Here is a 72,089-nt window from a genome sequence, read left to right as displayed (position 1 = left end):
AAATTCAATAATTTTAGAATGAGAATTTGGACCTTATAAAAGGGTTATCCCTTAAAACTTTCTTTATAAGATTTATTTTATACAAGTGAAACAATTCACTTTTTCATTCTTTTCCCGATGTGAGATTGTAACACTTTATATAAGTGAAACAACTCACTTTTTCTTTTCTTTTTTTCTCGATGTGAGATTGTAATTATTTTAAAGTTAAATATTATAAGAGTTTCAAAATCTCATACAATTTTTTTTTTTAAAATCAAAATTATGTGGGATTGTAAAATAAAAGTTAAATGGAAGTTAGCCAATATGAATTTTCTTAATTGTTTAAAATTAAGAAAATCAAAAAAAATTAGAATGAGATATTAAAACTTCTCACAAGGCTCCTCATTAAATGGGATGGGAGTATAAGATTCTCTTTGTATGAGTAAAACAGCTCATGTTTTTCCTTCTTTTCCTAATGTGAAATTATCAAATAAAAGTAATTATTTAAAAATAAGAAAATCAAGAAAATTAGAATGAGAGTTTGGAACTCTTAGAAGACTTCTCACTAAAAATTTCATTTTTCATATATATAGATTTTAATAAACTATATATAACTTTTAATATGAAATTTTAATTTTTATAAAAATAATATCATTAAAAATATGTCGATGATATCTTTAAAATAAGACTAATATTAAATATAAAATTCAAATTTTAAAAATAATAACTTAAAATAGATATAAAAAATTAAACAATTAAAATAAAATATATGGCTGAAGTAAATATGAACAAAAGAATTATTTAAAATTACTTAAGCAAAAATAAAAAAGGGTGAAGTACCAATAAATCCTAGAATGTGATGTTGTAAACTATTTAGTCCTCCATTTTTGCGTATGAACCCAAAGATCCCATGAAAGTAGAAATTACATAAAAGTGTAGTCACTTATATGTTTGGGTTTAATTTTTTAGGGATACAAATGACTTTCTCCAAATGTAAAATTACACCTTTAAACAATTCGCACTATAAAAGTTTTAGATTTTTTCTCCTTCTAAAATAAATCCCATATTACGTAAAGAGAGTAGAGAAGATGTTTAATCTTGATTTTCAATAATGAAGTAGTAGTTACAATAATGCTTTTATACAAGTGCGATACAATCTTATTCTAAGCTTAACCTGACTTATAACTACCTAACCATCTTTAGTTAATTGTTCTAACAACATAACAGCTTTGATAAATATCTCTAACAAACTAACTAATTAGAGATACACGTGCAGGTGCAGCAGTTGATAGTGCAGGTGCAGCAGTTGAGGGTTGAGCTAACTGCTTGGTCTTGACACTTAACAAATGAGCTAGCAGCTGCAGGGTCTTTATCAGTCCCCTTCAAACTCATAGGACTAGGAAGGACTAAGAGTTTGCTTTGAAGATATTGAAAGCGAGCCACTGAGAAAGATTTAGTGAAGATATTTGCGATTTGATCAGTAGTAGGAATATAAGCAATGTGTAGAGACTTGGCAGCAACCTTTTCTCGAACAAAATGATAATCCACCTTAATATGCTTTGTACGGGCATGAAAAAGAGGATTATGAGCCGTAGTAATGGCAGAAAGGCTATCCCACCACAGAGTAGGAACAGGAGCAGAAACATGAAGCTTAGTAAGGAGCATGCCAAGCCAACAGAGTTCGGCTGAAGTTTGAGCTAAAGCTCTGTATTCGGCTTTAGAGGAAGATCTGGACACAGTAGGCTGCTTCTTAGCAGTCCAAGAAATGAGATTGAGACCAAGGTAAATGCAGTATCCAATTGTAGATCTTTTGTCAAGAGTACTACCAGCCTAATTTGAATCAGAGTAGGCATTAAGAAGAAGATGACCACGAGAGAAATGCAGACCATGAGCCAAAGTACCTTTCAAATATCTGAGCAACCTTTTCACAGTAGCAAAGTGACAATTTAAGGGAGATTGCATGAATTGACAAGCAGTGTTGACTGCAAAAGCCAAATCTGGTTGAGTGATAGTGAGATATTAAAGAGCACCTACCAAGCTTCAATAAAGAAGAGGTTTAGAAAAGGGTAGGACATCTTCAGAAGAGAAAGTGGAGCATTTAGCAGCCATAGGAGAGGAATAAGGTTTGTAATTTTGCATGCTAGCTTTGGCCAAACTATCTGATGCATATTTGGATTGAGAAAGAATATAACCTGAGGAAGACTAGATGACATAAACACCTTGAAAGTAATTAATAAAACCAAGTTCCTTTATGGAGAATGTAGTATGCATTTGCTGAATGAGAGTGTGAATGTAATGGGGATCACTACTTGTGAGGAGAATATCATCTACATAGATGAGAAGAATAGTGATGGAAGTGGAAGTCTTTTGGACAAATAATGAAGAATCACAATGACTGGCAACAAAGTTTTAAGAAAGAAGAAAGGTAGAAAATGTAGAAAACCAAGCTCTAGGAGCTTGTTTTAAACCATAGAGAGCTTTGTGTAACTTCCAGACAAGAGAAGGTTGAGTGGAATGAATAAAACCTTGTGGTTGAGTCATGTACACCTCTTCCTCTAGAACACCAAGCAAGAAGGCATTGGAAATATCAAGTTGTTTAATGGACCAATTATAATGAAGAGCAAGAAAAGAAGAACTCTGATAGTGGGCAGCTTGGCCACAAGACTAAAGGTTTCAAAATAGTCCACACCCTCTGTTTAAAGAAAACCTTTAGTTACTAGTCGAGCCTTATGTCTGGCTATGGTGCCATCTGAATTTTTCTTTATTCTATAAACCCATTTGCAACCTATAGCTTGTTTACCAGGAGGGAGAGAGACCAAAGACCAAGTGCCTTGTCTTTGGAAAGCTGCATACTCATCTAACATAGCATTTTGCCAAGCAGGAGAAACAACAGCCTTTTGATAGGTTTGAGGTTCAATAGCAACAGTGGAGTTAATGGTAGAGGCAGCAGTGAAACAAGTGAGATTTTTGGCTTTAGATCTGGTAATCATAGGATGAGTATGAGTAGGAAGACAAGGAAGATCAATAACAATAAAAGAGATAGGAATTTAAGGTGTAGAAGAAGGAATTGATGATTCAAAAAGGAGTTGGAACAGATTTAATCAGAGGCAGAATAGATGACTGTTGATGAATAGAAACAGGTGGTGAATGAAGCAGAGCAGGTGATTGCAGATCACGTGACTGTTGAGAGACAAAAAAAAGAATTTGCTGAGGAACAAATATAGAAGTAGAAGAAGTTGTAGGTAGAGGAGAGGTGTTAGGAAATTCTGAAGCAGGAGAAGAATGGACTTTAGAAGACAGAGGATCAGACTGCTGGTCTGAAGAAGCATGCCAAAAGAAATCAAGCAGAGTATGAGAGACCGAGGAAGAAGGCTGAGATGAGGACTGAAAAATAAAGGATAATTCATGAAAGACAACATGTTTCGAGATATACACTTTCCCAGTTTTAGGGTCAAGACATCTATAGCCTTTGATAGAAGGTTGATAACCAATAAACACACAAGGAATAGACTTGGTTTGAAGTTTATGTGAGGTATAAGGCTTAAGCCAAGGATGACATCTACAACCAAAAGTCTCAACAGCTGATAATCAGGCTTTTGTTTGAATAAAACTTCATAAGGAGTGAGATTATTCAACTTAAGAATATGATGCCTATTAACAAGAAAAACAACTGTAGCAAGGGCATCAAACCAACAAACCAAAGGCAAAGAAGAGTGATGCATGAGAGTGATAGTGGTTTCTATGAGATGCCTATGTTTTCTCTCAGCAACACTATTTTGAGAAGGAGTGTGAGGACAAGACAATTGATGTTCAATCCTTTTTTGTTTAAGAAAATCTTGAAAAGCATGACCGAGATATTTACCCCCATTGTCACTCCTTAAAATCTGAAGTTTAGTGGTGAACTGAATTTCAACAAAAGCTTTGAATTCAAGAAACTTAGCAAACTCTTCACTTTATAATGAAGAGGAAAAAGCCAAGTAAATTTGCTAAAATCATCAATGAAGAGTACATAGTATTTAAAACTAGAAACAGATGCTGAAAAGGGCCCCCAGACATCAAAATGAATAAGGGCCAAAGGTTTATTTACAGTAGCATTAGACAAAGAGAAAGGCAACCTATGGCTCTTGGAAACACTACAATGTTCACAAAGAGGAGAGCCTTTATTTTCTAAAGCAAAAGACTTAGGAACTAAGTGATGATGAGTTAAGATGTGATGCAACTTCTTGGAAAAAGGATGCCCAAGTCGAAATGCCAATTTGGTGTGGTGGCAAGAGATGTAGCAGTAGGAGAACAAGAAAGGCACATGTGAGAAGAAAAGCCCGCAGCAGAAGATGAAGACACAACAGCAGGTAAAGAAGATGGCACAGCAGTAGGTGAAGATGAGATGAGAAGGTAAAGTCCTTGAGAATAGAAGCTTTTATACATAACCTGCTGTGTAGCCTTGTCCTGAATGAGAAAGGAATGTTCATCAAATGTAACAGTACAATGGTTATCTTTAGTCAGTTGATGAACTGAAAGCAAATTGGAAGAAAGAGTATGAACATGAAGCATTTTGGTAAGACGAAAGGGAAATGAAGGTGTAGGAAGAAGACCTTTACCAGTATGAGCAATAGGAAGAATGGAACCATCACCAATGGCTACTTGCTCATGTCCTTGATAAGGTTGATAGAAGGAGAGATGATTAAGATCATTAGTCACATGATTAGTAGCTCTAGAGTCTAAAAACCAATTGACATCAGTGGTGGAGGATGGAGTAGATGCTATATATGCTTTAGAGTGATTTGAATTTTGTGAGGTCTAAGAACCAGTAAGCTGATCATTTTGAAAAGCTGCATCCATCCTATGCCAACAGTCTATGGCAATGTAATTGGACTTGCCATAGATTTGACAGATCACTGAGGAAGTAGATGAACTGCTTGCAAGAGTATATCTGTTTATAGCCTTGTCTGCCCCTCAGAAAAGTGCTGAAGCTATTACCTCTCTGAGAATAACCAGATTGATGAGCTGGACCTCTTCGAAACCTGCCTCCATCTCTGCCTCTGAAATTACCTCTGCCTCTATAATTGCTTCTATGACCTCCTCTGTTAGAAAACTGGCCTTTGTGTGTGTTGTAAGCAAAAAGTCCTGGAGTTTCAGCAGTTTTCATGTGCTTAAGAGAAGCCTCTACATGAATAGATTCAGAACAAAGTAGTGAGCACAGTTGTTCTAAATAGATAGGACTTGATCTAGCACGTACAGTAGTCTTCAAGGCATTGTATTCATCAGGCAAACCATTCAAAATTAGAAGAATAAGATCTTCATCCTTAACAGGTGAAGACACTAAAGCAAGTTGATCACCTATCACTTTGAATTGATTAAGATATTCTTCCATTGTGACTTCTTTCTTAGTGATCTTACTTAATTTAGTCTTTAACTGATGTATATGAGACCTAGAAATGGAGGTAATTCCCTTGGCCAGAGTAATCTAGGCTTCATGACTTGATTGACAATGAATTACAGATGTGAAAATAGAGGGAGATAGTGTAGCAGTGATATAACTTAGCAGATGTGCATCAATAGTATTCCATAGAGTATAAGCTGGGTTCAAGACTTCAAGTTTTTTGTGAATCAAGCACAGTGGATGAAGGACATACCTCAGATCCATCAATATAACCGAGAAGATTTGTTGTCTTCAAAATGTTTTGAAGTTGATTCTTCCACACTATGTAATTTGAAGAATCAAGCTTTGTAGTGACAAATGCACTGAGATTCGAGATTAACAAAGTCAGATTTGAAGGTAATGATGTAAAGACAGAAGAAGAAGAAGATGAAGCTGCAGCAATGGTGGAAGCCATTGATGAACTCTTCAGATGCTCGTGAGAGCCTATGGCTCTGATACCATAAAGAGAATAGAAAAGATGTTTAATCTTGATTTTCAATAATGAAGTAGCAGCTACAACAATGCTTTTATACAAGTGTGATACAATCTTAACCTAAGCTTAACCTGACTTACAACTACCTAACCATCTTTAGTTAACTGTTCTAACAACATAACAGCTTTGATTAATAACTCTAACAAACTAACTAATTAAAGATACACGTGTAGGTGCAGCAGTTGAGGGTTGAGCTAGTTGAGCTTCTTGAACTGCTTGGTCTTGACACTTAATAGATGAGCTAGTAGCAGCAGGGTCTTTATCATTACGAACAAACGTAATACTCTAATGTAACACATTAAAAATTTCTTGGTGTACTTTTGCCAGATGTAATAATGTAACATTAAAAAAAAAAAACTCCTTAGTGTACTTTGTCTAGACGTAACCCTCTAATGTAACACAAAAAAAATTCCTCAGTGTACTTTCTCCAAACGTAACACTCCAATCAATGTAATCCCAAACGTAATACTCCAATGTAATACCCACAAAACACTACAAACTCCTTAATATACTTTTTCAAACGTAACAATCACAATTTGAAATTATAAATTTGCCCAAAACTTACTAGGGAATTATTGTACTCCTTTTGGAATGGTTTGAAGAATCCCACAATCTTTTTTTTTTTTTTTTAAGTGTTGTATTAGAGTGTTATGATTGAAAAAAATAAACTAAGATGTTCTTTTAGAGTGTTGTATTAGAGTGTTATGTATGTAAAAAATATACTAAGAAATTTTTTTGTATATTATATTAGAATATTACTCTAAGAAGTTTTTTTGGAGTATTAAATTGGAGTGTTACATTTGGAAAAAGCACAATAATGAATTTCATTATGTGTTACATTAGAGTGTTATACTAAGGAGTTTTTTTGGAATGCTATATTGGAGTGTTACATTTGGGAAAAATACACTAATTTTTTTTTCTGTGTGTTACATTAGAGTGTTATACTAAGGAGTTTTTTTGGAATGTTATGTTTGGGAAAAAATACACAAACGATTTTTTTTTGAAATGTTATATTGGAGTGTTACAATTTGAAATTATACATTTGTCCAAAACTTACTAATAGGGTTTGTTTGGGAAGTGGGTTGCCTTTTTAGTTTTTTGACTTTTTTGACTATTTTAATCTGGGGCTAAAAAGTTTCGTTTGGAAAGGGCTTTTGGCTTTTTTGGCTTTTTTGTGAGAGGAAGAATGTAATGATTATGGGTTGGATGTGATGTTTGGTCTTATTGCGTTAAAAAACCAATTTTATTTTTTGTGGCTAAAATATTCAAAAAAGCCCCAAACTTGGCTTCCCAAATGAAGCCTAAGGAGTTTTTTCTTCTTTTGAAATATATTTGAAATATCCCATATTTCAAGTTATTTTTGTACTCCTTTGAAATGTTTTCCAAATAAGAAAGATTCTCATACAAAAATTCATCCTAAATTTAATTCTCATATATTGCGTACCTTACGTTTTCTAGCATAGAAGAAAAAAAGAGAAGGTAATATAATAGAAATAAGGGTATAATCGTAAATCAAAATTTTAAATAATATATTAAATCTACATTTCCAAAACAATGGAACTAATTGGTCTATAAGAAAATCCTTAGGACTAAATAGATAACTATTTCTCAAAATTGGATTCATAGGTAAATTTTCCAAGAATTTTTGCAATAGTTTAAAATAAAATAAGATTAAGAAATTTAATTTGAGGTTTTGGAGCTCTTACAATGCTCATTATTAGAAATCCATTTTCCTTAATATGTGATAGAGATAACTTTTTATTAGGAAATCGACAATTCTTAAATAGGATTGTTGAGACACAAATAACAAACCGCAAAGAAAAAAAAATCGAATCAATTACACAAATATAATAACAAAAGGATTAATATAGTTCACTCTAGAATAAAATTACATCTACGATTACTTAATTTCACTATAATTTGAAAATGATTAGAACTTTCTCACACAATACAAGAAGGGGTAAATTATATTATAATCCTATTTAGAAAACTTATACAAGATATGACCCTATGAAAAAACTTATAACCCAATAGGTCCTGTAGTTTTTTCGTGGACACATCTACCTCCAATCTTAATTAATTAATAATCTGATTAATGATAATACCATATATGAGAAATCTAATGTTACCATAGATTGTGTTTGTGATCATATTTATATGGTTAGAAATTTGAAATTCAAAATAACCTAATAAATGGCAATACCATATATGGAAAATCCAATATTACCATAGATTGTGATCATATCTATATGGTTAGAAATTTGAACTTTAAAATTTAAAATAATCTAATTAATGGCAATACCATATATGAAAAATCCAATGTTACCATAGATTGTGATCATATCTATATGGCTAAAAATTTGAAATTCAAAACGTAAATGTAATATGTAACATCATAAACCCAATGTGACATTCCCAAGCCCAATGTGACATTCCCATATGCTTCTGAAATTCAAAATAATTTGATTAATGACAATATCATATATAAAAAAATCCACGGTTACCATAGATTGCGATCATATCTATATTGTCGAAAATTTAAAATTCAAAACATAAATATAACATGTAACATCCCAAACTCAATGTGACATTCCCAAATCCAACATGACATTCTCATATGCTTCTCATCCCAAACCCTTAACATTCCCATATGCTTCTCATCCCAAACCCAACGTGACACTCCAATACTCTACCTTTGAATTATGAATAATGTAACCTTCTAAATATAACATGTAACATCCCAATCCAACCCATGTATTGAACCACCATCACCCCTAACCCAATGTAACTTCAACATCGAGCGATAGGATTCAATCCACATTCAATTACAAACCCAAATCCCTAATAATTTTGCGCAACATACTGTGACATGTATGTAAATACTAATTACAACAAAGACACGAGACACATTTAAACATATATACAACCGAACAAACACACAAATGTCATCTCCTACATGGTGTATGTGGATTAATGTTACACACTAAATGTGACATGCATTGTAACATAATCATCCTGGTCTCAATGTACAATTGCCATCCTACGACGTGGTTCACATTCGACATCCAATTAACAACCAAAACCAAATATCCTCAACCCAACCCTGGAACCCATACGCACCACCCTACACATCGAACATATAAAAAAAATCAACCATCACAATGTCAAATACACACATTCAATCAGAATATTGGTCAAAGTATGCCTATCAATGAGTGTAATAGATTGTTAATGCCCTATTAAAGATAAACAATCCATACCTCAACAAACAACAACGCACTTCAAGAAAAAAAAAAAAAACCTTTCCCTCTCAATCGATTGGAGTCGAAATCTGTCAAAGGAATCAACACACAACCCTCAAACTTCATCATATCATCGACCATATCCACATCCATCTAAGAAACATTTTGAAAATGCACTGGAATACAAAGATCAAGGTGAAAAAAACTCGTACGGTTGTTGTCTGTAAACTTGTTTTTCCTAAAAGTCTTCCCAAACGTAATATGATGAATGAGATAATAAGGTACAATATGGAAACAAATTAGGGGTATAATAGTACATTATTATCATTCACTTACAACTCATAGGACCTTATGGTATACATTCCTATTTAAATAAGATTTCAAACTCTAAAAGAATATTTATAGGAAATAAATTTTCTAAATAAGACTTATAAATAAGTTTTCCTACAAGACCCTCATCTATATAATCATAAAAATTAAAACAATGCGAAATTAACAGAGAAATTACCGAAATATCCTGAAGAGACCCCATACATTAGATCGAGAGCCTAATAACCAATACTTATCAGCAGAGACGGAATTACGAAGGGCCAAGGGGCATGTGCCCCCCTCAATTTTGTAAGTTTTATTTATTTATTTTTATTTTTTTTTCGAGTAAGGAAAATAATTAACAAATAAAAAAATTATATAGAAATAATATTTAGAATGATTTCTTAATGTTATTTTTCCAATTACGAAAATAATGGTGGTTGTTTTGATTGAAAATGAAAAAATTATAACAAGCCACATTATTATGTATGAAAATATTGTAAAAAAACTTAGTGCAGCAGTGATACCATATTATCAATTACATCTAAACATAATCAATTCCACTGCGAAAATGTGAAATTATTGAATTGTTAACTATGTTGACACGTAGGATTATGTGTTATTTTACTACCAATTAATGATACCATGTATAGATGATGTAGTATTACTATTATTTATATATTATATAATTTATCATAAGGTATACATGACTCTTTTGTATTGCTTATAATACACTAGTTACAAGTAATATTATATTTCTAATTATGATCTTTCTCAAGGTCAATTGTAAAATAAATAAATAATAATAATAATAATAATAATAATTTTTATATTAATAAATATTTGTGCTTAATATTAATTTAAAAAATTATTATATTGCTTATGAAAAAAAAAAATTGTGGCTGTAATTAATAAGTGTGTCGCTGAACAGTTTTTCTCACTCCAAAGGGGCCTTCGTCAAGGTGATCCATTGTCACCATTTTTGTTCAACATTGTAGCAGAGGGTCTCAATATATTACTGAGCCGGGCAAAAGAGTTAAACTTAATCAATGGGGTAGAGGTGGGGTCCAATGGCTTAAGAGTAACTCATTTGCAATTTGCGGATGACACTATTTTGTTTTGTGAAGCTAAGCAGGAGGAAGTTTGTAATATCAAAAGAATTTTAAGATGCTTTGAGATGGCTTCGGGGCTGAAAATAAATTACCACAAGAGTGTCATTTGTGGTGTTGGGGTTGATGATGGACTATTGCAAGAGTTTGCCTTTAGTCTAAACTGCCTCTATCAAAAGCTACCTATAATGTATTTAGGTTTGCCATTGGGGGTCAACCCAGGTAGGAGAAGTACTTGGAAACCTGTTCTTGTCAAACTTAAGCAGAAATTGGCTAATTGGAAGAGAAGACTACTTTCTTTTGCCGGGAGGTTAACTCTAATCAAGTCAGTTTTGTCCAATTTACCGGTTTACTATTTATCATTGTTCAAGATTCCTGTTGGGGTGGCTAAGGAGATTGAGAAATTACAATCGGCTTTCTTGTGGGGTGGATCAGATCTCAGAAGAAAAGTGCATTTAGTCCGATGGGAGGAAATTGCAAAGAATAAGAATCTAGGTGGTTTGGGGCTGAGGAGGATTAAACCATTCAATGACTGCTTGTTGTTAAAATGGTGGTGGAGGTTTGGAGCTGAGAACCACACACTCTGGAAAGAAGTGTTATGCGCAAAATATAATGTTCAGTATGGGAAATGGTTACCAACTTTGGTAGGGAGAGGTTCTAAGATCTGGACTGATATAATTAATGTAGCTTTGTTGAATCCGGACTTGCATAATTTCTTTATCCATAATTCTCAGATAGCTTTGGGTGATGGGAGTAGAGTTCACTTCTGGTTGGACAAGTGGATTGGCAACGTGTGCTTAAAGGAGGAATTCCCTAGACTCTTCTCTCTATCTAATAATAAGCATGGGGTGGTAAGGGTGTTTTTTGAGAATAGGGGTGTAGCTGATGAGTGGAACCTTGAGTTTAGAAGAACCTTGTTGGCTTGGGAGGAGGAGGAAGTACGTAGATTAGTTTGTTTGCTCAGACGTGCACCGGATCTTTGCAGTGAAAAACCAGATGTATTGAAATGGGCAGCAGAGTCATCTGGACTGTTTAGTGTAGCATCAGCATATAAATGGAGTGAATCCCTTCTTGGTCCGGTTATGGCAATGGCAGGCTCTATATGGAATAATTTTGCTCCTCCTAAAGTACAATTTTTTGGATGGTTGGCATGGCTTGGTAAGGTCAAAACTTCCTGGTTCCTTCACAGAATTGGTATACTTGATGGGGGTGCCAATCTTGAATGTGTGTTTTGCCATAATGGTGTTGAAACTGTGGAGCACATTCTTCTTGTATGTCCTTTTGTTTGGAGGCTTTGGTCAAACATTGTGCGATGGTGGGGCTTTCAATGGGTCATGCCAGGTTCTGTAGATGGACTGCTGCAGTGGTGGTATGGGTGTAGTATGTCAAAATTGGAGAAAAAAATCTGGATGGTCATTCCTATGGCAACTCTTTGGTCTCTTTGGAGGCATAGGAACGAGTGTGTTTTCAATAGACTACAACCAGACTTTGAAGCTCTATGCGACATTGTGAAAGTTCGAGTAGCTTTGTGGACTAAGGCATCGCCATTACAGGTGGCAGCTTCTGTAAATGATTTGGTGTACAACTTGCAGCAGGTCAAGTTCTGTCTGAGATGTGGTGGTTGAGTGTGTTTCTGTTATGGGTATTTATCTCAGAAAAAATGTTGTCTGCTCTGGTGTTAAGCTTGCTGGGTCTCTATTTTGGTATGGGTATTTGCAGATTTTTTTCTACTACTTCTGCAGATTTTTTTCTTCTGTTGTGCTGCTGGAGCTTTCTGGTTGTTGTCTACTTCTGCAGATTTTATTCTACTCTGTTTGCTCTGCTGGTTTGTGAGGTGCAGGGGGCTGCAGATACTACACTAAGGAATCTAAGGGTAGGGTTGATAGTCACAAAGTTGATGCAGTTGACACAACAGGTGTAGGTGATGCTTTTGTTGCTGGATTGCTGAATAGTTTGGCTTCAGACCCTACTTTGTACAAGGAGGAAGAGAAATTAAGGGAAGCTCTTGTCTTTGCGAATGGCTGTGGTGCTCTCACAGTGATGGAGAAAGGAGCGAAGGTGGAGGGTGGAAGGCTGTTGCTGAGTGGTGGCTGTTGCTAGTGTCACATTGTTCAAGGATCATGCCCTGAGTGGTGGCTGTTGCTCCTCTTCTGGCTGTGATCTGTGTTGCTGTGGTCTGAAAGGTGGCTCTCCATCCTCTCCCATCTGCTGCTATGTGTTCTGTCCCAGCTGCCGTGGGAGTTCTGTTTTGCTGATACATTTTTAACTCTGGATGCTTGCTGCTATATGACTATCTTTGGGGTGTTGGGCTAGTAGTAGTTCTCAATCTGCGGTGGTTGGTTGGTTCTTCTTCTTCTTTCTTCTTTTTTCCGTTGGTCTCTCACCAACTTTGGGGTGCTAGCAGATGATAGGGGGAGCTCTGTGGTGCCAACCTAGTTGGGATCATTTAGCTCTCTGTGATGCTTTTGCACTTCTCTTTCCTTTATTGATGTATTTTATCTTGTACCTTGTACTTGTTCATTTCATCAATAAAGTTTATTTTTTGCCGATCAAAAAAAAAAAGGTACACAACACCTTTCTTGATGTTCACTCGTTTTTGAAGGCCTCGTTCCCTCTCGCTCTCTCTCTCTCTCTCTCTCTCTTTGCTATCCCTCACATCACACTGACCAAAATGGGTAGAACAACCAAGTGGTTGAAGACCTTGTTTGGGATAAAGAAAGACAAAGAACAAAAGGAGAACTCAAATTCCGGTGAGCAGAATGACAAGAACCGCTGGAGTCTTGGCCACTCTGGGAAAGACTCCAGTGGTTCGGGTCAGAATCCGGAAACCATACCACCAAACATTATGGAGGCCAAAAAACTGCAGAGAAAGCAGGCAATGGAGGTTGCGGCCGCCACCTCCGCCGCAGCAGATGCAGCCATTGCTGCCGCCAAGGCGGTGGTGGCTGCTGTTAGGCTCACTAGTAGTCACGGCAGAGCCACCATGTTTGGAGGTGGTAGTCGTGAAAGATGGGCTGCCCTCAAGATTCAGTCTGTTTTTCGCGGATATTTGGTAAACTTGTCATGTTCTTCTAGTACTTTGTTTTTTGTGTTTTGAGAAAATGTTTTAAGGTAAATTACAACGAAAGCTTCATTTTAATTATTAATTTTTATTTGAATAACCTGAATCTTATTGTAATATGATCCCTTGTTAGTTAAGATTTTTCAATGGAAAAAGGTACTATAGTGGAATTTAAAAAAAAAATTATACATAGCCTATGTTGGCAATTGGGTTAAAAGTTAAAAAGTTAATTTAAATTTTTTTTTTGAATCATATCAATTCTCTATTTTTTTTACACGTTTTTTTAAAAAAAGTTAAAAAATTGATTTTAACCTACTTCCCAAAATAGACCGATGTATATTTTTTTTGGGATTCCATTCTAATTCCTTAATTTTTTACATGGACTTTTCCATTCAAACTATTATTTGCATATAGGGTTGCAAACGAATTAAGCGAGCTTGACTTGTTTAAAACTCGTTTAAATTCGATTCGTTTATAAAATGAACGAGTTGGTACTCAAATTTTAGTAATTGAGCCGTGCTTAATAGATCTAACTTAACTTGATAAGACTTGTGAATATAAAGAAATGTATTAATATTTGTTTTTAATAACATATCAAGTCAAGTTTTATAAATTTATTTTATTATTCTATTTGTGTTTGGTATTTGTTCAAATTTACATATTTAATTGATAAATATTAATTTAAACATTATTTTATATTTTGCTCTTAATTTTTTTCTTTTTATCTTAATAAACAATTTAATTTAAGTTGAATTTTAACTCGAGCTTACCTCGTTTATATAATTGCATTGACTTGAGCCGAGTTCAAATTTTTCAAATACTTAGGCCTCATTTGGCAATATCACTTTTTAGCATAAAAGTTAAAAAGTCACTAAAAAAAATTAAAAAACTAACAACTTATACAAAAAAGTCAAAAATTCATTTTTCTCTCTATTTTTTGCACATCTTTTCGTAAAAAATTTAAAAGTCATCTCAAACATTCTAATTTTTTTACATCATATTTTAATCAAAAAGCTAAAAAGTTACTAAAAAAGTATGTTCTCAAACGAGGCCTTAATGAACAGCACTCGAGCTCCATTATTTAAGCTTGATTCGAGCTCAGGCTCGACTAATTCTAAGCAAATGTATTTGAACACTCAAAAATTTAGCTAAGTTCTTCTCGTTTATTGGCCTACATGATAGATGGATAATATTATAACAAAATTAAAAGTATGAGATTCAAATTGAATAAACTATAGTGACTAATGTTATAATTTTTTTTTGTCTGCAACTAATGTTATAATTTGTCTAATATTATATTTATTTTAGTGAAGCAAAGTATTATATAGTATTTATTTTTAAATTTTATACAGGCGAGAAGAGCACTAAAGGCACTAAAAGGGTTAGTGAAGATACAAGCACATGTTAGAGGCTATTTGGTGCGTAAACAAGCCACTGCAATGTTTCGTAGCATGCAAGCTCTAATAAGAGCACAGGCCACAGTTCGTGCCCAAAAATCTCTTGGCTTCATCAACACTGGCGACAATTTTCATCCTCATTTTCGAATCCCTAAATCTATTGTAAGACTCAAAAATCTTGTAATACAAAAATTTAATACATAGATCCATTTTGAGAACATGGATTAAAAATCAAAAGTCAATTTTTAACCTATTTTGAGTCACATCATATCTCAAATAAAACAGTAAAAAAAGTTAAAAAAAGCCAAAAAATCAAATTTTAACAATCTTTCCAAAACACTCCATAATTGATTTGACACATAAAACAAATTAACTGATAGAATTTTACAAGATTGGTTGGTGAAACTCACTTTTGAAAAATTTTATCCACCAATTTACTGTATGTGTCTTCGACTAACTCATCACAAATGTTTTGATCACTAATGCCTCAGTTTGCTAACAGTTCCGTTTCTTGTTTTTTATTTTTTCTATTTTGTTATTTTGTTTATATTTTTAAAGATGTAAAATTAATTGAATTTTTTTATATGAAAACAAAAAAGTTGTTTTTATTTATTTTTGAAATAAGTGGGGGTCCGACCCCCAGTGACGTGGTGCGGCCTCATTGGCTGAAAAAAAAAAAACAATTTTTTTTTTCCACCCAATCAGAGCCCTACACGCACGACCCCCCAGCACCCCCACTGGGGGTCGGAGGCATTTTCCTTTTACTTGTTCTTCCTCCATCACCACAGGCCTCCAACAACTCCAATTGACATTCGACAACCTCCAACCACCTTCCAACTGACCATGAGCAAGCTCCAAGCCACCTTTCGTGTGACCAACTCTTAATCATCGTCTGTCGCCGTGGCCACCAACTCCAACAATCACCTCCAACCACCCCCATTATCAGCTACCACATCCGTTCACCCTCTGTCAATGACTACTATATTTGCAACTCACCAAATATATTTATTTTTGTATACTTGACCATTTTTTGTTTTGCTTTTTATAAATTAGAAGGGTTTTGTTAACAAGTACCAATGCATTTCCACTATTATAGAGAGTCAAGAAAATAATAAATGTATTGAACTAAACAAATTTTTTTTCCTAGTGGCACCAAAATCCCCTTTTCTTTTATTATTTTACATATCTGTCAATTTTATTTTTATATGATAATGTTATACGAATAAAATAATATTTAAAGGAAAATTCTATTATTCCAGAATTCTTGTACAACAGTGGCACTTTTATAAATAAAATACATCTTGATAAATTTTAAATTTTGAAATGATAAGTTCACAATTCAAAATATCATTATATATATATATATATATAATAGCATATCACCCGTGCTATGCACGGATTAAACAAATAATTAAAAATTAATTTTAAAATTAAATAATAATATAAAATTTATTAAAATGTATTGAAAAATAATTTAGAATGAATTAACCATTTCATTAGAATATAAATATATATATATATATATATATATATATATGTATTGAAGTTGTTATATCATTAATTGTATATTTTAAGTTCTCAATAGGAAATAGATGTCATAATTTAATTGGTAAAAATGAAAAAAATAGAATAAATTACAAAAATTATATTTATGATAAAATAAAAATACTTATCATCCTATAAGTTTTTCAGATTTATTGTGTTCTATGTTAAAGTTTGTCCAATTATATATAGCTACAATTTTCATTCATATTTTCTATTTAAATATTTTTAAATTAAAAATAAATAAATTTTATTTGGACTCTTTTTTTTTTTTAAATCTCAAATTATTAAATCAAAAAAAAAAAAACAATTAGATAAATTCGTAGTTTTATACCATGTATATTTTATGTCAGGCATGTTTAATTTTTAAAAATAACAAATAGAAGCCTTAGATATGATTAAAATATACAATTAAAAACACATCCATTTTTAAACACAACACATGTATTTTTTGATGCGGCATAAAAATTTTCTTACATGTGTCATGCCGAAATTTTTTATTTATTTAATAAATGTGCTATAAATATTTTGAGGCTTAAAAAATTCTTGATTTTTTAGACACCACATGTTCAGTTTTCAAAAATAAAAATATAAAATTTTGAAGTAATATTTTTAAAATTTAAAATTATATAAGACTAAAATTATATTTGAAATTTCCTTTCAAAGATTTTAAAATTTCAAATTAGATATGAGTTAGATATGATTTTTTTTGTTACTTTCTACATTAAGATTTTTAAATTCTAAAATCATAGATGTGATTAGATGGACTAATATTTTCATGCCATTTGTATTTGTTTAAGGTTCACAAGTTTTTAAAAAATTAAGAAATTTAAATAAATGTTTTAGAACTAATAAAAAATTGATTTTGCTTAATAATATAGTATAGATATAGATAGATTAGTCAATCCTACATAAAGCAGGGTTTTATTTGATACAATGATTTTTTAAAAATGATCTTAATGAATATGAGGCATGGTGTCTCTAATTATGCCAAGATTTTAACAATCATTGTCTCCTGCACCACAATTTTTTTTTTAATGAAATTTATGATTTTGAGTAATATTTTTTTATATATGTTGAATGATAAACATTTGGAGAGATGATTACCTTAAAATCAAGATAGTATTTCAAGAACAAATTTTGTGAAATAGTAATGTATGGAGGATCAATCAACTAACCAATGTAAATTGTACAACGATTTAAAAGCAAATGTATAAATATAGGTTATGATACATTATATATAATCAACATCAAACATATACATAAATACAAAATGTATACATTTACACATATGTAAATATATTTAACATTACATACATATATTATTATTTAGAAATACATTATACATACATATGTTTAACATTACATGTAAACACTCAAGGCAAAAGGTTCAAAAAGACAAAATGAAAGGAAGAGATATTCAAACATTAATAAAATGTAAATATACCAATTCCTAATAATAAAAATAGACAAATAAATGATCCAGTATAAAACTAACATCTTCTAAAATACATGTTGCATTAGATTGTTCGATTGTGAATTTTGCTTTTTTCTAAAATCCTTCTAATATTGAATTGCTATATGTTGTTTAGAGTTTTTAAAATTCTATTATGTTTTCTATTTTTACTTTATATTATGTTAATGATTTTCCATATTAATGGGAAATTTGAATTTTGAAATTCAAATTTAGAGGATAATCAGAGTTTTTTTTTTTAGTTGGGTTAATCAATAGAAAGTTTTTTAATTGCTTAAAAATTAAAAAAAAAGAAAAGAAAATTTGAATGAAAATTTGAAACTTCTACAAAAATTCTCATTAAAAATCTCATTTTTGTTAATATATATATATATATATATATATATAGATATCAATATTTACGTCTAAATATAAAAAGGCTCCTTTTGAATTTTGTCTTAGGCCCTAAAAAAGGTTTGGCCACTTCTGAATACACAAGTTTGAATAAGCATTTTGTGTAAAATTTTAATATATTTAATAAAATTTTATTATAGCACCTCATTGGTTTCCACTTTGTCATGGGCAAAGTTTTGCCTATGTCAAATGGAGAATACCATTAAAAAGAAGGTTGTGGTGACCATTAGGTACAGCTGCTACTGCTTACTTTTCTAATTCGTTATTTCCCTTCTTGGAAATATAATGTGAAGCCTAGCACACGGGTGGAAACTGAAAAGATCAAGAAAAATAAATAAAAATGCAACATGGAAGGAAATAGAAAAAAAAGGTATTTTGGTCCTATTAGAGAAAAAATAATTGTTCAGTACAATATATTTATTACCTTTTTTATTTTCTGTATATATAAATTAGTGGAGGTTGTTAATATTATTCAATGCCTTGTTAACAAAATCCCCCCCATAAAAAATTAGTAAACTTGGCAACCCAATGACACCTTATTGAATTTGTTGGGAATTGATTACAAATGTTAGTTGTTTTTATTGATTCATGTAGGAAAGGTTTGATGAAACGAGAAGTGAGTACAATAATGCAACAATTCGTAGTAGAAGGCATCCAGCTTTTTTTGAGACTCGAACTAATGCAATTCATAAAACTCCAAAGATTGTGGAAGTTGACAAAGGTAGGTTCAAATCAAGATCCCAGAGATTCACCACCTCGGTGTCCGATTTCGGCAACGACCCACGTCGAGTTCTGACCCATTTATCAATACCCGAATGCCGGAGTTTTCATTGTGCTGCCGATTGGGGGTTTGCCACTACCCAAAATACCCCTAGGGTTGTCAATTGGAGTGGACCGCCCACACCGGCCGATGACATTTTCAGGTCTACAAGTGCCCCAAAGCAAAGGCCTGAGCTATGTCCAAAGAAGAAGCTCTCACTGAATCAAATGATGGAGGCAAGGAAGAATAGGCTAAGTGAGGCTAGAATTCAAAGGTCAAGTTCAGAAATTCAAGAAATGATTAATTTCAAGAAAGCTGTGATTGGTAAGCTTGATAGATCTTCAGAGTTTATTAGGGAGAAAGAACAAGATCATTACACGAAGAGGAGGTGGTGACTAGTGAGAATGAGAAGGAAGGCATTGAAGAATAAGAAGAAGATAGGTACTGTTTTAAATAATTGTATTCAAATATGTATTAATATTAATGATACAGTCATATATTGACTGATATCAATATAAAAATACATAGGTGAATATTGATTTCAAAAAAATCTAAAATCTCAATACATATCGATCAGTATTTCTAGTTATATATATGATGCAACAATACCACTCCAACATATAGGGGTTAGCTTGATGGTTAGGCTTTGGACTTGGGGGTGTGTTCCCTCCAAGATATCAAGTTTAAAATTTTCTAAATGTAATAAATAAAATAAAAAAACACTCGAACATATATTGAATTTTATCCAAGTGTAGTGTCCTTCTTCACGTCATGTGGTATGGAAAATGTTATGTAGCATGAAATTGTATCATTTAGACTGATTGTGATCCATAATATATTATTTTGAGTACTATTTCTAGATTTTTAGTATTGTTGATAGCAATTCTAACTATATTTACCAATCAATTAATTGCTTTTTTTTTTTTGCTTTTTTTTATTCATATATGATGTTATAATAAAATTTAAGAAGTACAATTCCAATAATAATATCAAATATAATACATAATTAATAATAAAAAAAATTCAAAGTGGAATAAAAAAACTCAACAAATATATGAAGAATAAAACTTGCTAACAGATGAAAAGATTTAAACTAGTAATCTTCTAATTAAATATAAAGATAGTGGGGGTATTGATTTTTTACCACACAATCAAACACTACAACAAGTTGGGTCTTGAATGACGAAATTTTTTTGTCTCTAAAGAGCTAATTTCGTCACTATAGATATTTGTGAGGAAATATTTTCGTCACCGGTTTCGTCATTGAATGTTTGTCACTAAAAACCAACGTGACGAAAAATAATTTCGTCACCAATGAAATTACTTCAGTGACGAAATTTTTTGTCACCAATAAAACAACATTTTGTCACCAACAATTCTCATTTTCGTCACCAAATAGTTATTCAGTACCATATTTATGACTTTAGTTGACGAATAAATTTGTCACGCATGTTGATCATTGATGAGGAAATAATTTCGTCACAATAAGATGTAAAGATGACGAAATTTTTCGTCTTCAAAAGTCATAATTTTTTGTCACCAATAAAACAAAATTTTGTCGCAAAAAATTCTCATTTTCGTCACCAAATAGTTGTTCAGTACCATATTTATAACTTTAGTTGACGAATAAATTTGTCACGCATGTTGATTATTGATGAGGAAATAATTGTCACAATAAGATGTAAAGGTGACGAAATTTTTTGTCTTCAAAAGTCATACATGGGTGACGAAATATATTTCGTCATAAATATATATACACGTGACAAAATTTTTAGTCACCAAACAACAAAATAAATAAAAACTTCCATATATAAACTGCAGTAAATTTTGTCACAAAAAAAGTTTATTAGTGACGAATAATCACTTTGTCATAATAAGAAGTACAAATGACGAAAAAATTCGTCACTAAAGTTGTTCCATATTTTATATTCAATTTAAGTTATTATTTCACAAATATCCCTGCTCAGATCCGAATAGCCTTTTAATTGTACTAAGAAATCCACTAGCTATTATACACCACTCCACACAAAAATTCACTAAACCATTATATTATAAATCAAAATGTATCCATCAAACAACTTTAATAATAATCCATTATGTATAACAAAAAAATCATCAAAGCAAATCCCAAAATGAACTAATGTGGAGTCCACAAAAAAAATCAACACTCAATCTTGATTTGCAACTACAACTAAGTATCAATTCAGGAAATAAATAAATAATTCAACACTTGATCTTGATTTGCAAATATGCTTCCAAACGTCATCAAAAACCAATCTGCAAAGAAAATAAATAAGGAAGACATTAATATATTATTAATTACATCTAAAATCATATTTAAATAATTTTATTTTATAAACCAATTTAATAGAAATGCATATAACAATCCAAAACTTCAAAGAGTTGAAGTAATCCTTAATGATAAGCAACACAGATAACAGAAGATGACAAAAGATTGCAAGAATACCATGTATCACTAGCACTAATGCCAACAAGAACCAAAGAGAATCACATGACGTGTTCACAACCTAATCAATTCATAGTTTTTATAGGAGTTACCATTTTCATTTAAATCTAAATATGTTCCTATTTTATTTTGAACTTCAACGAGGTAAAAGGTCAAAACACACATGCAAGCAAACATAAAAACAAAAACAAATACACACGAATAGATATTGAAATAAAAACACAATTAGATCTCCAAACATTTTGAGTTAGTTATATTTTATATGGTTTTGTCCAAAAACACTTTACCTCCTTCATGTTTAAAAATATACACATAACCCTCTTGAAATTTGGAGTAAAGTGCAAACGTTGCAAATTCTGGTTAAGTTAACCATGCGTTAACACACTAAATTGAGTGTGTGTTAAGAAATATATATAATGATACTTTTGCCCCTTTTTCAATTTGCCTTTTTCTATTATTTTCTTCTTCATTCCCTCTCCCTCCTCCTCCTTTCTACAGCAGCAGACCCACTCACCATTCCCCTTCTCATTTCCTCCTATATTTCACATGCCACCACCAACCAATAGCCTCACGGGCCACCATGGCTATCAACCACCTCTAAAACAAAACCCAGTATCCACTTCCCCAAACACCTAGGTTGGGTGACTTTGCAAGACACAGTCCACCAGGACACCACCATGCATGGCCAAACCCAACCCTAACACCTAGTGGACAAGCACATTCCATCCCTCTCATCTTTCTCTCCCTCGTAGGGAAGTAAAATTTAAAACTCATCTCCCTCTAACAACCTAAAAACAGAAAGTTCTAAACACAAGTTCTAAAGGCAACGAATCACCTTTTAAGTTCTGAATTGTGAAAACTCCAAGAAAAGAAAAACAATGAAAATGAAAATGGGGTAGAAATTTTAGGGGAAAATGCTATATAGTTGAGTACGAGACTGAGGAGAGACATTGTCATTTTTTAAGGCAGCTAAGCTGAGAACTATTAAGATGTTATTAATGAAATCATTAAACCAATGATGTGTATTGATCAATCACTATAGCCAAACTTTATGTTAGGAACAAAAGCAATTACTAACAATTAACAATAGACTACTTAAATTAGTACTGAGAAAAAAAATCACTGTAAATAAATTAATCCCTCACGGCAAGAGGAGTTGTGTAGGTGTCATATGAGAGGAGGGAGAGGAATGATATGAGACAGACCATGGGACAAGAAAGGGAATAATGGGAAGAAAAACAAAAGGAAAGAGTCCCATCTAACACTTTATTGTTGACCTTGAACTATGTTTTCTGAAGAATTAAACAAAAATCAAGTTAGGTTTTCTTCAGTCAGAGTCTACAAGTCAACAGTTAACATTTAACATATGTTGTGATCTAATGTTCCCCATGACAACAAAACAATGTGCAATAAGTATATGCATTTAATAATCCAACACTATTGTCCATTTGGAGGTATTGACATCAACTTAAATAACCAAAATGTCCAGAAGGACCCAATTGACATCAACTTAAATAACTACAATGTCCAGAAGGACATCAACAGACCAATGTGCAATAAGTATATGCTAAGTGATTTCTATTAATATGAAATAGGACTAGACCATAGTAGGTATACTAAGTGATTTCTATTAATATGATATATCTTCCACATACACAAAAAAACAATGTTCTTGCCCATTATGCCTTTACCATTATGGGTGATAGGCTGAAATTGTTTGGTATTTCCCTTGTTGCTACTTGCCCATTATGCCTTTACCACACTGAGGACCACTCCCACTTGTTTTTTAACTGCCTCTTCTCTGAGAGAGTGTGGATGAATATTAAAACTAAGATCAATGTGGCTTGGCCAGTGTTAAATTGGACTGGCCTGGTGTCTTATATTGCTAAATCTGTTAAGGGTAATTCTCTTGGCCCTATTATTTCAAGGCTTGCTCTAAATTGCACTTTTTACCTCATTTGGCTTGAGGGAAATAATAGAGTTTTTACCAAAGAGAAAATTCCTGAAGAAGTTCTTGTTTTGAACATTTTTAATATGGTTAGATTTAGAGTGTTGTCTCTGAAGAATTTAAAAAGACATTCAAATGATTCATGGTTTTTAGCTACTTGGAGACTGCCCTCATCTATCCTTAGGGGTGATACTCCTTAATGTTTCAATGGGTATCTCTAACAGATTTTGCAGGTGGTCCTCTCTCTTTTCTGGCTGCTGGTATACCTGTTATGGTGCTGGAAGTGATTGAATGGAGCAGTGGGTTGAGTGTGGTGTGATTCCATAATCAGGGTTGAGTGAACTGTGAGCTTATATGATTTTCCTAACAGTTTGCTATGCAGGTTGTCATGCTGGCCCTTCTTAGGGATTAAGGGTTGAGTGTGATGTGAGTATATAGTCAGGTGGTGATCTTAGTGAGCTTGTGGGTTGAGTGTTGTGAAATTTTATAAGAGTGCTCCTAACTTTGTTTTCTTGCAGGATTATGTCAGTTGCTAGCACAGTTGTAGGGAATTCATTGGTGAGAGGCTAGTGAAGTGATGATATATTTTTTACTTGGTTTAGATATGGTTCTATAACCTGTTTCTTTGAGAGTGACTTAGCTATTGAGTGTTGAGATTGTTAGTACATACTTGAGTGAGGTTAGCCTCAGGTTATTTATCATATCCTCAATCTTGCTTCAGTTCTTCTTTTTTGTTCTTTCTGTTTTGGTTTTCAGAGGTTGTATTGATGCCTCTGCTGGAATTGAGGGCAGTTCATTTTGGTGCTGGTCTTATATTTCAGCTAGGGGACTTGATCGGTTATTTTTGTCTTGCAGTGTTGAAGATTGTCAGTGGGCCAGGCAGCACTTTCCTGCGCCAGTTCTAGCACATATCTGCTCCTATGGATAGTCATTGTCTTAGTTTCCTATGGATTGTATTTGTATTAATTACCGGACAGTCTGTGTTTTGTTTATTTATCTGATTGTAAGGTTTGGGTAATGAATTCTGTTACCTGTTTTGTTGGTGTGGTGTTTACTTGGATATTGGGCCAATATTATAGATGTTTTTGTTGGCTATCTCCTACGGGCTGTGTAGGGGTGGTTTTCTTCACAGGGCTGTTATGGCAGTTTGGGTCTATTTTGGTTCTTGTTTATGCCCCCCCCCCTCATTTTTTTGGATGGGGGTTATGAACAGGAATATCTAGTTCGTAGCCCGGGTGGTTTGGTTAGTTTAGTTGTTGTTTTTGTTCTGTGGGTTTTTATTTTGTATAGCTCTTGTTAGGGCCTGAGGTATACCCCTTGTATATCTGTATAGTTTGTTTATTTTATTTTATGACTTATTCACCCCAAAAAAGAACATAGAATTGGATCTAAACCAAACCAATATAGTTTGTGGTCGATAAAAATAAAATAAAAAAAACCAATATAGTTTGGGTTTTCAAATCAGTTTGTAATACTTTGAAGAGCTGGTTATCTCCAACTATAAAAAGGGTTGTCCTAAGGAGAATCCAATCATAACAACCTTTAAAAACACACAATGCTGTAGTGCAAACTTGGGGCTCTGTTGTGCAGGGGTTGGAGTTGATTCACCTCTTCATGTGGAGAAGTGGTGTTCCTTGGCATTTGCTATTTTAAGTTTTAATTTGAATGTGATTGATTTATACAGTAAAATTTGTTACTTTTTGTGTTAATATTTTGTATAGTGATTGGGGAATAGAAAAATTATACATTTTCACCCTTTTCTAAGAATATTTGGAAGTTCTTTCACGCTGTGTTTTGTTCATGAATTTGGGTAGGGATTTGGAAAGAAAAAGGGGAAATGTGGGTGAAATGAGAATAAAACCATGATCCAAACACAGCACCCATTGTAAGTCACACAGTTGGAGCTTGCTTAGAAACTTGAATACTTCTAATCTTTACAAGTTCCAAAAAAAAAATTCAAAAGTGTAGATGAAATGAGAAAGTACAATGTAAATGAAAGCAATAAGTGGATTGGTTTTACTTATTGGGGAGGGGGCGAAAAATGCTGTAAAGTCATCATGTTGGTCTAAAAAAGGAAATTGTGGTTGCATATATATTAAACAGGAAAAAGGAGGGAAAGATGTGGAAAGAAGCTTAAACAAAAACTTCCAAAGAGATAAAAGAGACCTAAAGCCAGTAAATAAAAGCCTTTATCATCCAAAATACAAGCAGAAAGAACCTGATTGGAAGGGTATTGATTAAACTTGGAGATGGTTAATCCCAACGGTAACAAAATAAACTGCTAACACACACACACACAAACAAAAAGGTAAGGAAAGATTATTCTTACCAGGAGAAGAAAAACGAGAATGAATGGAGGACCGATGCTTTTGATAGCCATTATCCGGCGAACGCAAACAAAGTTCCAACTTTTTCTGAGATTTTGCTCGATATTTCCTTATAGAAAGCAATCGCATATCTTCCTTCCAAAGGTGTTGAAATGCCCTAAACTTGAGGGTGATAACTCTCTCCTTAAATCTTAAAAATCACTTCCTCTTTACAAACTTTTCCTCAGTCAGTGGATCATTCTACAAGCTGGAGATGCTTTCTAAAAATATCAATATGACATTGATCAAATGGCAATAGCTTATTAAATACTTCGGAGAGAATCTTTGTTGGATGAGCAGCACAACTCCTGTTAGTTGTCAGTTGACCACCACCCTCACAAGCAGATAAATCTTCAGTCTTTTCCTCATTGGAACCATCCAATGAGCATTTCACCTCCTGCTTTCCAGATTTACGAGCATCCAAATCACCAGAGCTCTCACCATGCTTCACTGATTCAAACAGGGTAGCAGCCTCAGCTGAAGAAAGTGGCTCAACAAATTTAGATGTTACAGTGCCCGGACAATCTACATCCTCATCTTTAACTTGTCCATGTGTTTGCATTTTAAATTTATGAAGAGATTAAGGTTAAAATATTGATCTCAACATATACTCTAAAACTTAAACATTTCCTATAGGCTTACAAGGAACTCATTCCAATTGAAACACTTAAGAAAACAAAATAAAATATTTATTGAAACATGGTTCTAGTCAAAAGAAGAAACACCCTGAAACTTTTTAGCAGCTTGTGAGGAATTTTACAAACAGAGATATCAAAAGTAGGAACTGCTACATCTGGCTGTGAACTATCTTCAGGTTGATATTTACTGATACATTCCAAATTCTATGTACCAACAGTAAGAATGCACAAACAGGACTTCTGTAACTAAATTCACTATTCAGAAAGAAAATTTAGGAACACAAAATCCATTTTATTGCATGGGTGGGCACTATATCTGAATGTGATATAGTAATAGGGAAACAAAGATGGCTGAATTGAAAACCCAATATGCTATTAATCTATTTGTGTATATATTAAAGAGAGGGAGAGAAGGGATAGAGGGTTTTTCTCCATCTTGTTCTGTTCCTTTGAAATCCCCAAAATTATAAGCCTAAGTTTTTATAATATAGTTCCAAATTCCAATTCCAAAAGGGGGGAGCAAATCCTATGGTGATTCTAAAAGCAGTAGTAGTCCAGTTTCCAACAGTTAAGCATGCATTACACAATATTTCCACACACCACATTCAATTATTCAATGAAAGAGATCCTTAATTTTTACCCAAAAAGAAAAGGAAAAAAATATTTCAACCACCAACACCGGCGACGGGAGCAGAGGAGAGCAGAGGAGAAAAATACCTGGATGCCGGAGGGAGAACCAGTGGGAAGTCGCCGCCGCTACTGCTACAAGCAATCCGTGAGGGTAATGCGAGAGAGAGATTGTTAGGGTCTGTGCAAGCAAGTTCCGCCATTAGGGTTTGGAAATCGAACAATCAGATACCTAATTACACACACACACATATAGAAATCACTGAAGCTTTATATATATATATATAACTTTGAACATAGATTATGAACCAACAAAAATCGAACACAAATTTGGCCCCCATCGTTCATCTCGGTGGTTGTAGCAGCGGAGGAAGAGCCCTCACATCTCAGATCTACCATAAATCCAACAGATTTGAAGCCTTCATATCTCATATCGTCGTCGTCCGAGAATGGCACGAAGATGGTGAAGACGGTGGTGGTGGTGTGCGGTGGATGTGAGGGTGAAAACGGTGGCGGCCATGGAAGAGGAGTAAAGGGCAGGGAGACCGTCGTCGATCTGGTGTTTGGAGTTCTCGATACCCAAGGAGTTGGAGATTATTGGTGAAAAGTCCCAAAATTTGAGTTTATACAAAATTTGAGTTTATAACTAATTAGGCATAATAAACTTATAGAAAATTCTCACCAAAACTTTCAAAATTTTGACAATTTTGACATCATAAAAAAAGTTAGTGGGAAAAATTTAGGTGACGAAACTTATTTTTTTTCTCACCTAAAAGTAAATATTTATTGACGGAAATAAATTTCGTCACCTATTATTTTATTTTTTTTATTATACGTGACAAAATTTATAATTCCTCATGGATTATTCTTATTTATTGACGAAATTTGTTTTCTTCACTAATTTTTGTCACCATACCAAAACAGAGAATAAGAGAAAGAGACACCAAAAAAAAAGCAAAGAGAAATCATGTACCAAATCATCAAGCGAAGAAGATGTGGCGGTTACCGGCAAGGCTGCTACTGGCGGTGACGATCGACAAGACTAATAGAGGCGACGATGGCGATCGGCGTGGTAGAGGAGCAAGAGGTAAGACAAATTAATACCCTATTTTGAGAGAGAGAGATGATAAACAGAAAAAAATGATAAAAAAAATTTAATACCTTTTTTTTTTTATTGTTGCTCAATATATCAAAAATTTTCCACCAAAATTGGTGACAATATTATTTCCTCACCAAAAGATATCAGAAATATTAAAACGTTTTGGTGACGAAAATATATTCATCACAAATAATTTTATAATTAGTGACAAATTTTTTTGTCACCAAAAGTCCCAAAATTTTGGCGCCACCGAAAAAAAATAGCGGGAAAATTTTTGGTGACGAAATTTAAGTTTTCCTCACTTAAAATGAAGTATTTATTGACGAAAATATATTTTGTCACCTATCATTTTTATTTTTTTATCATATGTGACAAAATTTAAAAATTCCTCACGAATTATTTTCATTTAGTGACGAATTTTATTTTCTTCACTAGTTTTCGTCACCATAGGTTACTTTTATTGAAGTGAAACGAGGAACTCAGTTAGAGAGTACCGGTAGAATAGATTAAACCCAACAACCTGTAATAAGAAGATGAGAATACCGCGGTGGTTCGTCACCCGGGGGCACTCCAACGATCAAAAGTCAATAATCTCTCGAAGATATCAATTCAAGTATTTAACTCACAAATCACTGCTCACAATATATCACACATACTTGAGACCCACGGGGGTGCCCTGCTTTTATGATCAGCAGTGACCTAATCCATTTAGAAGCCTCACTTCAGTGGACTCAGGTTCAATGCTCATCTTGGACCCTCAACTAGATAGGGATAAACCCTCATTGAGTTTTATTCTTATCCAGACTGAGATCCTCCCATGTTCTAAGGCTCTTGTCCTTTATCCACTCATCTCGGATTTTGGCATCTCCGCAGATAACCTCGGCTTAGCCGAGATCATCTCGGCAAGTATGACTAGGCCACGTGGCACCTTGGTTGACACTTCGACGTCACCTTAGCCACATGCTGTCATTCACAAAATACTTCCCCACAATTATACCCTAGGTTCTATTACCTCGACAACCTAAAGTGATGGAACCTACATCGTTTGCCCACACTATATGTCGACTCAAAATTCATTTTTTTCTTTGACTGAGATTATGACTCGTCGGCTTCATATAACCAGGACTCAGCTGTCCACTTTATTAAGGATCAAGAACCAAGAATCAAGTTCTTTAAGCATCTCAATCGAGACCGCTCCTCTAGCCGAGGTTATGGCCTCACTATTTCAAGAATTTCAAGAGTTCTAACTGCGCATGAGTTGCCACGCACAGCCTTTTCAACCATGTCATCCACATGTCCCTTCCTCATTGGTTCGTTCCTGACACGCGTTATCAGGTCTCGTCGTTTTTGTCCACGTCGCCTGACAAGCACATCGTCCAAGGCATCTCATTATGTTTTGCTGCCTTTTCGTATTTTTGACAAAACTCCTTCTCTCTCTCTTCGCATCTTCACTTTTACTATTGCATTCTCTCTTTATACTCTGACCTTTTGTCTCTATGTTTCTCTTTGCTCCGCCATTTTCATCCTCTTGAAGCCTCTGCAACTGCTCCGTTTCTCCATCTCTGGCGACCCTTTCGACTGTACAGTTCCAACCAAAGGTAGTGTCTGATTTCGGCTAGCATTGTTTCGATGTTGTTTCCTCGGTCTTATTCTGTAAGTCACTGAATCTCCTTGCTTTACTTTCAGCTTTCTACTGTTCTTGAGTATGACACTGCCGTGAACTATTTGTATTCTCTCACTGTTCAAATTCAACACTTATTCCCTGATTTGCTTGCCATTTTCCATGCTTTAGACATTATGAATTAACTCATGTTCTTGAATCTGTTTATTTGTACTGCTTGTGGTTCTTGCACATTACTCCGCACACACCCACTTAGATTATACAGATTTGTAACTTTCCACGTTCTTGGATCTTTGTTGCTCTCTTGATTCTGAATCATGTTCTTTTTTTGTTTTTCTTGTTTATTGCCAGATCTGTTACATTTGATTCTTGTTTCTGTAGAGATTAGGTTTGGGATTTGCTAGAAACAGTTGCTTTAGAAAAATTGAAACGAGTCCTCCTTTAGATCCTTACCACCCTTATCCTAGTGCTCGACTTGGGTCTTGCCGAGGTCCTCAACACACATCAACCTTTTTTCTTTAAAACGTTTCACTAATTTACCTTAAGACGATATCATGGGCATGTTCAGGTGGAGGGTAGATACTGCTATCAAGTTAGAATACTTTAGGCAAGAGTTCTTCATTCCAGTCGGCGTTCAACTCTGGTTGGCTGGAGAGGAAGACTCAATCATGCCTGGGAAGGATTACATGCCCTTTCTAGTTGCCTCCATTATTGAGGGCGGTCTTTAGGGAAGTACTTCATTATAACAAGCTCAATCCCATGCAACTGGCCATGAACTCCTTTTGGATCATCAATGGCATTGTCGAGTTGGCATGGCGGCAAAACGCTATAATTACCCTATCTGATATCCAGTACTGCTACACTATGTGTGGCCTCAAGACCAAGACTGGCTACAAGCTAATAGCTGACATTCCAGACTCCAATAAGGGCACGGCAGACGACTACTTGATTATCTTAGACAATTGAGAGTTTGCGCCAGATGATGAGCTCCACCTTTTCCCATTGCGCTGTGAAGGGATGATAAGGGTAAGGACTTAGTCCCCCCCTCCAAAGTCCCTTCTCTACTACCTCATTTAGCAATCTTTTTGTTTATTTGTTCCAATGTTCTTTTTTTGGATTTACAGCTCTTCCTCAGCCAGAAAAGAACTTTCGCCAGTCCTACGTACCAAGTAAAGACTTGGTTTGCCTTCTCGGCTTACCAATTGAAGTCCACAAGGCTCCAATCCTTCTCAACTACATCTCGATTACAACAAAAGTAACCTATGATGACGAAAAGTAGTGAAGAAAATAAATTTCGTCGCTAAATAAGAATAATTTGTGACGAATTATAAAATTTTGTCATATATAATAAAAAATAAAAATAATAGGTGATGAAATTTATTTTCGTCAACAAATACTTCTTTTTAGGTAAGGAGAAATTAAGTTTCGTCACTGAAGATTTTCCTGCTAATTTTTTTTGGCAGCGCAAAAATTTTGAAACTTTTGGTGAGAAAAAAATTTGTCACTAATTATAAAATTATTACTGAGGAATATATTTTCATAACCAATAATTATATATATATATATATATATTTGAGAAACTTGATTTTAAATATTTTAAGACCATTTGGTGAGAAATATATTTTTGTCACTAATAATTTTTAATATTTTGAAACTTTTTAGTAAGGAAATTATTTTGTAACTAATTTGGAGGGAAAATTTTGACATATTGGGTGGTAATGAAAGAAAATAGGCTACTAACTTCCCCTCCCTTTTTTTTTATTTATCAGTTGTCCTCTGTTCCCTCTCTCTCTCTCTCTCTCCCTTTCTCTCTCTCTTAAAACAAAACACGAGTTAATTAGCTCTTTAAGTAACCTATGGTGACGAAAAGTAGTGAAGAAAATAAATTTCGTCACTAAATGAATAATCCGTGACGAATTATAAAATTTTGTCACATATAATAAAAAAGTAAAAATAATAGATGATGAAATTTATTTTCATCAATAAATACTTCTTTTTAAGTGAGGAAAAATTAAATTTCGTCACCAAAAATTTTTCCTTTTAATTTTTTTGGGTGGTGCCAAAATTTTGAGACTTTTGGTGAGAAAAATATTTGTCACCAATTATAAAATTATTAGTGAGGAATTTTGTCACCAATAATTTTAAATATTTTTTTTAAAATTTTGATTTTAAATATTTTGAAACTATTTGATGAAGAATATATTTTCGTCGTCAATAATTTTAACATTTTAAAATTTTTGGGGAGAAAATTATTTATTACTAATTTTGGAGGAAGAAATTTGTGATATTGGCAGTAATAAAAAAAAAAAAAAACCCTACTATTCTCCTTCCTCTTTTTTTTTTTTTTGCTACTTCAGTTTTCCTCTCATTCCTTTCTTTCAAAACACAAGTTCTCTGCCTTCAACCCCCCTTCTCCTCCTTCAGCGCCGACACTGACGTCACCTGCATTCTCTTCCGAGCAATTGTTAGAGTCGCCAACATCGCTTATTTGATAAATAAAATTTAAAAAAAATTAAATATTTATCTTATACCTGACTAAACAAAAATTTAAAATTTAAAATTTAAAATTTGAACCATTGAAAAATAAAAATTACTTGAGATTATTGTTTGAAAAAAATAATTCCTTAATTTTTTTTTTTGGGATCATCAGAAGTCTGTCTCTCTTTACATCCTTTTTCATTCTCTTATGTTTCTCTTATTTGTGCTCTCCCAATCCAAAACCTTCTCATCATCGACCCCTCTCACTATATCTGACCAATGACTGTGAGAGTCTTTTTCTCTCTCTCTATTGTTCATCGAATCTCTTTGATGAACAAGGGACTATCAGCAAATCCCCTTCACTTTCTCTCTTCTCATTGTCGTTCGGCCTCTCACAGTCGACATCCTACCCCCTTTTTTCTCTCCATCTCTTTCATCTCTCTTTGGTGAACATCAGTTGACGAGGATCTAACATCACAAACCCCTCTTCGGTGAACATCAGTTGATGAGATCAAAGATCACAAACCCTCATCGCAGATCGCAGCCCTATTCGTAGATCACATATTACAAGCCCAAACTCGTAAGCATATTGAAATATAGGTATTTCTTGTTTAAAATTTATTTTAGATTTTGGAATCTTTGCTTGAGATTGTTGTTTTTTGGTTGAGATTTGTTGAAATTTGTTTGAGATTACCAATAATTTTTTTGAAATTGATTGTAGCTGTTGTTTTCGGTGAATTTGTTTTTTTTTTTTTTTTTTTTTTAAAGTTTGTATGAATCTGTTTAGAACAGATCCCAAAAAAAATTGTTTAAAGAATTTTGTTGTTAATTTGATGAAATTTGTTTTTTAAAAAAATTAACTTTGTTTCTAGATAAATGTATTTTATGTATGTCCATTAGGGGGCGCCAATATGTTTATTGGGTTATCTAAAGGCATGGTTGAGTATGGGTTTCTCGCTCTTTCCAATGCTATTGTGGCATTTACAGTGAGTTCTAGTCTTTGGATTCAAAACTACACAGACAACAATGTCTTTTTCACCTGAGAAACAAAACCCAGTTCCTCCATTGAAAAAAACACAAACACCATCGAGCTGGTCAGACCTCTGGCTCAACAACAACAAATCTCTCAACAATGTCGTCTTTGCTATGAAACTCCATTCTCTCTCCAAACCCAAACCCCAACCTCACAACACCCTTTTCTTCGTTCGGTCTATGCTCCTCTCAGATCCAATCTCTCTCCTTTCTGACCAACTTCTCCTCCAAATCCTCTCAAAACTTCCTCAATCTCAGACAAAATCCAATTTCCTAGTTTCCAAACGCTGGTTCAATCTCCAAGGCCATCTCGTTTGTTCCCTGAAGCTTCTAGATTGGAACTTTCTCAGCTTCGGTTGTTTATTTCTTCGATTCCCAAATCTCATCCATGTCGATTTGATTCATGGATGTGTAGTTTCGCCTAAAAACTCGGGTATTTTGTTGACTTGTAATCTTGTTTCTCTTCATATTGATTCCAATGTTTTCCCAAATGGGTTTGTTCTTGAGAATTACATGTCATCAATTGATGAAGTTGATTCTGGTTTGAAATCATTAGCTGGTGGGTACCCAAATTTCAGAAAACTTATGGTTATCAATGCTAGTGAAATTGGGTTGTTGAGTGTTGTTGAGGAGTGTCCTACATTGCAAGAATTAGAATTACATCGGCGTAACGATCAGGTTCTGCACGGTATCATGGCGTTTCAGAATCTTCAGATATTGAAATTGATTGGATTTGTTGATGGGTTTTATGGGTCTTTGGTTTCAGACATTGGTTTGACTATGTTGGCACAAGGGTGTAAGAGATTGGTGAAGCTTGAGCTCAGTGGATGTGAGGGAAGCTATGATGGGATCAAAGCAATTAGGCAGTGCTGCCAAATGCTTGAAGAATTGACTCTGATTAATCATAGGATGGATGGTGGGTGGTTATCAGCTCTTTCATATTGTGAGAATTTGAAAACTTTGAAGTTTCAATCGTGTAAGATAATCAATTGTAGTCCTGGGCTTGGAATTACTGTTGTTTAATTAAGACTTTTGCTTAAATCTATGTTGTGAGGGTGAAACCAAAAAAATTAATTCCATAGGTGATTAATGCATATATGTATTTAAGCATCATTTAGGGGATAGTAAGATGTTAGATAGATTCATAAATGGAGTATACACTAAGTTTTCGATTGGTTTGTCAAACATGTGGATTGGCCATCTCATTTGCAGGCAAGTACACGCAATGCTTGTGATTCTGAGGATAATGATTATGACTCTGATGGTTCAGAAGTGGATAAGAAAGTTGAGGGAGATGAATCTAGTTCTGATGAATCTGATTTCTATTATTCTTCTGAAGATAATGGAGATTCACCAAAAAATAAGCAGAAGTTGGAGCTACCTTCTTCTGATGATTTAGAGGATGATGATTATGATCCTGATGCTCCAGATCTTAGTGATCAGGTTAAACAGGAAAGTTCAAGTTCTGATTTTATATCTGACTCTGAGGATTTTAGTGTTGCATTCAATGATAACATATATCTCTATGTAAATACAAACCTGTGCCTGATGAACTGGTGTATACGTCATCAGACCAGAACAAGCCCTGTGGTGTCTCCAATGGAGAAAGATCTAAAGTTGGTCGGAGAAAAAAACAATCTTTAAATGATGAGTTGTCTTATCTATTAGAGTTAGGTCCTGGCCAAATGGAGTCTGCACCTTTATCAGGAAAGAGACATGTGGAAAGGTTGGATTACAAAAGGCTGCATGTGTAGACACCCCATTTTGACCGATCTTAAGACTCAGACGTCACTAATTGAGCGCTCGGTGATATTGCATATTGTGCTCGTCCAGAAGTTTCAAAGTCCCGGCTACAAGCCTTGCCTCTAGACTTCCGGACTCTTTCGTGCCTTGCCTTGGTTTGCGAACCAGGCTCTGTTTTCTCTGTTTTCTCTTCCCGAAGGGAGGGAGAGGTCTCGTAGATCATCTCTCAGTGGCCGTAGGCTACGTTTCGTGGTCGTAGGCCATTTTTCCCGTTTGGAGCCCGGTTTCCGATTTTTCGGAGCCGACGGCCGTGTGCCTCGGTTCGGGACCACCTAACCACCTCCGTTTGATCCGATTTTTGGTATACACCTTATTTCCTCCCTTTTGAGGAACACTGTGACCCAAGAGACCAACTTCGTGGTTGAATGCCACCTCCGGTGCTTAACAGCCCATTTTTGGGGCCCCGGGCCGCGCGTTTCAGTCCCCCAAACCTCCGTCTTGCATCCGTTTTGGTTCATTTTTGGCGGAGACCTTATTTTCATAGTTAAGAAGCTTGTAGGAGGGTGGGAGGCCAGTAATTGTTCTGAAAAGCCAGCTTTGTTTCTTCATCGCTCTCCGACGCCCGTTTTCCTCACTTGAAAGCCAATGTTGACCACCCTAGGGCCACTTTCTTAAACCCTAAACCCCATATTTGTGTTGTACACACCAGGGAGGCCACCAATATTTGGTGGCCGATTAGTAATTGTGCCTGACCCTTTTGAACCCCTCTAAAAAATGGGTTTTTCTCTCTCCTGGTTCACATTCTTCGGGTTTCAACCACATAGTTGTGTTGTGCACACATGGGAGGCCACCTTTTTGAGGTGGCCGACCAACAATTGTCATTGACCCTTTTGACCCTTGGTCGGCCGGCCATGGGAGGTGGCTGGCCGGCCCCCTGAACCTTCTGAACCTGGCCGGCCATGACCCTCTCACCTGGTTCCTTACAGCTGCACCCTCTGTTTCCCCCCAGATCTTGTATCCGAGGGAGGGTCTTTTGAGGGGGAAATTTGAATTTGATTTTCCCCCCTTTTCTCCACTCCTCTCCTCTATAAAACCAGCCCCTCAGCTCCTTGTTTGAGGGTTACAAAAATTGGTTTTGAGCTCTTGCATTCAATCTCTCTCTCTCTCTCTACTCCAAGCACCAAAACCCCTTAAGTCCTACACCATTTACCCTACACCTCATAGCACAAGGCCTCCATCCCTCATTCTAGAAACTTGAGGCTGCTTTCCAGAGGTGAAGAGCTCCCAAACTTGGCCCAAAAGTTGTTGAAGCTTGGTTCTATAAGGGTGAGTCCCATTTTCCCTCTTTCTTGCCTTGTTTTGCTTTCTATCTAAGCCATACTTGCAAGCTTTTTTGGGCTCCGAACCAAACTGTAAATAGTCATATTTTGAGCCCCTTTTCATGTTTGATCAAGGACCTCCTGCTGTTTGAGGTCTCCTACTACCACTTGCTTCTTTATCTCTCTTTTAGGCCAATTTTTGCATAGTATTTTAGGCTTATTTGTGAGTTTTTTTGGACTTGGTCATAAACTGTAAAATAACTTTTTTTGAGCCCCTCTTCAACATTGTTGAAGGGCTCTCCTCTGTTTGAGGCCTTCTGCTACCACTTGCCTCTTTATCTCTCTTTTAGGCCAATTTTTGCATAGTATTTTAGGCTTATTTGCGAGCTGTTTTGGACTTTTCCATAAACTGTAAAATATCTTTTTTAAGCCCCTATTCAACATTGTTGAAGGGCTCTCCTCTGTTTGAGAACAGCAGCTACCACTTGTCTCTTTACCCCTCTTTTAGGCGCTTTTCTTGCATGATAGTTTGGCCTTATTTGTGATTATTTTTGTGGCTTAATATAAACTGTAAAGTGCCTTTTTTTGAGCCTCTCTTCAACTTTGTTGAAGCGCTCTTTGCCATTTGGGGCCAGCTGCTGTCCCTTTGTGTTTAATCTCTCTTTTAGGGCCATTTTTGCATGATAGTTTAGCCCTATTTGTGTTCATTTTCGAGGCTTGTTATAAGCTGGAAATATGCATGTTTTGAGACTGTCTTGCATCTGTCTTCATACTTCATGATCAAATAATGCATGCTTTGTATAGCTATAAGTCATTCTATGTGCCTAGTTCGAATTTCGAGGTTCATTCCATGTATCGGGTGCCATGTTTCCATGTTTCGGGGATATTTTGTATCATATTTTAGCGCTGAAATTCGCATGTTTGCATACCATATTCCATGCCTTGCCATGCTTTGGTAGAGTGGCATTTGTTGCCTTAGGTTCGGTCTTCGGTTTGCGTGCATGCGTACATGTATTTCGAGAGTCTCATTTTTCATCTCATGGCTACTAATGTGAGTGTGGCTGAGGTCCACTCATGTTGGTGTAAGTCCATTGCGCATTGTGTATGCCATTTCATTTCATAGCATTGCGTATGCTGGGTTGTATGTTAGAGCATTGTGTATGCCTTGTTACATCGTGCATTGTGTATGCCATCTCATAGCATTGTGCATGCTATGTTATATATTAGTTGCATTCATGCATGTCATGCATGTTGCATTGTGCTTGGGAAAGGAGTTAGCCCGAGCACGAGAAACGAGGGACGTTTCATACTTCGAGTGACGGAACGTGTCTCAATTCCCTATCGTCGACATTCCAGATTACCCATGATGGAGTTTAGGCCTTGTTGTGTCCATATGTGCATTCATTTCATATTGAGTCGTGCAAATCGACTCCTCGGCCATCATGCATCGAGATGCGTGATTGGTGGCACGAGGATCGAGGACTACACTCCCTGAAGAGTAGTCATGCATACATCTGTGAAAATACTTTGCCATGCCCCTTTGTTGCTCTCTGTTGCAGCAAATCAGAAATCGGCAGCCTTCTGGAGCTTGGCACGCATTCCAAGAACAATTACAAACAGAGGCAAACCGGGGCATCGCAAGGGATTCTCCGACAAAGGCAACCGGAGCATGCATCATTCATCATCTGGAGCAGATTTGAGGCAGTCCCTGGCTTGCATGCCAATTTATTGCTTTCCTAATTTAATTTGTTAATTAATTAGGATTTTGTACATATTTGGACTGTAATTATTCATTTGGGACTGTATATTATTTATTCGGACCCTCTGCGCGAGGGCAATGTTGTAATAAGTGTGCGTGTGTGTGATGTATGTCTTCCAACCCCACGTCTTTCTCCCTTTTATTTACCCGCATATGATGGTTAGATTAGGGCATGTTTTAATTAGCATACAGTATGATAGCATGTTTGCATTCATTTATCTGTCTTGCATGCACCGGGCTCGGCGCATCATACTAACTGCATTTGTATCTCAATTCCAAGTTGAATACATGTTAGCTGTAGCATTTCATATGTCATGTTTAGAATAGCCGAGCCTGCTATAGTTGCACTTTTGCATGTGTTGCATTAGGCATTTCTGTATAATTAGGATCATGCATGGATTTCTAATTAGCTTCTGTTTTGGCTTGGAGTACTCGGTAAGTTTTATGCTTTAGCATTCTTGCATGCGTGTGAGTGACTGCCATGAATAGCATGCTTACCATGAGGCTATATGCTTATGTGATATAACTGTCTGAATGCCTGTGGGTGAAGGTTGGGTTATTTGAATTGGAACAATTCATCAATTGTGAGTTTTAAGCCCACTAGATAGTGGCAAAATCATGCTTTCTAAGCCCACCCGAGGGTGGCAGATCCACGTCTTAGCCTACTTGCGGGTAGCACCATCAAACCATTTTCAAACAAACAAACATGAAATGTTTTGTTCCAATTCAGGCGATCCAGTCTATACTTGTATGCTGTGCGCATCACATAGTAAATCTAGGCTAATAACCGGAATAAGAACGCATAAAGTTTTCAAAACTAGATATCATGGTTAGTAAAGGCCGATCTTTGATCAGGCGAGCGGGGGTGCTCACGAAGTGACCTTCCCCAATCGTACCCAAGTTCCCGAGCCGAGGCAACTTTGGTGATAACGGACACGTGGCCTTAGGCAACGAGTCAGGGTTTCCTAAATTTTCCCAAAATAAAACATTTAGGTGGCGACTCTGTATCTGGCAAAGCAGTCCATGTTTGGCACTTCTTTCAAAATCTGTTTTCTCAAAACGATTTGCCGGATTTGAACTCTTTGGTTCAGATTAAGAACCGTGACAATTTGAGAGTCCGAACTTGTAGTGAGCCCAAATGAACAGAACGGGACCCATCCTCCCGGGGCGTTCGGGGACGTCTACAGTTTCTGGCGACTCCGCTGGGGATTTAGAGAACTTGACCCGAACTCATGATATCTTGTTTTGACTACAGTTGTGTGTTTCTTTGCATTGCATGTGCATTGGTGCGCCTAGGACATCGTGTTTGCCATCTGTTATTCCTGAACGGTTTGCCGGAGGCTTGTCTTGTCAAGGCATGACCATAAGGCTGACCGGTTATGGGCTCTGCCAGTATGGGAACACAAACCCCGGTTTTACCGGGGCACTCTTTTCGACCATTCGACCTAGTGCATATTCGGAATCCATAGTGACCATTCCAAACTAGGACAGGTTGCTTACCCAATATAGGTTGTTTGAAACCGCTGCGTGCATAGTGAAACCCTAGCTCCTGACAAAAATAGGATAGGGAAACCCTCCCCCAACATAGGGGTGTTTTGGCTCTCAATTATTTGTTATGTGCTATCAGAGTGTGTCTCTACAGGGGTTGCATGTATCAGTTTGAGAGTTTGGGGCATCAGGCCTACGGGCATCAGTCAGTGTTTGAGAATCAGTTATCTACGAGTATCAGATTCAGTCTTTGGGGACAGTAATTCAGGGATAGTAATCAGTGATTGAGGACAGTGTGTATTCAGTTTATCGACCGTGTGTTGTTATGCCCGGTTGTGTTGTGCATTTACTTTAAGTTGATATGCTGTCCGTTTATCTGTTTATTTCCTTATTTCTTTATTTATCTTTTACTAGGGCAGTTTTAGCACAATTGCATCCGACCAAGTAGATATTCCCCAAGCATTCTGGACAAGAGGTTGCCGACTCAATCGATCCGAGGATCTGGTTGACGGACAGCCAGTGTTTCACTCTCTACCCCCAGTTATCAGATGGAGGCCAAGAAAACGCAGTGTATCCGAGCAGAGGTTGCCAGAGCAGTGGATTACCCCATCAGTGGACAGTCAGATTGAGATCCCGATTGTCGCTATAGAAATAGACCTGCCAGTAGTTCAGACAAATCAGGGCAGTATGGCGGCACTGACAGGAGTTGAGGAAATGATGCGTCAGATGCAAGAGACCATGAGAGCCATGCAGCAGGACACTATTCGCCGGGATGAGTTTGCCAAACAACATGCCGAGATCATGGCCCAGCAAGCAGAATTAATTGCCAGGCTGCAACAACAAGCTGGAGCATCTGCTTCACACCCGGTTCCTCCCCCACCGGGAATCCCAACACCCGAAGAGGCACCAAATGTCTAGGCAGATACGGACATACCAACAGGGCCAGCTCCGCTCCCAATTCTGCCCCAGCTATCTACGGCACCTACGCCTGTCAATCAACCGGACTCTCCCTTCGAGTTCGAGGCAGACCATACAACACTGAAATTGAGCAAGCTCGAGAAGCTATTCAAAAAATCACAAGGGGTAAAGGCTATTCCGAATATCAAAGACGGATATACCGATATGGTCGTGACGCTACCGTATAGATTTAAAATGCTGCAGATCGATCGCTTCGACGGGTCTGGGGATCCCATGGTCCACCTCCGGCTATTCTCAGATATACTGCGGCCAATGGGCCTAACTAGACCCCAGAAGCTTTCACTATTTGGCCGGATCCTGTCGGTTGTAGCCGCTATCTGGTATGCAAAGTTGGACGATGATGTCAAGCGGAGTTGGGATGAAATGGTTGAAGCCTTTGTTGCGCAATACTCTTACAACACCCAAATTGAGATTACAACTTGTGATCTCGAAACAACAAGGCAGGAGCCCAAGGAGAGTTTCTCGGATTTCGTAACCCGGTGGAGGGCGAAGGCCTCGATGATGACTTTAAGGCCCACCGATAAAGACCAGATCAGGATGATTGTGCGCAATCTCCAGCCAAAATTGATGCAACAGATGATTGTACTCCCCTTCCCTACTTTTTCAGATCTGCACGAGATGGGGGTACAGATTGAAGATGCAATGAAACAGGGTCTGATCGACCAAGATAGGGAGCAACCAAGGAGGACTTTCAACTGTAACAACAATGCAGGCCCGAGTGGCGCTGCAATTGCAAGAGCTTCAGAGGTGAGCATGGTCACCACCATTCCCCCTGCCCTTCCAAGACCCATGGCAGCCACGCCCTTCTCCGGTGCATTCGGAAGCAACACGCAGACCACCAAATACCAACCCAGAGGCCAAAGAACTTTCACACCCTTATACATGCCCCTGTCCAAAGCTCTAGGGGTATTAATCAGGAAAAAGCATTTGAAGCCCCTGGAGCCGAGGCCACTACCAAATCCACTCCCTCCCTCTTATGACCCAGCAAAATACTGCGTGTATCACCAACAACACGGTCACGACACCGACCGTTGTTTTAGATTGCATCACGAGATCCAGGATCTTATTGACAAGCAGGTGATTGCGCCTCCTGACAAACCCAATGTCACAACCAATCCTCTCCCACCGCATAACCAAGCTCCTCCTCCCAATAGAATCAATTTTATCCAAACTGGGGTCGCATCTTACGATCCTAGTATCTATATCACCCCATCTCACCTACCCAAGCCGGAGGTGCTCCTTCCTGACTGCACCGACTCTTTGTGCATGTTGGACATCTCCACAACCCAACCAGAGTCGACGGTGGTGACCATCGAAGATGGGGTAGGGCAGACTTCAGAAAAGAATGGAATTGTTGAGTCTGGGATTGAACAGTTTGAGAGTTTTGCTGGGGAAGTCTATGATCCGAGTGAGTACATCTTGTCAACAGGCCAGATTGGGCTGGGTATAGAATTACCAGAGAAGGAAGAGCTGTGTGTGATCCTGGGGGATGGATTTGAGCAAGGGGAAAATAATTTGACGGCTGTGGAGGAGGACTTTGCCAACCTACAGTTTTTTGATGACCAAGAATCAAGGGGTACGACAGTCAACTGGTTTGATTATGAGGAATCGGTAGAGGCCACTGGATGGCTGGATGATCAATCGGATGTGGTGGAAGAGTCCCAACTAGAACAGAACCTAGCAGGGGCAGGAATATTAGCTATGGCCGGAAGGGCCGGAAGTCAGATTACATTGCCGGAGAGCGTCGGTACGAAGAATTTTGCTCAGAACAGGAGCATTGTGAATGCAGGGAAAGCTGAACAACAAACTGCGCTAACGCAGGTAGAACAAGAAAAGATTTGGGATTCTGAGAGAATCTGGAAAGCCAAAGTCCATGAGGGGACCGAAAGTGCTGTGTGCACAAAAACAGAAGATGCTGCGGGCATGTGGGCTGAAAGTACTGCGAGTACGATCATACCAGAACCAGACAGGTGTCTGTCGGCGACCGATGGAATGTGGTGGAGGACGATGATTTATGTCTTGCCCACACAGATGAAGATTGGGGAAACCATCAGCCAGACGACACCTGGTATGTCGGAGAGGTCGACCATATGACGAGAAGCGGGCGGTATTTCAAGCCCCAGCACCTGGACCAGCAGAGGCATCTGGGAAGGATAAAGAAGCCGAGAAACAGAAGGAGAAAAAACTTGAAGAGGAGGTTGTACTCAAACAGTTAAAGAAGATACAATCAGACATCTCCATCTGGGGACTGCTTATGGCTTTACGAGTGCACAGACAGGCTGTCCTATCTGCTATGGACAAGGCCAAACTCTCTATAGATACCACACCAGAGCAGCTGGTTGGATTGGTCTTTCCGGGAGGAGGTTCCCCGACACTAACCTTTTCAGATAAAGAACTGTCGCCTGAGGGCACAAATCATAACAAACCCCTTTACATCTCCGTGGAATGTAGAGGCAAGTGGGTGCCAGTGGTTCTTATCGACACGGGATCCTCCATAAATGTATGCCCGTCAAGGACGGCATATGCGATCGGGTTGAAGCCCACGGACTTCGTGCCGACTACTCAAGTGATCAGAGCCTATGATCACACCAGCAGAGGGGTGATGGGGACTGTCAAAATTTAGACCCAAGTTGGTCCAGGACAACACAACATTGAATTCCATGTCTTGGACGTTCCCGCAACCTTCAATCTACTCTTGGGGCGGCCGTGGTTGCACCCAGTGAAGGCAGTCTCTTCCACTTTGCATCAAATGCTGAAGTACCCTCATGGGAAGGGGGTGGCCATTGTTTTCGGGAATTCATCAATCCATCCACCGCCAGAAGTGTCTACACTAGTCTTGGAAATCGAGCACGGCCTGGAGGATGTGTTCTTATCAAGGTTTACTCTGGCTGAGGCCCGGGTTGTGCAGAATATCATGGCCGTTAATGAGGGAGTATATGTCAGTGCTCAATCTGTATACCTCATGAACAAGCTACAACACATCTCCGGGATGGGATTAGGAAGGAGTGGCCGGAAGGGCGTCGCAGCATTGGCCGAAGTGCCACACAACCCTCATACCTTTGGCTTGGGATATCTGCCCACCAAAGAGGACTGGGTAAGGAAGGGAAAGGAAATGGCTGGAAGAGCCAGAGCAAAGCAGGCCGGGAAGCCTTTTGAGCTGATGCATAGGCCCATTCAGGGTACCCTAAACAGACGCTTCGTCCGAGAAGGGGAAGATTTTCCATTTTGTGGCTTCCTAGAGCCATGGCTAAACGTTGAGAGGAAGCGCGTACCAGGTTTCGAGATCTTCTTCGACCTGCAATTATCCGGGGATGACATTGCCAAAGAGCAGACGGACCCATCAGCTGAGGTTGAATAGAGTAAGAAAGTGCAGTCTGAGGACACCGAACTTGAAATGGGGGTAGCACTGGCGTGTCTACTTTCAGATCCTCCAATCGACCAGGAGTGCTTAGGGGATAACTTCTCGGTATGCGTGATCGGGAATGAAACGGCTGCAGGCCCGCCAGCAACTATTTTGGATGCATCTATCGCACCCTCTCTCATTTGGTAGTATGAAGAGGGATTTTTGTCCAGCAGCACCGAGTCAGGTAGTGAGCCGGAATCTGATTCCACCGAGTCTTGTGAATCGGAATCAGGTTCCAGCTCGACTGAGTCTGAGTCTGGTAATCCTTGGGATGATAACCCGGATGCCACAGTCTTGTCCATGTCGTCTTTTTCTTTCTCTTTTGAGTCTATTGTAACCGAAGAATCGGACAATTTGGATGTGCTTAATGAGAATCAAGTAGCTGTGGTTTCTGAGTACTTTTTTGTGCCCTTGATTTATTGCATTAACTCAGACTTTCAAAATTTTGATGAAAACGACGAGGACGAAGTTCCTCCGGTTTTGCAACGCTTAATTGAACAAGAGCAGGAAAGATTTGTTAAACCCCTGGTTGATGAAATCACTACAGTAAATATTGGTACTGAGGAGGACCCGTGGCTGGTCCAGATCGGGTCCACGTTGTCTTCAGAGGAACGCGAGCGCTTAGTCGCTTTATTAAAATATTTCAAAGATGTTTTCGCATGGTCCTACGAAGACATGCCTGGAATCGATCCTGAGATTGTACAGCACCGGATCCCTCTTGACCTCGAGGCCCGACCTGTTAAGCAGAAACTCAGGAGGATCCGCCCCGACTAGGCTCTCAAGATTAAGGAAGAGGTCACCAAGCAAATCGACACAGGCTTCCTGCTGGTATCCGAATACCCGACTTGGTTGGCCAACATCGTCCTAGTGCCGAAGAAGGATGGCAGGATCCGAGTGTGCGTAGATTTCAGGGATTTGAACAGAGCTAGTCTGAAGGACGACTTTCCCTTGCCACATATTGACGAGTTGGTGGATTTCACAGCGGGGCATGCTTTGCTTTCGCTCATGGATGGCTTCTCAGGTTACAATCAGATAGTGATGGCACCAATAGACTGGGAGAAGACTGCTTTCAGCACCCCGTGGGGAACTTACTGCTACAGAGTGATGTCGTTTGGGTTGAAGAATGTTGGGACTACATATCAACGAGTCGCGACTACAATATTGCATGATATGATCTACATAGAGGTTGAGGTGTACGTGGACGACATGATTGTCAAGTCCAAAGAAAGAGAGGGCCACTACACTGCCTTGCAAAAGTTCTTTCAAAGGATCAGAGAATTTTGGTTGCGGCTAAATCCTCAGAAGTGTACGTTCGGTGTTACAGCAGAAAAAATGTTGGGATTTCTGATTACACAAAGGGGCATTGAGGTCGACCCTTCAAAGATCAAGGCCATCTTAGAAATGCCACCACCAAGGACTGAAAAGGAGGTGCGAGGCTTTCTGGGTAAAGTGCAATTCATAAGACGGTTTATCTCAAAATTAACCTTGACTTGTGAACCACTTTTTGGTCTCCTGAAGAAAGGCAAAAAATTCCAATGGGACGGCCGATGCCAAGCTTCTTTTGAACATATCAAGGAATATTTACAGAACCCACCCGTGTTGTCACCGCCAGAGCCGGGGAGACCGTTGATATTGTACCTTTCAGTGACCGAGACCACAATGGGCTGTATGCTCACACAAGAGTCTGAGGACAAGGTGGAGAGAGCCATCTACTATCTGAGCAAGAAGATGCTAGAGCATGAGACTCGCTATACACCATTAGAGAACGCTTGCTTAGCTTTGGTATGGGCTACCAGGAAGCTGCAGCACTACCTGTTAGCTCACTCCGTAATGTTGGTTTCACGACTCGATCCCATCAAATATCTTTTCGAGAAACCGGCACTTACGGGTAGGCTAGCTCGTTGGTTGCTGTTGCTCTCCGAATTTGACCTGAAATAAGTGACACGCAAGTCAGTCAAGGGAAGAGCAGTGGTAGAGTTCTTAGCTGATCATCCAGTGGAAGGAGATGAAGCAGTTGAATACTTATTCCCAAATGAAGCCATTTTGCACATCGACGACGAGTATTGGACGATGTACTTTGATGGAGCGTCAAATCAGTACGGGTATGGGATATGAGTGTTGTTGATAGCACCCGACAATTCCCGTATCCCTCTAGCCTTCAAACTCCGGTTCAAGGTCTCGAACAACGAAGCAGAATATGAGGCATGCATTGCCGGTCTAGAAGCAGCCCTGGAACTAAGAGCAAGACGGTTGGACGTCATCGGGGATTCAAACCTTGTTGTGTCTCAAGCAAAAGGAGACTGGAAAGTCAAAGAAGAAAAGATGATGATGTATCACCAGACCTTGGACTTGTTAATTCCTCGGTTTGAAAAGCTAAACTTTGCTCATCTTCCAAGAGAGAACAACAGGTTCGTAGATTCTTTAGCAACTCTATCTTCCATGATAGACATCCCATTTGGAGTCCGGATGCGTCCAGTCATCATTGACCATAAATTTGCGCCAGCCTATGAGTCGATTGCTGCTATAGATGAGGTTCAGGACGAAAACCCCTGGTATTATGACATTTGGAATTTCTTGGAAAATGAAGCATATCCGCCAGGGGTAAATGCCAAGGATAAAAGGGAAATTAGAAGAATGGCCGTTCAGTTCATCATCTGTGGGGGTAAGCTGTATAAGAGAGGTCATCTGGGAATGCATAAGCTGTGTGTTGAAGCCGAGAAATCGAAGCGCCTGATGGAGGCCATCCATGGAGGAGAATGCGGTGCGCATATGAACGGAGTAATGCTAGCACGAAAGATCCTCAGACAGGGTTTCTACTGGTTCACCATGGAGGAGGATTGTATCGGTTTTTTCCGGCGATGCCACAAATGTCAGATCCATGCAAATCGCATGAATATCCCGCCGTCGAAGCTGTACAACATGACTTCGCCATGGCCATTTTCAGTTTGGGGAATCGATGTGATCGGGGCTGTCACTCCGAAGGGGTCGAATGGGCAGGAGTTCATCCTGGTCGCGATAGATTATTTCACGAAGTGGGTCGAGGCCCAATCGTATGCGGTGTTAAAGGCATGCACGTTGCAAAATTTATCAGAAACAACATCATTTGCCGCTACGGGGTCCCAAACGAGGTCATTTTAGATAATGGTTCCCACTTTAAGAAGGAAGTGATTGACTTGTTAGAAAAATACAACGTGGCTTTCCATAAGTCAGCCACATACCGGCCGCAAACCAACGGAGCGGTCGAGGCCGCCAACAAGAATATCAAACACATACTGTAGAAGATGGTGAAAACCTACCGGGATTGGCCAGATAAGCTGCCATTTGCTCTGTGGGGCTACAGGACTTTAATTAGAACTTCTACCGGAGCGACTCCGTATTCATTGGTTTATGGGATGGAGGCCGTTCTACCTATCGAGATTGAGGTTCCGTCATTGCGAGTGTTGGCTGAGTGTCAAATAGCCGAAGCAGATTGGCAGCAGAGCAGGTTTGAGGAACTCATGCTCTTTGATGAGAGAAGACTGAAAGCACTGTACCATGTTCAAGGTTATCAGCGCAGAATTGCCCGGGCTTTCAACAAGAAAGTTAAGTCCAGGAATCTAAAGGAAGGAGATTTGGTACTCAAGGACAACCGAGCTCCCATCCACGACCCAAGGGGCAAGTTCAGACCCAATTGGACTGGTCCCTAAATCATCAAGTCTATCTGGTCTGGTGGAGCTGTGGTTCTGATGGACCTAGATGGCCTAGAATTTTCACAACTGATCAACATGGACAAGTTGAAGAAATATTATCCCTGAGAGGCTCGCTAGGCCAAAAACCCGAAAGGGCGACCTAGGCAAAAGTTAGAGCATAAAAAAATTGGAAAACATAAAAACTGAGCTCGTAAGGTTGAAAACCCACAAAGGGCGGCCTTGGCAAAAGTTAGAGCGTAAAAGGAGAGTGAAAATACTCGAGTGAACCTAAGCCTGAACTAAGTAAGGCTTGATTCCCATTTTTGGGATACGTAGGCAACTTCATCCTGAAGTTCAGCCATAAACTTTTCCCCGATCAACTTTGTCCATTTGATCATCTCAGTCATCTTTGTCTATCAGCATTTAAGGGCTTCCATTGGAATCTCTGGTGCAGTGCTATTCAGACTAGGGGCAACTTTCCGTTGCCATGCAGTGCCACGGTACTCTTCAGACTAGGGGCAACTTTCCAGTTGTAGAGATCCGGGGTTGTGCATCTCAGTGACAGATCTCAGGCGTGTCCAGTTCTAATCCATATCGAAAATGGTTTTGAAAAGTTTTAATAAAAGTTAACTTTGTTCAAATTAATCTTTCTACAACTAAGACCATTTTTGGACCAAAGCGGAAAATTTTAAGTACCACAACCTCCAATTTCATTGAATTCAATACAGAGTTCTCCTGCTCTTGCATACAATCAAAGTTGCTTTTTATTACATTCATAAAGAAAACTTGAAAGTATAATAAAGTAATAAATCCGGGCATAGTCAAGTCAGGTGTCCCTGCGCCCCCTCCCAGAGCTGGTCGAAGCTTCTGATACCGAGCTGGGCCCAATCTGTGCATTTTCATTGAGCCAATCCAAGCACTCGTCAGACAAAGTATAACTGAAAGTGGGAGTGGGGGCCAGGAGTTCTCTCGTCCTCCATGCTGTGGCATATCGGGCAAGTTGTGCACCTCGAACTGGGAAGGCAGCCGGATACTCTATCCCCTCTGGTGGGCAAGTCTGATCATGACCAAACTGGCGTTGGAACTGGAACGAAAAGTAGAATACACAGTGAGTCAGACCAACCAACTGGATCCCGGTCTGCCAGAACATACTATAGCTCATTGCCGGGAGATTGAGCCAAGGGCAGCACCAGGCGATGCGATCTGCAGACAAATTGCACATCCAGTTGAACCACCATCCCTCATCAAGAGCATCAACTAGGCATTGTCGAAAGAAGTAGCTGCGAGCTGAGTAGGCTGGGCCAGAGTCCACAACTTGCAATTTATCCATCAACCATACCTGGGGAGGGATGAAAAATGAGAGAATAAAGAATAGAGAGATGTACGATGAGAGAAAAGTAAGACAAGGGTTTTGTGAGAAAAACCGAGCCTGAGGACCGAGGGATGTGAGTATTACATATATAAGATTGGGTGGGAAACATTACCTGCAGCAGTAGTGGACTCCCCGCAAATCTGGTCGTCTCCCGGCGATGGAAAACATCTAAGCCCATCAGCGTCTTAGCCAGTGTCATCGCAATACAACTCTTTCCATCCTTCAAACCTTGAGCAACTTCAATCAGGCAAATGCTAGATCCGCCAAAGCCCGACGCAAGCAGAAAGTGAGATAGCATACACAAACAAAGGGCATGTTGTCAGAAACCTTGCCAATGATGGTCGCCACGGTCACCGGCGTCAGAAAAGCAATAAATCAATCCGAGGATGTCCAGTTCCCCATTACAGGTCAGAGACCGAGCGTCATGCGTGGTGAGTCCACACATCCACCCTAAAGCTTGGGCGTGACCAAAGCGAAACTAAGGCAAGATCTCTTCACAACTTTTGGATTCCATCAAAGCTTAAAAATCTTCGAAAGTTGGACATACCTCTTGCCCGCCAAAGCTAAAGACATGTGTTACCGGGTTCCAAAACCTTGATGCGGCATGAAGGAAGGGAAGGTGTACCGGAGTACGGCTCAGTGCGAATAGTGCATTCAAGCCAAAGCCCCGGAAGTTCAACTTTTCCGAGCCGTCTAAAGAAGCAATCCAAGCTGTGAGATTTTCGACGAGAAACGCTTCCATTTTGGTGCAAAACTGAGATGAAATGAATGAGCCATGGAGCTAGGACTTTCAAAGAGGATAAGGCACTGTTCGGGGGGACACGTGTCGAAAATTTGGTGGTGGCTGGGCTAAGTGGCCGGCCGGCCACCTTTTCTAGCAGGCCGGCCACCTTTCCCTCCCTCAAATGCAAAAAGTTGGTCGACCAGCTCCCCAAAGTGGCCGGCCATGCTGCAATCTGCGTATTTGGCCCTGTTTTACTCTCCAGAAGAAAGTTCCTAGCATTTCCATGCATCAGGAGTGTCAAAAGCCTCAATTTCTCTCTGTTTCGGATGCGTTCCGTCGCCCAAATCATCCGAAATACACTTTGTTTATAGAGTTGTTGTTAAATCTTGCTTATCGTGTTGTTGTTTTGCTTATCGAGTTGTTGTTTTGTTGGTCGAGCTGTTTCATTTACCGAGTCTTGTTTAATCGAGTCGCCGAGTCTTGAGCATTTGAGTTGTTACTCTTTGTTTATCAATTTTGTTGTGTTTTGCTTATCGAGTTGTAAACTTGCTGAGGTTTTTCGTTGTTTCTCAGTAAGATTAGGTTGTTTAGTTTGTCGTGTCGGTTCGCTACCTGACTTGGCACATACACAATGCACATTTACCGTTCAATCTCTTTACTTGCAAAATGATGCGATGCGATGCTGAGAACATAAAGTACAACACTTTTTCAAAAAAACTGTTTCATTCCATCATGTTTCCTTTGTTACAACATTCTACAGCAAAGGAACAAGTTTTACAGAAAATAAAACTACCTAATAATGTACAATGTGCTACAACTACTAGTAAAAAAGATAAATAAAGCAGGAAACGGCTGCACCAATGCTCTCAAGAGCAGGAATAAGAGGCCCTCTTCGTCCTCTTCTACGGAACAGGCTCTGCACCACCGGCACCATCTGAGTCGGAACTGTCATCCTTAGGATCCTCCTCAGCCTCCTCTCCACTCCTGGAACCAGGGTCGGAACCCTCCTCTCTGTCAGCAGAGGTCTCTGACTGACGATCTGTAGCCTCCTCCTCGTCCTCGTCCTCATCGGGCTCCTCTTCTACGATGTGTGCCCTGCGTCTGTGGGACGACTCCCCTCTCCCGGCCCTGCAAGAATACTGAGATGGCCCGGCTCCCCGAGAAGGTCGAGATGGCCTGGTCTGTGGCGGATATGCTGGAGGCATCTGAAAATAAAAAGTGCAATTTGAATACATCAGCTCAAAATGTGTGTATCAAATACAGATGCAAGCAAACTACATGAAATGAGGGTGCATGCAGATACAGTATATGAATGTGGTGTATCAGATGTGCTCTACACATACAATTAATCAAAGCAATAAAATGTTCAAGGTCAACATGTCGTCAGAAGTACGATAAATGTGAGAAAACTAAAGAGTACCTGAAAACCCATGATGGACAACTGTGCCTCTCTCCGCAAGACCATGCCCTCGAGTGAGGCCACCAATCCGATCACCCCTTCCATGTACTCTCTGGGTGGCTGCAGATACAAGCTCAAATCATCAATAAATAAATGAGTGTCTAAGTATTTGAATGATAGATGAAAAACAGTAGGGCATACCGGCGGTGAGTCGGGATCAATGACATATCGATGATCAGGCATGGGAGGCTCTATCGGAATCGGGTAGGAGGTCCCGTATCGCCATCCTGTCAACTCGGTCGGCATGTCTGGCCATCCAGCATGATGATGAGTCGGAGGAATCGGGGGGACCAGTCCAACCCCTCTTCTTGGTGTGCCAGCCCTGCTAGTAGAAGGGGCGCCTGCAGCCCGAGCTCGACTCAAAAACGGCATGTCAGTAAACCTCCTCGAGGGAGTACGGACACCTGTCAACGGAGGCATCAAGTAGGTGTGACGGTAGGTCGCGTACTCCCCGTCCTCTATATGCAGCAGTGCATCAGTGCCCAGCCTAGCGTCAATGACACCCTGGGAAGTAAGCCTATTAGCGAGCTGCATATCGTCCGGAGGTGCTGAGGGAACACTCGGCTCAGGAAAGCCCATAGTCTGACGAAGGAAGCGTTCCCCCAGGAACCAAGCCTTACCAATTAGCCACTCGAACAAAATCCTATACCGGGAAGAGCCCCATCCTCCGGCAAACTGAAATCGAAGGTCCCCACCCAAAGGCAACCAAGGCTGCTAGGTAGTCTGTGGGTAACCAATGCATAGGCTGATCAGAAATCGTAGATGCACGAAATAAACCAAAGATGAAAACATTGGGAATTGGGAGTTTTGGATTACCCTTGACAGCCGCACCGTGTCGAAGTACTGCCGTAGGTAGAGAAAAGTCTCCCGAGGTCGCGGCCGGTACTGGCCCTCGAAAACAAGCGAGTAAGGGGTCATAAGAGGCGCCTCCACCTCCAGCTCTGGCGCTAGTACGGGAAAATATGCGAAAACCCATAACTGCGGAAAACGGGGCAGAAGCCATCAGAATACAGAATGCTGAGTGCAGGATGTCAGGACAGAGTATAAAGTGTGCTGTGTGTGCAATATACATACATTGAAAAGTAGAAATGTAAATCAAGAGGGCAGAAGGTACCTCCTAGGCTCTCCAGTAGCCGCCAACTATGTTCCCCCGTCCGCGGGAGGTCGCGCTCATATAGCAGTAAAGGGTAGCCAAGCTGGCACCACCCCAATCATACCGACTAACCTGTGTGAGGTCTGCCAGGGCACCCAGTAGATATAGCCTAACGGTGTTCCCCCTGTCGGAGAACAGAGTGGTCCCGAAGAGAAGCATCAGAAACCCGCGGGCGTACTGTGTAATCTCTTCCAGAGTCTCGGGCTCAGCATGCCTAAAATGTGAAGAAAACCAAGTGTACCAGACTCGGCCTGAGGATCGGTCGACCGGTGGACGAGCTCCCAGTAAGTAGATCCAAGCGGCCTCCCACTGGCCCATATCCTCGTCATATGGGATCGCCCAGCCTCCCGCGTCAAGGCCGGTCAATACGGCAAAGTCAAATGGGGTCATGGTCATATCCCCGGCAGATGAGAAATGAAAAGAGTTGGTGGTGTCCCACCACCTCTCCACCATGGCGCCCATCAACGTCCTGCTAGCTGGATAACGAGATATCCCGGCACAAAAGGGCCCGAATCCTGCTAGATCAACCCAATCGCGGACGGCCTCTGCGAGCTCCGCGTACCAATCTCTCGTAACAATAGAGCCATATCCCCGTGTAACACGGGAGGACACCTGCATTCACGGTGAATACATATATTCAGTTTCAGAATGAAATAAACAAGCTGCGTACAAATGAGATATACAAGCTACGTGCAAATGAAATGTATAAGCTCTATGAAAAATCAAATCAGAATTCAAGTGTTTGGGCTGTGTGTTCTACTCTCAATAAGTGTGTGCTGTGTGTTCACCTCAACAATGGGCCGCGTGTTCAGAAATTCAGAGTTTGGGCTGTGTGTTCCACTCTCAACAAGTGTGTACTATGTGTTCACCTCAACAATGGGCTGCGTGTTCAGAAATTCAGAGTTTGGACTGTGTGTTCACCTCAACAATGGGCTGCGTGTTCAGAAATTCAGAGTTTGGGCAGTGTGTTCTACTCTCAACAAGTGTGGGCTGTGTGTTCACCTTCAACTTAGGTTGCGTGTTCAGAAATTCAGAGTTTGGGCTGTGTGTTCTACTCTCAACAAGTGTGTGCTGTGTGCTCACCTTCAACTTGGGCTGCGTGTTCAGAAATTCGGAGTTTGGGCTGTGTGTTCTACTCTCAACAAGTGTGGGCTGTGTGTTTACCTTCAACTTGGGCTGCGTGTTCAGAAATTCAGAGTTTGGGCTGTGTGTTCTACTCTCAACAAGTGTGTGTTGTGTGCTCACCTTCAACTTGGGCTGCGTGTTCAGAAATTCGGAGTTTGGGCTGTGTGTTCTACTCTCAACAAGTGTGTGCTGCATGTTCACCTTCAACTTGGGCCGCGTGTTCAGAAATTCAGAGTTTGGGCTGTGTGTTCAACTGTCAACATATATGTGTGCTGTGTGTTCACCATCAGGTTATGGGCTACATGATCAGAAATTCAAGCGTTCAAAACGCAAACAGAATACTGTATCATGGGCTAAGCGTCAGAACAAACTACGTGCTAAAAACGAGCAGATATGCATTGCAAGAGGCATGAAACGTACAAAAATGCGGAATAGGTTGTAGAAATGCAAAAAAGGCAAAATAAATACCTCTCGTGCCTCATGAGAGAGGTGAGACTCCAGCTCTCGCAAAAGCAGATCCCTATGCGCTCGATCATCAAAATCAGTGAAGTGATAAAAAATAGCCGCAGAAGGATATGTGCTCGAGGGGCGTACCTCTCGGGTATGAAAGGTCGAACCCTCGGAGGCAGAGCCATAATATCGGGATCATCCCCGGCACCCGGAGGACCTCCACCGTGAGGAAAATGACCGGCCATTTCAGAAAATCTGCAAAAGGAGCAAAAATGAGCAAAATGAGCCAAAATTGGAAAAAAGTCAACAAAAGTCAACTCTCGGGAAATGAAAAAGTCAACAAAAGTCAACCCCCAAGGAAATCTTCCAAATGTTGAGACAAACTTACCTCAAGTGGTGAAAATGAGAAAAGAAGCACCGAAATCAAAATTTAATCGGCCCAAAGTGATGAAAACTGAAAGATTTCGCAAAAACAACTTGCGTGGGGCGTTGGAAAACGCGTATAGAGCTCAGATCTGAAGAGGAAAATGGTCTAGGAAGGTAGAGAAGGTGTTTTCGGAGCTGGAGTTGTGAGGAATGAGGCTTTGCTCGAGTGTATTTAAAGAAATGAGAGCAAAATGACCGAACTGCCCCAGATTTGGGCTAGGGGGTCGGCCGACCACCTTTTGTGGCAGGCCGACCACCCCCTTTGCAAAATGTTGGTCGGTGGCCTCTCCCTGGGACGAGACCTGGTCGGTGGTGTTCCCCAAGTGCCCACCAAGCTCTCTGCAAATTTTGGGAAGGATTGGAGTCCCCGGGACCTGAAAAAGTACAAGAGAAGTGCACTTTCCGTCGCGAAATCGCTCTACCGGAACTTCAACTCCAACTTTTGATGCGTTTTTCATCGTTACTCATCAAAAGTGAGATGTATCCTTTTCGAACATGTTGCGACCCCTCCGGGAGGTAACCCGGAGGTCGCAATTGAGTCACCCTCATCGAAAACTCGCATTTCTTTGCTCGTCGTTTTACGAATTCACATTTATTCTGCATTGTTATGCACGTCACTTGCATTCTCATGCACACCACTCATACTATTGTGCACGTTTCACAGGTGTTGTCAAATCCTCGTGCTTAACCCACGTTGTCCCGCGCGTTACTCCTCGCATTGCGATGCACCTTTCTATCGACGCTGCGATTGTCTGCATTCAATATCGCTTTGAACATGTGTTGCTGATTATGTTGTGCTTGTCGAGTTTCTTTCTTTTGCAGGCACGATATTGTATGTACGGTTCATTTGAGGCTGGTGCGACCAAATGAACCGCGCAGGTATTGTATCTTCTCCGTGTGAGATGTGGCGAGAATTGAATAATTCTCCGCATTCTTAACTGCATGAAATGTAGTTGTTGCTTTGCATTCTTGCTTAAAACTGTTACATCTATTGTGAATATGTGCTTCATTACAGCTTGCTGCATTTGCATGATCATTGAGATACCTTCGGTTTCTTGCATTGTCGGTTGCATTTTACCCCTGCCTGCGGGCGCATCTTTGTTTGTCTTGCCTGTTTGTCTAAGTCTTCGGCCTTGTCAAAAATGGGTCATCTCTGGGCATTGACATTCACTCCCGTCACTTATGACTTCCGAGTTCTGTCAAAGAGGGGCAACTGTAGACACTCCATTTTTGACCGACCTTAAGACTCAGACGTCACTGATTGAGCGCTCGGTGATATTGCATATTGTGCTCGTCCAGAAGTTTCAAAGTCCTGGTTGCAAGCCTTGCCTCTGGACTTCCGGACTCTTTCGTGCCTTACCTCGGTTTGCGAACCAGGCTCTGTTTTCTCTGTTTTCTCTTCCCGAAGGGAGGGAGAGGTCTCGTAGATCATCTCTCAGTGGCCGTAGGCTACGTTTCGTGGTCATAGGCCATTTTTCCCGTTTGGAGCCCGGTTTCTGGTTTTTCGGAGCCGACGGCCGTGTGCCTCAGTTCGGGACCACCTAACCACCTCCGTTTGCTCTGATTTTTGGTATACACCTTATTTCCTCCCTTTTGAGGAACACTGTGGCCTGAGAGACCAACTTCGTGGTCGAATGCCACCTCCGGTGCTTAACAGCCCATTTTCAGGGTTACGGGCCGCGCGTTTCGGTCCCCCGAACCTCCGTCTTGCATCCATTTTGGTTCATTTTTGGTGGAGACCTTATTTTCATAGTTAGGAAGCTTGTAGGAGGGTGGGAGGCCAGCAATTGTTCTGAAAAGTTAGCTTTGTTTCTTCATCGCTCTTTGACGCCCGTTTTCCTCACTTGAAAGCCAATGTTGACCACCCCAGGGCCACTTTCTTGAACCCTAAACCCCATATTTGTGTTGTACACACTTGGGAGGCCACCAATATTTGGTGGCCGACCAGTAATTGTGCCTGACCCTTTTGAACCCCTCTAAAAAATGGGTTTTTCTCTCCTCTGGTTCACATTCTTCGGGTTTCAACCACATAGTTGTGTTGTGCACACATGGGAGGCCACCTTTTTGAGGTGGCCGACCAACAATTGTCATTGACCCTTTTGACCCTTGGTCGGCCGGCCATGGGAGGTGGCCGGCCGGCCCCCTGAACCTTCTGAACCTGGCCGGCCATGACCCTCTCACCTGGTTCCTTACAGCTGCACCCTCTGTTTCCCCTCAGATCCTGTATCCGAGAAGGGGTCTTTTGGGGGGGAAATTTGAATTTGATTTTCCCCCCTTTTCTCCACTCCTCTCCTCTATAAAACCAGCCCCTCAGCTTCTCGTTTGAGGGTTACAAAAATTGGTTTTGAGCTCTTGCATTCAATCTCTCTCTCTCTCTCTACTCCAAGCACCAAAACCCCTTAAGTCCTACACCATTTACCCTACATCTCATAGCACAGGGCCTCCATCCCTCATTCCAGAAACTTGAGGCTGCTTTCCAGAGGTGAAGAGCTCCCAAACGTGGCCCAAAAGTTGTTGAAGCGTGGTTCTACAAGGGTGAGTCCCATTTTCCCTCTTTCTTGCCTTGTTTTTCTTTCTATCTAAGCCATACTTGCACGCTTTTTTGGGCTCTGAACCAAACTGTAAATAGTCATATTTTGAGCCCCTTTTCATGTTTGATCAAGGACCTCCTGCTGTTTGAGGTCTCCTACTACCACTTGCCTCTTTATCTCTCTTTTAGGCCAATTTTTGCATAGTATTTTAGGCTTATTTGTGAGTTGTTTTGGACTTGGTCATAAACTGTAAAATAACTTTTTTTAAGCCCCTCTTCAACATTGTTGAAGGGCTCTCCTCTGTTTGAGGCCTCTTGCTACCACTTGCCTCTTTATCTCTCTTTTAGGCCAATTTTTGCATAGTATTTTAGGCTTATTTGCGAGGTGTTTTGGACTTTTCCATAAACTGTGAAATATCTTGTTTTGAGCCCCTATTCAACATTGTTGAAGGGCTCTCCTAGGTTTGAGAATAGAAGCTACCACTTGTCTCTTTAACCCTCTTTTAGGCCCTTTTCTTGCATGATAGTTTGGCCTTATTTTTGATTATTTTCGTGGCTTGATGTAAACTATAAAGTGCCTTGTTTTGAGCCTCTCTCAAACTTTGTTGAAGGGATCTTTTCCATTTGGGGCCAGCTGCTGTCCCTTTGTGTTTAATCTCTCTTTTAGGGCCATTTTTGCATGATAGATTAGCCCTATTTGTGTTCATTTTCGAGGATTGTTATAAACTGAAAATATGCATTTTTTGGGACTGTCTTGCATCTTTCTTCATGCTTCATGATCAAATAATGCATGCTTTGTATAGCTGTAAGTCATTCCATGTGCCTAATTCGAATTTCGGGGTTCATTCCATGTATCGGGTGCCATGTTTCCATGTTTCGGGGCTGTTTTGTATCATATTTCAGCGCTGAAAATTTCATGTTTGCATACCATATTCCATGCCTTGCCATGCTTTGGTAGAGTGGCATTTGTTGCCTTAGGTTCAGTCCTCGGTTTGCGTGCATGCGTACATGTATTTCGAGAGTCTCATTTTTCATCTCATGGCTACTGATGTGAGTGTGGCTGAGGTCCACTCATGTTGGTGTAAGTCCATTGCGCATTGTGTATGCCATTTCATTTCATAGCATTGCGTATGCTGGGTTGTATGTTAGAGCATTGTGTATGCCTTGTTACATCGTGCATTGTGTATGCCATCTCATAGCATTGTGCATGCTAGGTTGTATATTAGTTGCATTCATGCATGTCATGCGTGTTGCATTGTGCTTGGGATAGGAGTTAGCCCGAGCACGGGAAACGAGGGACGTTTCATACTTCGAGTGACGGAACGTGTCTCAATTCCCTGTCGCTGACATTCCGGATTACCCATGATGGAGTTTAGGCCTTGTTGTGTCCATATGTGCATTCATTTCATATTGAGTCATACAAATCGACTCCTCGGCCATCATGCATTGAGATACGTGATTGGTGGCACGAGGATCGAGGACTACACTCCCTGAAGAGTAGTCATGCATACATATGTGAAAATACTTTACCATGCCCCTTTGTTGCCTCTGTTGCAGCAAATCAGAAATCAGCAGCCTTCCGGAGCTTGGCACGCATTCCAAGAACAATTGCAAACAGAGGCAAACCGGGGCATCGCAAGGGATTCTCCGACAAAGGCAACCGGAGCATGCATCATTCATCATCTGGAGCAGATTTGAGGCAGTCCCTGGCTTGCATGCTAATTTATTGCTTTCCTAATTTAATTTGTTAATTAATTAGGGTTTTGTACATATTTGGACTGTAATTATTCATTTGGGACTGTATATTATTTATTCGGACCCTCTGCGCGAGGGCAATGTTGTAATAAATGTGCGTGTGTGTGATGTATGTCTTCCAACCCCACGTCTTTCTCCCTTTTATTTACCCGCTTATGATGGTTAGATTAGGGCATGTTTCAATTAGCATACAGTATGATAGCATGTTTGCATTCATTCATCTGTCTTGCATGCACCGGGCTCGGCGCATCACACTAACTGCATTTGTATCTCAATTCCAAATTGAATACATGTTAGCTGTAGCATTTCATATGTCATGTTTAGAATAGCCGAGCCTGCTATAGTTGCACTCTTGCATGTGTTGCATTAGGCATTTCTGTATAAGTAGGATCATGCATGGATTTCTAATTAGCTTCTGTTTTGGCTTGGAGTACTCGGTAAGTTTTATGCTTTAGCATCCTTGCATGCGTGTGAGTGACTGCCATGAATAGCATGCTTACCATGAGGCTATATGCTTATGTGATATAACTGCCTGAATGCCTGTGGGTGAAGGTTGGGTTATTTGGATTGGAACAATTCATCAATTGTGAGTTTTAAGCCCACTAGATAGTGGCAAAATCATGTTTTCTAAGCCCACCTGAGGGTGGCAAATCCACATCTTAGCCTACTTGCGGGTAGCACCATCAAACCATTTTCAAATAAACAAACATGAAATGTTTTGTTCCAATTCAGGCGATCCAGTCTATACTTGTATGCTGTTCGCATCACATAGTAAATCTAGGCTAATAACCGGAATAAGAACGCATAAAGTTTTCAAAACTAGATATCATGGTTAGTAGAGGTCGATCTTTGATCGGGCGAGCGGGGTTGCTCACGAAGTGACCTTCCCCAATCGTACCCAAGTTCCCGAGCCGAGGCAACTTTGGTGATGACGGACACGTGGCCTTAGGCAACGAGTCAGGGTTTCCTAAATCTCCCCAAAATAAAACATTTAGGTGGCGACTCTGTATCTAGCAAAGCAGTCCATGTTTGGCACTTCTTTCAAAATCTGTTTTCTCAAAACGATTTGCCGGATTTGGACTCTTTGGTTCAGATTAAGAACCATGACAATTTGAGAGTCTGAACTTGTAGTGAGCCCAAATGAACAGAACGGGACCCATCCTCCCGGGGCATTCGGGGACGTCTACAGTTTCTGGCGACTCCGCTGGGGATTTAGAGAACTTGACCCGAACTCATGATATCTTGTTTTGACTACACTTGTGTGTTTCGTTGCATTGCATGTGCATTGGTGCGCCTAGGACACCGTGTTTGCCATCTGCTATTCCTGAATGGTTTGCCGGAGGCTTGTCTTGTGAAGGCAGCAGAACACCGGTATTACCTCCACCCAGGCCGAGCAAACAGATGGCCGACATGCAGTTCCACCACCACCAGTACCACAAGTGCCTCCGCAGACAGCTTTGTATGGAGATGACACAATGACCTTGATCAGAGAATTTAAGAAGATGAAACCGCCAAAGTTCCATGGAGGTATAGAACCGATGAAGGCTGAAGCATGGATTCTTGAGATGGAGAAGTTGTTCGAGGTTTTTCCCAGCACCGACGCTCAGAAGGTGTCACTAGCAGCATTTACATTGGAAGACGATGCCCGTAGATGGTGGATGATGATTCGAGAAGGCAACCCAGACTTGACTTGGGCCAGATTTCTGGAGCTGTTCTATGACAAGCACTTTCCACTCAGTGTCCGAGATCGCAAGACTACAAAATTCCAGATGTTGACACAGGGTGGCAAAACAGTGGCAGAGTATGATCGTGCGTTCACTGAGTTGGCAAGGTATGCACCTCGCATGGTCGGCAACGAATACATGAAAGCTAGGAAGTTTGAGAGTGGACTTCGAGGGCCGATACAAGATCAGGTTAATTTACTCGACATGCCGACGTATGCTGGAGTATTAGATAAAGCCCTCCTTGCAGAAGCCAACCTGAACAGAAGTCAAAATTCGGGGAAGAGTTAGAGGAAGAGGCAGACCTACGACAGTCACGAAGAAGAGGCAGACCCGAATGATGTCGAGGAGGGGACAGAGGAGGATAGTCCTAACAGCACGAATCAGGAAGGTGGCACCAGGCCGACATGTGCGAGTTGTGGGAAGCGACATTTTGGGGTTTGTCTTCGGGCGACTGGAGCATGTTTCGAATGCGGAGAGAGAGGTCACCGTATTAAGGATTGTCCCAAGACAAAGGCTAGAGGGGATAAGCAGGGTTGAGAACTTGACCGTCAGAGTCGTTTTGGGAACGAGGTAAGTGAAGTTTGGGGACCAAACTTCTTTAAGGGGGGAAGAATGTAGCATCCCACATTTCATGCCCTAGTCATGTTGCATGCATTTGTATGTTTTGCCATGTTAAGTTGCTGCAACAATCCATATTCGTGTTGTAGTCATGATCATGTTCACTTACACAACTTTGTCTTGCTAAGTTTGCATCCATGAATCTTGTCTTGCCTTGTTTTGATGCCTATGTGATCTGTCTAAGTGTTGCTGCATGCATTGCTCTTTCCTTGATGTGAAGCCTAGGTCACGCCAAGCCTAAGTTATGTTAGCCGATGTTATGCCAAGCCTAGGTTACGTTATGCCTAGATCATTCCAAGCCGAGGTCATCTTCAGTTTAAAAGTATCTTGGAACCCCTTCGTTTGACCTCCACCTTTGCTTTGACTTATTGGCCGAGATGTTACCTTTGCACCGGAGCGACCTTGTCCTGGAGTGGTATGACCTAGACCGAGGTGTGGCACACCCCGGCCAAGGTGTGGCACAGCTTAGTCAAGTGTCGTCCTCCCTAACCGATGTCTTTGTCACCTTAGTTGCCGAAGCCTTGTCCTTAGCCGATGTCACCACTTGCCAGAGTGCCATTCCGAGTAGCTTGTTAGATACGCTTTGTCATTACCTTGTCTTGTCAATCTATCACCTTTTTGAAGAGAACCAACCAGTCATTGCCACGTGCCCGAGCTGAGAGTTAAGTCAGCCGATAGAGAGAGAGAACCCATCATTCTGTTGTATACTTGTTTTGAAGAGGAGAGAGAAGCTCTAGGAGAGGAAGAAGAGTTCTTGAGAGAGAGTAGATTTCCAAGCTTGATCCCTAGAGATCGGACCGTTAGATCCGTGTTCTAAGGTTAGATTCTTGATCTGCTCATGTTGTTCTCTATGTTTATGTTATTGCATTCCATGATTGGATAAGATTTGTAAGCCATGCATTGCTTTGAAGTTTGGTTTTAGAAAAGAAAATGGCATTCATGTGTTCTTCAAGAAAAGATATGTTTTGATCCGAGGGCTCATGCCTAGATCCATGTTTTTGTGTTTGTTTTTGCATGATTTTCAAGTATGGGTACCCAGGTCCATGTTTTCGAACTCATGGCATGAAATCCCAGATTTTTGTAACAAGTTACGATCTTGCATTCATCTTTCTCATGATCATGTTCATCATGTTCTTCATGTTCTTCAAAGGGAAACCCAGGTTTTCCCGACTTTGCTTTTGAATGAGGCCACCGAGACCACACCTCGGCAGGGAGGTGTAGGACCTTGGCTTAGACCTGGTTGGTACCCAGCATGTCTTCTTGACATGTAAAACAGTGTTTTGACTTCTAGCATGTTTTTCCCGAGATCATTCGCATGCATGTGAGACTTGTTTTGAGAAGTATGTTCAGTATGCTTTGCCATGTGTTTGTAGGACTTGGACCTTTGCCTTGACCCCGATGTCCCAAGAACCAATGTGAGTGGTATTTTTAATAAAGTTATGTTCTTAAGGTTTTTATAAAGCTTTGCCTTGTTTCGATAAAAGTATTTGTTAAGCATAAATGATATCCCTATTTTATGTATCAAGTATAAGATTTGTTTTGAATGGCAAGATATCAAGTAAGCTTCATTTTGATGACCTTCTCGGATAGTCCCTTGTGCTGGAGGACTATAAACTTTCGCAGTACCAAGTATAAAAGGATACGGTCCTTTCTTGGAAAGACTATCGTGTTAAAGCGGGCTACGGGCCTAAGTAACACGAGCTCCATGATGTTAAAGCGGGCTACGGGCCTAAGTAACACAAGTCCCTCGTGCTGGAAGGTTACGCCGAGGTTATGTTATAAGATTTGACGCATGTTAAGTATGTATGTTTTGCAAGATCAAGTTTGATGAACAAGATTTATCTCATGTTTTGTACAAGCTATGATACGTATGGTTTTGACAAGATATATTATGTATTGTTTTGAAAGGATCTCGGGTATCATTCATTTAACCCCTTTATTACTTATACCATTCACTGAGTCGCCAAGCTCACCCTCCCTATGTATATATGTAGGTAACAAGCAAGAAGTCGACTTCGCCGAGATGTGTGTTTTGTATGCATGTTAGGTCGGCTGTAAGGATGTCGGCAATACCAAAGATTATGTCCCATGATTTGTAACTCAAGTGTTTTGTTTACGTCAGCGATCTTGAAATCTATGTATTTTGAACATGTCGGCTCGAGAAGCCTTTTGTCAAGATGTAACATGTATTTTTGTATGATTATTTTATTTGTATTCAAGTTTTAAAAGCTAAGTAAAGATGTATGCCAGTCCATTTGACTTATGCATGGCTCTTATGGACCACTTGTATTTTGAACTATTGCTTCCGCATTTGTGAGCCCCCTATATATATATATATACTCTGATTGTGTGTAAATTTTGGAAGTTGGCCTTCGGTAATCACGGATTACTGGCCATCACGGCACCAAACTACTAGGGGCGGTTTGGGGTCGTGACAGAATGGTATCAGAGCACAAGTTCCTCAGTATACGTTATTCACACACTTTGAGTCCTAAAGAGCATAAGATGTCCCTTAGAATGATTTTAGGGTTGCATCATATTGCTTGCTACTTGACAAGGTTGTACATCATCTCGGCATGAACATCTTGTTACATCGGCATGATCATGTTCGCTTGCATACATGTTCATTTCTTCACTTTATTCTAAGTGTCACATCCCCCATACCCCCAGCATCATGAGAAGGGGTAGACCCCCAGTTGGCCGAGATCAATCTGAGGACAGAATAGACAGATTAAAAAGATTGGTTGAAAGTTTGGCCGACGAGTTAAGGCAGGCAAGGCAGCAGAACACCGGTACTACCTCCACCCAGGTTGAGCAGACAGATGGCCGACATGCAGTTCCACCACCGCCAGTACCACAGGTGCCTCCGCAGCCAGCTTTGTATGGAGATGACACATTGACCTTGATCAGAGAATTTAAGAAGATGAAACCGCCAAAGTTCCATGGAGGCATAGAACCGATGAAGGCTGAAGCATGGATTCTTGAGATGGAGAAGTTGTTTGAGGTTTTTCCCAGCACCGACGCTCATAAGGTGTCACTAGCAGCATTCACATTGGAAGACGACGCCCGTAGATGGTGGATGATGATTCGAGAAGGCAACCCAGACTTGACTTGGGCCAGATTTCTGGAGCTGTTCTATGACAAGCACTTTCCACTCAGTGTCTGAGATCGCAAGACTACAGAATTCCAGATGTTGACACAGGGTGGCAAAACAGTGGCAGAGTATGATCGTGCGTTCACTGAGTTGGCAAGGTATGCACCTCGCATGGTCGGCAACGAACACATGATAGCTAGGAAGTTTGAGAGTGGACTTCGAGGGCCGATACAAGATCAGGTTAATTTACTCGACATGCCGACGTATGCTGGAGTATTAGATAAAGCCTTCCTTGCAGAAGCCAACCTGAACAGAAGTCAAACTTCGGGGAAGAGTTAGAGGAAGAGGCAGACCTACGACAGTCGCGAAGAAGAGGCAGACCCGAATGATGCCGAGGAGGGGACAGAGGAGGATATTCCCAACAGCGCGAATCAGGAAGGTGGCACCAGGCCGACATGTGCGAGTTGTGGGAAGCGACATTTTAGGGTTTGTCTTCGGGCGACTGGAGCATGTTTTGGATGTGGAGAGAGAGGTAACCGTATTAAGGATTGTCCCAAGACAAAGGCTAGAGGGGATAAGCAGGGTTGAGAACTTGACCGCCGGAGTCGTTTTGGGAACGAGGTAAGTGAAGTTTGGGGACCAAACTTCTTTAAGGGGGGAAGAATGTAGCATCCCACATTTCATGCCCTAGTCATGTTGCATGCATTTGTATGTTTTGCCATGTTAAGTTGCTGCAACAATCCATATTCGTGTTGTAGTCATGATCATGTTCACTTACACAACTTTGTCTTGCTAAGTTTGCATCCATGAATCTTGTCTTGCCTTGTTTTGATGCCTATGCGATCTGTCTAAGTGTTGCTGCATGCTTTGCTCCTTCCTTGATGTGAAGCCTAGGTCACGCCAAGCCTAAGTTATGTTAGCCGATGTTATGCCAAGCCTAGGTTACGTTATGCCTAGATCATTCCAAGCCGAGGTCATCTTCAGTATAGAAGTATCTTGGAACCCCTTCGTTTGACCTCCACCTTTGCTTTGACTTATTGGCCGAGATGTTACCTTTGCACCTGAGCGACCTTGTCCTGGAGTGGTATGACCTAGACCGAGGTGTGGCACACCCTGGCCAAGGTGTGGCACAGCTTTGTCAAGTGTCGTCCTCCCTAACCGATGTCTTTGTCACCTTAGTTGCCGAAGCCTTGTCCTTAGCCGATGTCACCACTTGCCGGAGTGCCATTCCGAGTAGCTTGTTAGATACGCTTTGTCATTGCCTTGTCTTGTCAATCTGTCACCTTTTTGAAGAGAACCAACCACTCATTGCCACGATCCATGTTTTGATCCGAGGGCTCATATATGTTTTTCAAGAAAATATATGTTTTGATCCGAGGGCTCATGCCTAGATCCATGTTTTTGTGTTTGTTTTTGCATGATTTTCACGTATGGGTACCCAGGTCCATGTTTTCGAACTCATGGCATGAAATCCCAGATTTTTGTAACAAGTTATGATCTTGCATTCATCTTTCTCATGATCATGTTCATCATGTTCTTCATGTTCTTCAAAGGGAAACCCAGGTTTTCCCGACTTTGCTTTTGAATGAGGCCACCGGGACCACACCTCGGCAGGGAGGTGTAGGACCATGGCTTAGACCTGGTTGGTACCCAGCATGTCTTCCTGACATGTAAAACAGTGTTTTGACTTCTAGCATGTTTTTCCCGAGATCATTCGCATGCATGTGAGACTTGTTTTGAGAAGTATGTTCAGTATGCTTTGCCATGTGTTTGTAGGACTTGGACCTTTGCCTTGACCCCGACGTCCCAAGAACCAATGTGAGTGGTATTTTTAATAAAGTTATGTTCTTAAGGTTTTGATAAAGCTTTGCCTTGTTTCTATAAAAGTATTTGTTAAGCATGAATGATATCCCTATTTTATGTATCAAGTATAAGCTTTGTTTTGAATGGCAAGATATCAAGTAAGCTTCGTTTTGATGACCTTCTCGGATAGTCCCTTGTGCTGGAGGACTCTAAACTTTCGCAGTACCAAGTATAAAAGGATACGGTCCTTTCTTGGAAAGACTATCGTGTTAAAGCGGGCTACGGGCCTAAGTAACACGAGCTCCATGATGTTAAAGTGGGCTACGGGCCTAAGTAACACGAGCTCCATGATGTTAAAGCGGGCTACGGGCCTAAGTAACACGAGCTCCATAATGTTAAAGCGGGCTACGGGCCTAAGTAACCGCTGCGTGCATAGTGAAACCCTAACTCCTGACAAAATAGGACAGGGAAACCCTCCCCCAACATAGGGGTGTTTTGGCTCTCAATTATCTGTTATGTGCTATCAGAGTGTGTCTCTACAGGGGTTGCATGTATCAGTTTGAGAGTTTGGGGCATCAGGCCTGCGGGCATCAGTCATTGTTTGAGAATCAGTTGTTTGCGAGTATCAGATTCAGTCTTTGGGGATAGTAATTCAGGGATAGTAATCAGTGATTGAGGACAGTGTGTGTTCAGCTTACCAACCGTGTGTTGTTATGCTCGGCTGTGTGTTGTGCATTTACTTTAAGTTGATATGCTGTCCGTTTATCTGTTTATTTCCTTATTGCTTTATTTATCTTTTACTAGGGCAGTTTTAGCACAATTGCATCCGACCAAGTAGATATTCCCCAAGCATTCTGGACAAGAGGTCGCCGACTCAATCGATCCGAGGATCTGGTTGATGGACAGCCAGTGTTTCACTCTCTACCCCCAGTTATCAGACAGAGGCCAAGAAAACGCAGTGTATCCGAGCAGAGGTTGCCAGAGCAGTGGATTACCCAATCAGTGGACAGTCAGATTGAGATCCCGATTGTCGCTATAGAAATAGACCTGCCAGTAGTTCAGACAAATCAGGGCAGTATGGCGGCATCGACAGGAGTTGAGGAAATGATGCGTCAGATGCAAGAGACCATGAGAGCCATGCAGCAGGACGCTGTTCACCGGGATGAGTTTACCAAACAACAAGCCGAGATCATGGCCCAGCAAGCAGAATTAACTGCCAGGCTGCAACAACAAGCCGGAGCATCTGTTTCACACCCGGTTCCTCCCTCACCGGGAATCCCAGCACCCGAAGAGGCACCAAATGTCCAGGCAGATACGGACATACCAACAGGGCCAGCTCCGCCTCCAATTCTGCCCCAGCTATCTAAGGCACCTACGCCTGTCAATCAACCGGACTCTCCCTTCGAGTTCGAGGTAGACCATACAGCACTGAAATTGAGCAAGCTCGAGAAGCTATTCAAAAAATCACAAGGGGTAAAGGCTATTTCGGATATCGAAGACGGATATACCGATGTGGCCGTGACGCTACCGGATAGATTTAAAATGCCGCAGATCGATCGCTTCGACGGGTCTGGGGATCCCATGGTCCACCTCCGGCTATTCTCAGATATACTGCGGCCAATGGGCCTAACTAGACCCCAAAAGTTTTCACTATTTGGCCGGACCCTGTCGGGTGTAGCCGCCATCTGGTATGCAAAGTTGAAGGATGATGTCAAGCGGAGTTGGGATGAAATGGCTGAAGCCTTTGTTGCGCAATACTCTTACAACACCCAAATTGAGATTACAACTCGTGATCTCGAAATAACAAGGCAGGAGCCCAAGGAGAGTTTGTCGGATTTCGTAACTCGGTGGAGGGCGAAGGTCTCGATGATGACTTTAAGGCCCACCGATAAAGACCAGATCAGGATGATTGTGCGCAATCTCCAGCCAAAATTGATGCAAAAGATGATTGTACTCCCTTTCCCCACTTTTTCAGATCTGCAGGAGATGGGGGTACAGATTGAAGATGCAATGAAACAGGGTCTGATCGACCAAGATAGGGAGCAACCAAGGAGGACTTTCAACCGTAACAACAATGCAGGCCCGAGTGGCGCTGCAACTGCAAGAGCTTCACAGGTGAGCATGGTCACCACCATTCCCCCTCCCCTTCCAAGACCCATGGTAGCCACGCCCTTCTCCGGTGCATCCGGAAGCAACACGCAGACCACCAAATACCAACCCAGAGGCCAAAGAACCTTCACACCCTTATACATGCCCCTGTCCAAAGCTCTAGGGGTATTAATTAGGAAAAAGCATTTGAAGCCCTTAGAGCCGAGGCCACTACCAAATCCACTCCCTCCCTCTCATGACCCAGCAAAATACTGCGTGTATCACCAACAACACGATCACGACACCGACCGTTGTTTTAGATTGCGTCACGAGATCCAGGATCTCATTGACAAGCAAGTGATTGCGCCTCCCGACAAACCCATTGTCACAACCAATCCTCTCCCACCGCATAACCAAGCTCCTCCTCCCAATAGAATCAATTTTATCCAAACTGGGGTCACATCTTACGATCCTAGTATCTATATCACCCCATCCCACCTACCCAAGCCGAAGGTGCTCCTTCCTGACTGCACCGACTCTTTGTGCATGTTGAACATCTCCACAACCCAACCAGAGCCGACGGTGGTGACCATCAAAGATGGGGCAGGGCAGACTTCAGAAAAGAATGGAATTGTTAAGTCTGGGATTGAACAGTCAAAGAGTTTTGCTGGGGAAGTCTATGATCCGAGTGAGTACATCTTGTCAACAGGCCAGATTGGGCTGGGTATAGAATTACGAGAGAAGGAAGAGCTGTGTGTGATCCAGGGGGATGGATTTGAGCGAGGGGAAAATGATTTGACGGCTGTGGAGGAGGACTTTGCCAACCTACAGTTTTCCGATGACCAAGAATCAAGGGGCGCGACAGTCAACTGGTTTGATTATGAGAAATCGACAGAGGCCACTGGATGGCTGGATGATCAACCGGATGTGGTGGAAGAGTCCCAACTAGAATAGAGCCCAGCAGGGGCAGGAATATTAGCTATGGCCGAAAGGGCCGAAAGTCAGATTACATTGCCGGAGAGCGTCGGTACGAAGAATTTTGCTCAGAACAGGAGCATTGTGAATGCAGGGAAAGCTGGACAACAAACTGCGGTAACGCAGGTAGAACAAGAAAATATTTGGGATTCTGAGAGAATCTGGAAAGCCAAAGTCCATGAGGGGGCCGAAAGTACTGTGTGCACAAAGACAAAAGATGCTGCGGGCTTGTGGGCTGAAAGTACTGCGAGTACGATCATACCAGAACTAGACAAGTGTCTGTCGGCGGCCGATGGAATGTGGTGGGAAGACGATGATTTATGTCTTGCCCACACAGATGAAGATTGGGGAAACCATCAGCCAGACAACACCTGGTATGTCGGAGAGGTCGACCATATGACGAGAAGCGGGCGGTATTTCAAGCCCTCGCACCTGGACTAGCCAGAGGCATCTGGGAAGGATAAAGAAGCTGAGAAACAGAAGGAGAAACAACTTGAAGAGGAGGCTGTACTCGAACAGTTAAAGAAGATACAAGCAGACATCTCCATCTGGGGACTGCTTATGGCTTCACGAGTGCAAAGACAGGCTGTCCTATCTGCTATGGACAAGGCCAAACTCTCTATAGATACCACACCAGAGCAGCTGGTTGGACTGGTCTTTCCGGGAGGAGGTTCCCCGACACTAACCTTTTCAGATAAAGAACTGCCGCCTGAGGGCGCAAATCATAACAAACCCTTTTACATCTCCGTGGAATGTAGAGGCAAGTGGGTGCCAGTGGTTCTTATCGACACGGGATCCTCCATTAATGTATGCCCGTCAAGGACGACATATGCGATCGGGTTGAAGCCCACGGACTTCGTGCCGACTACTCAAGTGATTAGAGCCTATGATAACACCAGCAGAGGGGTGATGGGGACTGTCAAAATTTAGACCCAAGTTGGTCCAGGACAACACAACATTGAATTCCATGTCTTGGACGTTCCCCCAACCTTCAATTTACTCTTGGGGCGGCCGTGGTTGCACCAAGTGAAGGCAGTCTCTTCCACTTTGCATCAAATGCTGAAGTACCCTCATGGGAAGGGGGTGGCCATTGTTTTCGGGAATTCATCAATCCATCCACCGCCAGAAGTGTCTACACCAGTCTTGGAAATCGAACACGGCATGGAGGATGTGTTCTTATCAAGGTTTACTCTGGCTGAGGCCCGGGTTGTGCAGAATATCATGGCTGTTAATGAGGGAGTATATGTCAGTGCTCAATCTGTATACCTCATGAACAAGCTACAACACATCCCCGGGATGGGATTAGGAAGGAGTGGCCGGAAGGGCGTCGCAGCATTGGCCGAAGTGCCACACAACCCTCATACCTTTGGCTTGGGATATCTGCCCACCAAAGAGGACTGGGTAAGGAAGGGAAAGGAAATGGCTGGAAGAGCCAGAGCAAAGCAGGCCGGGAAGCCTTTTGAGCTGATGCATAGGCCCATTCAGGGTACCCTAAACGGACGCTTCGTCCGGGAAGGGGAAGATTTTCCATTTTGTGGCTTCCCAGAGCCATGGCTAAACGTGGAGAGGAAGCGCGTACCAGGTTTCGAGATCTTCTTCGACCTGCAATTATCCGGGGATGACGTTATCGAAGAGCAGACGGACCCATCAGCTGAGGTTGAACAGAGTAAGAAAGTGCAGTCTGAGGACACCGAACTTGAAATGGGGGTAGCACTGGTGTGTCTACTTTCAGATCCTCCGATCGACCAGGAGTGCTTAGGGGATAACTTCTCGGTATGCGTGATCGGGAATGAAACGGCTGCGGGCCCGCCAGCAACTATTTTGGATGCATCTATCGCACCCTCTCTCATTTGGCAGTATTGTAACAAGCCCGCGGGGGGACCTCGCTACAGCTTGGACTCGACTTTTCGCAGTCACGGTTCTAAATCTGAACCAAAGAGTCCAAATCCGGCAAATCGTTTTAGGAAAACTGATTTTTGAAAGAAGTGCCAAACATGGATTGCTTTGCCAGATACAGAGTCGCCACCTAAATATTTCATTTTGGGAAATTTAGGAAACCCTGACTCGGTGCCAAAAGGCCACGTGTCCGTCATCACCAAAGTTGCCTCGGCTCGGGAACTTGGGTACGATTGGGGAAGGTCACTTCGTGAGCACCCCCGCTCGCCCGGTCATAGGCCGGCCTCTACTAACCATGATATCAATTTTTGAAAACATTGTGAGTTCTTATACCGGTTATTAGCCTAGGTTACTATGTGATGCGCACAGCATATAAGTATAGACCGGGTCGCCCGAATTGGAACAAAACATTTCATGTTTGCCTTTTTTGAAAGAGGTTTTGCTACCCGCAGGTAGGCTTGAAACATTTGATGATTTACTCCAATTCTGATAACCCGACCTTCACCCACAGGCATTCAGGCAGTTATATCATATAAGCACATAGCCTCATGGTAAGCATGCTATCATGGCATTCACTCACACGCATGCAAGGATGCTAAAGCATAAAACTCACCGAGTACTCCAAGCCAAAATAGAAACTATATTAGAAATCATGCATGATCCTAAGTGTACAGAAATGCCTAATGCAACACATGCAAAATGCAACTATAGCAGGCTCGGTTATTCTAAGATGGCATATGGAATGCTATAACTACCATGTATTCAATTTGGAATTGAAAGTATAATGCAGTTAGTATGATGCGCCGAGCCCGATGCATGCAATACAGATGAATGATGCAAACATGCTGTCATACTGTATGCTAATTGAAATATGCCCTAATCTAACCATCAAAAGCGGATAAATAAAAGGGAGAAAGACGTGGGGTTGGAAGACATACATCACACTCACCCGCACTTATTACAGTTGTGCCCTCGCTCGGAGGGTCCAAATAAATAATACAGTCCAAATATTACAGTCCCGAAAATATTACAAGAATATTACAGTCCAAAATATTACAGAATTCTAATTAATTAATGAATTAACT

The 72,089-nt window shown here is 40.4% G+C and overlaps 1 protein-coding gene, 1 long non-coding RNA gene and 1 pseudogene across 2 annotated transcripts; 2 read left to right on the top strand and 1 right to left on the bottom strand.

The window, feature by feature from the left end:
- Positions 1-13,118: 13,118 nt before the first annotated feature.
- LOC114265095 (protein IQ-domain 26) lies at positions 13,119-19,956 on the top strand. Its single transcript, XM_082870478.1, has 3 exons — positions 13,119-13,603; positions 14,965-15,171; positions 19,013-19,956. The coding sequence occupies exons 1-3, from the start codon at positions 13,223-13,225 to the stop codon at positions 19,571-19,573; spliced, it is 1,149 nt and encodes a 382-aa protein (XP_082726604.1). The 5' UTR covers positions 13,119-13,222; the 3' UTR covers positions 19,574-19,956.
- A 6,194-nt stretch (positions 19,957-26,150) lies between these two features.
- On the bottom strand, positions 26,151-27,444 carry LOC145790277 (uncharacterized). Its single transcript, XR_014328958.1, has 2 exons — positions 27,315-27,444; positions 26,151-26,409 (listed from the first exon to the last, which is right to left on the bottom strand). It is a non-coding gene; the product is annotated as an uncharacterized LOC145790277 (long non-coding RNA).
- Positions 27,445-33,448: 6,004 nt separating this feature from the next.
- On the top strand, positions 33,449-60,818 carry LOC114265090 (F-box protein At5g07670 pseudogene; annotated as a pseudogene).
- Positions 60,819-72,089: the final 11,271 nt, after the last annotated feature.

This window comes from Camellia sinensis, chromosome 5 (assembly GCF_055761805.1).
Source record: "Camellia sinensis isolate YWXY chromosome 5, ASM5576180v1, whole genome shotgun sequence".
NCBI classification, from domain to species: Eukaryota; Viridiplantae; Streptophyta; class Magnoliopsida; order Ericales; family Theaceae; genus Camellia; species Camellia sinensis.
This window is presented reverse-complemented; position numbering and strand designations above follow the sequence as displayed.

What these genes read in the sequence shown, in the direction of transcription:
- LOC114265095 (XM_082870478.1), top strand. Translation starts at nt 13,223, where the DNA reads ATGGGTAGAACAACCAAGTGGTTGAAGACCTTGTTTGGGATAAAGAAA. An exon ending in CTGTTTTTCGCGGATATTTG is followed by an intron (nt 13,604 to 14,964) that starts GTAAACTTGTCA and finishes AATTTTATACAG; the next exon opens with GCGAGAAGAGCACTAAAGGC. An exon ending in TTCGAATCCCTAAATCTATT is followed by an intron (nt 15,172 to 19,012) that starts GTAAGACTCAAA and finishes TGATTCATGTAG; the next exon opens with GAAAGGTTTGATGAAACGAG.